The sequence below is a fragment of the Gracilinanus agilis genome, chromosome 2, assembly GCF_016433145.1.
Source record: "Gracilinanus agilis isolate LMUSP501 chromosome 2, AgileGrace, whole genome shotgun sequence".
Classification (NCBI taxonomy): Eukaryota; Metazoa; Chordata; class Mammalia; order Didelphimorphia; family Didelphidae; genus Gracilinanus; species Gracilinanus agilis.
The window spans coordinates 287,978,729-288,050,817 of record NC_058131.1 but is presented as its reverse complement, the minus strand read 5'-3'; the positions used below and the strand labels follow the sequence as shown (position 1 = coordinate 288,050,817).

At 39.8% G+C, this 72,089-nt stretch overlaps 1 protein-coding gene across 1 annotated transcript; it reads right to left on the bottom strand.

Annotated features, from left to right (window-relative positions):
- Positions 1-24,061: 24,061 nt before the first annotated feature.
- On the bottom strand, positions 24,062-46,300 carry STK35 (serine/threonine kinase 35). The gene is made up of 3 exons (XM_044659704.1): positions 45,980-46,300; positions 44,716-45,349; positions 24,062-24,775 (listed from the first exon to the last, which is right to left on the bottom strand). The coding sequence occupies exons 1-3, from the start codon at positions 46,298-46,300 to the stop codon at positions 24,063-24,065; spliced, it is 1,668 nt and encodes a 555-aa protein (XP_044515639.1). The 3' UTR covers position 24,062.
- Between the last annotated feature and the right edge of the window lie 25,789 nt (positions 46,301-72,089).

The following is a 72,089-nucleotide window of genomic DNA, read 5'->3' as shown; positions in this document are numbered from 1 at the left end:
TACCCTGGGATCTGTCTTGGGTCATACAGTTAGCATGTGGCAGAGACTGGATGTGAACTCAGGTTTTTCTGACTAGAGGACTGGCTCAGTAACTGAAGCATAACTTTGGCTACACTAAAGAATTTGGTGGTGATAATCTCTGACTTTGGACAGCTAGGTGACACAGTAAATAGGATGGACTCCAAGTCTGAAGTCAGAAAAACTTATCCTCCTGAGTTCAAATCTAGCCTTAAGACACTTCTAGCTGTGTGACCCTGAGTAAATCACTTAACCTGGTTGGCCTCAGTTTCCTTATCCATAAAATGCTCTGGAGAAGGAAATGGCAAACCACTCAAGTATCTTTGTCAAGAAAAACCCAGATGGGGGTCACAAAGAGTTGGAGTTACTTAAACTGGATTTTATGAATCAAAGCTTATTCTACTTCAGAAAACTCATACATCTAAAATGTCATGAGGTAGTGAATGATAAATACCTTGATGTCTAGGTGAAGGTCTATAGTTTTGATATTTAACAGCCTGATGACTTCAAGTAATTTTAAGAATCCTAACTGACAACCACACATATGGCACTTTAAAATTTGCATAGCCTCATCACCAATCACCAGTGAGGTGGATACTATAAATACTATTGGCCCCATTTTAAAGGTAAGGAACTTCTAGGTTAGAAAGGTTAAGGGTCACATAGATATTAAGTGTTGGGAGAAATGCATTGTTGGTGGAGTTGTGAACTGACCCAACCATTCTGGAGGGCAATTTGGATCTATGCCCTAAGGGGTATAAAACTGTGTATATCCTTTGATCCTGAAATACCGCTATTGGGTCTATATACCAAGAGGTCATAAAAAAAGGAAAAGGACTTATTTGAACAAAAATATTTAGAGTATCTCTTTTTGTAGGGGGCAAAGAATTAGAAATCAAAGAGATGTTGATCAATTGGGGAATGGCTGAATAAATTATGACATATTGTTGGTGATGGAATAGTTGTTGTGTGATATGAAATGATAAGTAGGACGATTTCTGAAAAAGCTGGAAAGATATGCATGAGCTGATGAAGAGTGAAATAAGCAGAACCAGAACATTGTACACAGTAACGGCAATATTATACAATGATCAACTGTGTAAGACTAAGCTATTCTTAGCCATATAGTAATTTGGGACAATTCTGAAGGATTTATGACAAAGAATGCTCCAGAGAAAGAACTGCTGGAACCAGATATGCAGATCAAAGCACACTATCTTCCACATAAATTTATTTATGGTTTTGATTTAATACAAGTTTTTTCTTACAACAATGACCAATATGGAAGTATGTGATACATAACACTTATATAATCCAGATCAAATTGCTTACCATCTCCAAGAGGAGGGAAGTGAGATGGGGAGACAATTTGGATCTTATGATTTTAGAAAACATATGTTGAAAATTGTTACTACATGTAATTGGGAAAATAAGATATCCTTGAATAAAATTTTTTTAAAAATTAAAAATGTTGAGAGAGGAATAAAAAAGTCATAGCATTAGTAGTAAAGACATGACCAAAACCTAGTTATGGAAGTTTTAGAGCTGAAAGAGGAGTTAGTTAGGGATCATTGAATCTAAGGAAGGAGTGAAATAGCTATCTTTAGTTGACGTTAGGAACCGGAAGCAGAACTTTTTTTAGATTTTTAGACTAGTGGTCAACCTGTTGTGCTACTTCTCGATCATGCTCAACAAGTCATTCCCATTCCCACCTCCCATCCAACCTGAGTTTTCTGGAATATAAAATGGGGAAGGTCACATATATTATCAGGAAAGTACAAGATAAATGTAAGCTACTCCTAATACTATTTATTCCCCACCACTTCCTGAAATACCAAGAGCAGAAAGGTGAAATTCACTAATCTCTAACCTCACTAAAAACCCTATATTCTTGTCCAATTAACAGAATCCCCATTGCCCTTGGGGCCACTTCTGTCTGAAGAGGGACTGCTGGCCTCTGTATTTGGGCTAGACCAACAGATACTACAAACCTAATATATTGAGTTCTGTTTAGTAGGGCCTAGAAAAGTCTCTTTGCCATTGTTCAAATGCTCTTCACAGGAACATTTCAAAGATGGTTTTAAGGTCCTCCCAAATAGGATGGGCATATTATTTAAGCAGCTTCTTGAAATAAGTTATCAGAGGAGCTTATGAAGGGGTATGGTTTGTAGGGTGCCCAATGGCAGCCTTACTTGCTTTTGAATGTGCACAGATGCTTTGGAAGCAGGGATGTAGGGGGCCACTTCTCTGGGCTGACTCTGGTCTTATGGTACCTATGGTACCTGCCAGTCACTTAAAAGAAGTTAAGATAATGCCATCCACCTGATTTAACTCCAACTCTTCTTTGGTGGACAAAACTTCTGGTCTTTTTTCCCCTCTAGCTTAGCTGTTAGCTTCAGGTTATGATGCATGGGGGGGCTGACTGGGCATACAAGGTTCACTTAGAAACTTGATCAGAGTCAGATCTTGAACTGCTGTACTATTGTTACCTTTGCTCCTCTGATTCTTAATATAATTGCATGAAGCAGTCAGGTGTATTTTATAGATTAGGGAAGCAAGACCCTGAGAAGTTCAGTAATTTGATCCAAACCACAAAACTTGCCAAGCAATGGGACTGAGGCTTGAATTCAGGTCATCTGAACCCCAAATCCAACACTCTTCCTACCACACATCCTTCCCTAGATATTTAGAATATCAGGAATGGCAGGGTCCGAGAGTACCCCCCCCCCCATCTCAACCAGTTTTAGAGATAAGGAAATTTAGGCCTAGAGAGTGGAAGGAACTTGCCAAAGGGCCACCTCAGAGACCAAGTTAGAGTCCTAAGGCTGATGATAATATGGGATCAGATATATTCAGAAGGCACAAATATGAGGTCCACACCCCCTTCTCCACTCCCAAGTTCATCTTTGCCTTCTCTTCCCATGAGACTCTTGACCATGAACATGTAAATTTCCCTTAAAAGGGTCTGCCCAATGTGTTGTGGGGCTTTCTCTAGATCAGTGGTTCCCAAACTTTTGGCCTACTGCTCCCCTTTCCAGAATATTACTAAGCACCCCTTGTCACATACTGTCACTGCCCCCTTACAGTTATTCATTGCCCCCAAATGCACCTGTGGCCATCACCGCCCCCCTGGATTGCTACAGTACCCACCAGGGGGTGGTGGCACCCACTTTGGGAATCACTGCTCTAGATCTTCTCTAGGATGCAGATAGGGACCCACTTTACCCCCCAGAAATAGCATTAACTCACATTTCTATGGTCTTGCAACAGTTTCCGGAATGCTTTTCTCACACTACCCCTTTCTGAGGCAGGAAAAAAAATTATTTGTTTTACAGATAAGAAAATTGAGTCTCAGAGGGGTTTAAAAATGGCTTGCTCCTGCATTATCTACTAAGTAGTAGGACCAGAGCACAGGTATTCTGATGCCAAATCCAGTGTTCTTTACATTGTTATTTACATTATGTAACTTCTTGGGGAAGGAGTCTGGCAAAGTCTGAAAAGTCATTTGGCACTTGACACATTAGCTAGTCTAAACCAATGGTTCTCAAACTACTTTTGCTCATGGGACACAGTACAGATCTTTTCCATTAGGAACGGTGTGGCACATTGAATGTAAGTTGGAGTTGGAGGACAGATTCACATGCAGGATTCCTGCCACACCTGGTAAAACTCATGGCATACCCTTTGAGAAGCACTAGTTTAGGTAACACCTAAAGGTGAGTATTTTCATCTAACTGGCCTTGAGGAAGCAGAAAAAATACTGAATATGGAGATCTGGGTTCAAACCTCAGGTTTGCTATGTATTACTTGTATGATCTTGAGGGCAAAGTAATTTCAACTTGGAGTGCTGGGCCCCACCTCCACCACACACTCCCAAACCAAGTGCCATGCCCTTCCCCCCACCAAGTACCAGGGGTGCCCTGCCACCCCCTTACCCCACACGGGGGGAGGGGGAGGAAGAGGATGCACTCCCATTGGGCTCCTAGAAGGAAGGGCAGGTGAAGTGAGGAATATCCTCAGCAAGTATAGATAGGGGAGGGGAGTGGCCTGAGCACTCTGCTCCCCTCCAGCTCTGTTGCCTGTGAACTGCCCACTATATCCCCTGTGTTGTCCCCACTGGCTGCTGGGCAGAGGGGTGGGACATGTGAAAAAAATGTCATCAGGCACAATGGTGAGGGGGAGGGGAGCAGCTCCACCCTGAGGCCCTCTGCCTTTCTAGTAAAAAAACTGGGGGTGGGATGGGTTATGGAGTGGTGTGTTGTCTCCACAAAGCATTCTGCCTGCCATAGGTTTGCCATCACTGCTCTAGGCCCATTTCTTCATCTATAAAAGGTTAAAACCAGATGACTTCTGAGATCCCTTTCAGCTCCAAAACTACGATCTTATGCTGTTACTGGCAATGCAAGAAAACCTCATCATGTACTTCCTAGCATACTTCAAAATTAAAATTTTGAGGGCATCCAACCGCTAGTGCCCCCCAATTATCTTGTATCTATAATCAGAAAGTATTTATTAGGTACCCGGGAAGGCACTAGGGTAAGTGCTAGGGACACAAGTACAAAGAATGAAAAAATCCCTACTCATAAAACTTACATTCTAATAAAGGAGACAAATATGTATAAAAATATATACAACATAAATAGAATTTGAATACAAAAATGTGAAGTGCAAAATAGTTTGGGAAAGGCCCTAGCAGTTGGACGGATAAGAAAAGGTTTCATGTACAAGAGCATTCTGGAACTATATCATAAAGGATGCATGTATGGAGATGTTGGGGGTAGGTAGAGAGAGAAGAAGATTGAGAAGATGGAGGAGATGGTGGAATGAGGTATCATTTGAGGGGAGCCTATTACACATCATGCTGCCTTGAACTTCAAAGGTTCAGTTCTAAGTGGTTTGATTTCTGAATTTTTCCCTAAGATGGACCTAATAGCAAGTGAGAGGGTAAAAAGATCAGGATAGTGTCTTAATTTCAATGTGGGATCCTTGGCTAGTTAATGTATCCCTGTGGCCTCTTTCATGCCTCCACCTGGCTACTACAATGCTGAACACTACTCTCTGATGACTAGAATAATAGCTGCCATGGTGATATCTGTCTGGTTCAGTCAGTGCAGGCAGTACATGCTATACTCTAAAAGGAAAAGCATATTTGTTAAAATAGGCAGTCAGAGAATACTTAGCAAAAATAGGACAAATGATAACCACAGAAAGCAATGATCATCATTTGCTTATCATGCTAATTCCTTTCTGAGAACTGTAGTACTCTGACCCCCAAAGGAACATGGACATCATCATACTTCCATTATAGAGCTAGTGGGTCAACCTATGGATTCGCATGATGGGATCAGATTACTTCCTCTATTACTACTCTATTAATTCAGGCTCAGGTATGTCATCTTGGATTGGGGAGAACAGTTGAACACAACACAGTTAAGGAAAAAAAATCATAACCACAAAGATCTTGGTTCATACCTGGGAGACCAAAAGCCAGTGACTCCAATCTGGGGTCACAAAGAATGTACACAATGTGGCAAAGTGGAACGGCAAGAGTGCTGCTATGGAAGTCAGATGTCCAGGGGACTTAAGACTAAATCTCTATTACTCACTGGCCATGTACTATCATGCCCCTTGGGCAAGCTTCTTGCCCCTCATTGGATATCTCAGTTTTCTTATTAGTAAATGATGAGGGTTGAATGAGATAATCTCAAAGGTCCTTCCCACACTAAGATTCTGTAATGCATTCCTAACCTCTTTAGACTACTTTCATGGTATGGCCAATAGTAAAAGGACTTTCACATTGTGTTTGAAGTTTAAAGCTCCAAACATACAGAATCTGTCTATGATTTTACCAGTTCTCTGGTACTCTGGGACTCCCAGAGATAAGGAGGAAATAAAGAGTTGATTGTTTAGATGAACTAATTAAATTTAGTAAACAGGTCTTGAGCAGAAAGGATAAAATGAAGGGAACCAGAGCTCCCACCTCTTAGGAGTTCTGGGCTTGGTTTGAATCTCAGTTCAGTGAGGTTAGGTAAGAGAGTCAACTAACTTTTTTGAGCCTCAGCTTTTTCACCTGTAAAAATCAAGATTCAGACTAGATAACATTTAAGGTCCTTTTCAGTTCTACATCTAAGTCTATGATGAAGACAATGAACATGCACTTGATCTTTGTGCCTCAGGTTCCTTACCTGCAAACCAGAGTTATAAGGAAAGCATTCTATAAATCTGAAAGCATAACAGACACATGACCCAGTGGTGGTTCATTATTATTAACTACTGGAGAAGAGGCCATGGCAATAATTAGTCTTAACTAATTCCCTTTCTCAACTTAGGAAGTGTGCCCATGAAATGAGATCTGCAGACAGTTTCAATTGGCTCCCTTGAGAGAAGGCAAGGTTCAGCTGCAGCTGCTGTAATTAGCAAAGAACTGGCTCAGGGGAAAAGGCTGTGATCTTATTGAAGGTGCCTCAGAGATGGAGACCTTTGGGGCCTAATGCCACTAGACAGACATCCCAATATTGTTCCTAGCCAAGGGGCTAAAGGTGACCAGGATATCTGGTGACTGGGCAGCTCATGGTCTTTGGGGAGAAAAAAAACCCCAACAAACTTGTGTCCATAGAGAGTGAAGAGAGACCAGGACACAGCAGGGCAGTGAGCATCTACAGGTGCTTTCTGGACTAGAAACAGCCAGCCAAGTCCCTTTCAACTTGTTGGCTTTAATTGCTAAAGGGCTTTGGGATCTCTGTGCAAAGCGGCTGCAGAATAAGTTAGTGAGGTTCCATGGGAGAATTATTAGACTTGGGCTGATATGGCCAAACAAATGAGAATTAAGAAAATGTCTTCCCACTATCCCCTGAAGATTAAGAACAACAGTTCACATTTACAGAGCAATTTATAGTTTGGAAAGCACTCTCCTCACAAGTCTCCAAACAAGGGAAATGGCTTGCTCATGGTTATTATTATTATTCAATGGAGACAGGACCCAAACTGAGGTCATCAACATACCACAGTGCCCCTCAACAATAGCATACATTTACATAATCTTAGACATGGAGCTCATTTGATCTTCATATTACTTCATATTACTTCTGTGAAGTAATACACAATACACTCACATGCCAATTCCTGGCAACTTAGGAGTGAGAGGCTTCAAGGGAGAATAACCTTCCAGTGTCAGCTCAAATACAGCCACAAAAATGCCAAGAAAGAGACGGGGAAAACGAAGTACCCACGCAATGAAAATATGGATTAAGCTATGCAGAGGTAGAAAAGTCAGATGAAAAATACATTAAGTGCTGTCAACAGAAACACCAGATAGGAAACTAGAACTTTCCAAAACCCTAGAAAATGGATAATGAGCAAACTAATGGAAATGGAGTAAACGAAACTGATTGGCACCTACCTTTCTAGTGATCTGGTCAATAACTATATTCATGTCTACAGTGCTTGGTAAAACTGTCAAGTGCTTTTCATGTTAACTGTGAGCCAGATTGTATATTACTAACCACTGTGATCCTCACACCTGCAGTTTCCTCATCTGTGAAATGGGGATAAATGACTTGCCCTTAGTCACATAGCTAATTAAGACCAAATTTCAAATGCAAGGTTCACTACTATTTTCACTACTCCATACTGTTTTTTTTTTTTTTGGTTGGTTTTTTTTTTAAACCCTTAACTTCTGTATATTGGCTCCTAGGTGGAAGAGTGGTAAGGGTGGGCAATGGGGGTCAAGTGACTTGCCCAGGGTCACACAGCTGGGAAGTGTCTGAGGCCGGATTTGAACCTAGGACCTCCTGTCTCTAGGCCTGGCTCTCAATCCACTGAGCTACCCAGCTGCCCCAACTCCATGCTGTTTTAATGGATCAGGTCTGAATTCCCTAGCCTGGCATATCAAAACCCTTCATAATGTGGCCCCTACTTATCAACAAAAACCAATTCCTAATGGCCTCTCCTTCCTTCAAATCCACCTCCTCCAGGAGGTCCCCACTGTCCTAAAGACCACAGTCTGCAAGAATCATTCCTTTCTCTCATCTCCTATGATCTTGCCTTTACAAAAAGCATATTACTTTGTACTGTCTTTTCTCAACCGAAGATGTCAGGGATCATGTCTTAATTTTGTATTCCCAGAAGTTGGCAGGAATCTTTGACATCATTTAGTTTCCTCCTTATGTGACATTAATTCCCCTCTACATCAAGCCTTACAGGTGAGTACCCATTTCCTGCTTGAATACCCACCCCCCTTTCAGGATAACAAACTCCCTAGCCATAGAAAAGCCCAATCAATTTTGCAGAAGACATCTAATCACTAGGAAGTTTCCTCACTGTTATTGAGCCAAAAAAAATAATGATAGCAGATCACATTTATATAGCTCTTCAGAGTTTGCCAAAGTTTATACATATTCCCTCATTTTTTAAAAATTGATTAAGAAAAGTTTTCCATGGTCACATAATTCGTGTTCTTTTCCTCCTCTCCTCCCACTTCTCTCCCATAGCCAACATGTAATTCCATTGGGTTTTACATATGCACTGATCAAGACCTATTTCCATATTATTGATAATTGCACTGGGGTGATCATTTAGAGTCTACATCCCCATCGACCCATGTGATCAAGCAGTTGTTTTTCTTCTGTGTCATTTGTTCTTTATAATAACTTTCTTGAATGCTATTATCATCCCCATTTTACAGATGAGGCAAATCACTTGCCCAGGACATCACAGGCTAATAAGCATTTGAGGTAGGATCTGAATTCAGGTTTTCCTGATATCAAGTCAGGAAAACCTCTCTCTTCCCACTGTCTAGCTAAAAATCTGTCTCCATGGTATTTTCACCCATAGCTTTTAGTTTTTACATAGTAGGTGTTCTGTTAATTTTGTTGATGTTAGATACTGGCCTGTACCAGGGGATGTTTCCTGTTCTGCACCTTGGTTTCTTCAAAATGGGACTGTCAAGAGAAACTGATAGAACTGACTGACTTTAAACTAGAAAGATCATGGTTAGGGCTGGAAAGGCCCCTAAAGGTCATTTAATCTAAACCTCTCACTTTACAGACAAGAAAATTGAGATTTAAAAGAAATGATTTGTCCAAGATCACAGAAATACTAGCAAGTGCTGAGATTGGAGCTCAGGTTCTCAAACAATCCCTAGAAAAAACAGTAGAAAGGGCCAACTGGGTAACTTAGTAGATAGAGCACCAGGCCTGGAGTCAGAAGGATCTGGGTTCAAATCTGGACTCAGACAGGTCCTAGCTATGTGACCATGGCCCAAGTCACTTAATCCTAATTGCCTACCCCTTTACCACTCTTCTGCCTTAGATTCTAAGACAGAAGGAAGGGTTTAGAAAAAGAAAAGATAGTGAAATGGGTTGCCAATAAAGCAGTTCCTTCAACTACTAACTTACATTTAATTAGAACACTCTCAGTGTGACCCTTACAAGACCCTGGAGAACACTGTATCATTGATTAAGACCTAATTCCATATTATTGATAGTTGGACTAGATTTATTGTTTAGTGTCTACATCCCCAATAATATCCCCAACAGCCCATGTTGTTTTTCCTTTGTGTTTCTCCTCCCACAGTTCTTCCTCTGAATGTGGCTAATTTTCTTTCTCATAAGTCCCTCAGCCTTGCTCTGGATCCTTACATTGCTGCTAGTAGAGAAGTCTGTTATGTTTGATTGTACCACAGTGTATCAGTCTCTGTACAATGTTCTCCTGGATCTGCTCCTTTCACTTGGCATCAATTCCAGTTCACAGTTCACATGAAATTCCTCCAGTTCACTATTCTTAGAGAACATTAAGTACTGTTATACCTTTTTTACAGATAAGGAAACTGAGATTCCAACAATCAAAATAATCTGCTCTAAGTCTAGATTTCAAATTCTAGGTCTTAAATCCAGAATGTAGAATACTCTTTCTATAATACCATACAACTGCTTCATTAATATGTATTGCAAATTCTAGGTGAAGGGAAGAAAACTTTCCTTTAAGATTGGGGAAGAATTCATGGCAATAAAAAGGATTGAAGATGATCACAGAAGGTATAATGGACAATTATGAATCTTGTATATATAAAACCAATGTGGTTAAAATCAAAGAAGAAATAGATAACTTGGCTGGGGGCAGGGAAGAACCTGCGTAGCAGTTTCATTGATAAAAGGCTAATTTCCAAGATATATTGGGAACAAATTATAATTTTTAAGAATAAGTTATTCCTCAGTGGATAAATGGTCAAAGGAAAAAGCAGTTTTCTGAGGGAGAGATCCAAACTATTAATAGCAGTGTTTAAAAAAATGATCTAAATAATAAAATTAGTATAGAGAAATGCAAATTAACTGATAAGACTGACAAAACCGATAAAAAAGGGAAAACAGGTTCATTCATGGACTGGTGATAGAGCTGTGACCTGATCCAGTCACTCTGGAAAGCAATTTGGAACCATGCCCGGACCAAATTACTAGCCCCTTTGATACTATAATACTGCTACTAAGTTTGTAACCCAAAAAGATGAAAGAGGAAAAGAGTCCATACGAACAAAAAGTATTTATATCTTAGCTTTTGTGTGTCTAGAGGGGTGGGTGGCAAAGAAATGATGAAGGGAATGGTTTCAAGAAACCTGGGAAGATCTATAAGAACTGATGAATGAATGAAGTGAGAAGAACCAGAAAAGTTCATACAACAAAACTGTAAAGACAAAACAACTTTGAAAGACTGATAAATGTAATGATTAATCCTGATTCCAAAAGACTCATGCTCATCTCCTGACAGAGAGGTGAGGGTCACAGGGTGTATTTTTATTTTTTATTTTAAACCCTTAACTTCTGTGCATTGACTTATAGGTGGAAGAGTGGTAAGGGTAGGCAATGGGGGTCAAGTGACTTGCCCAGGCACACAGCTGGGAAGTGTCTGAGGCCGGATCCGAACCCAGGACCTCCTGTCTCTAGGCCTGGCTCTCAATCCACTGAGCTATCCAGCTGCCCCCCACAGGGTGTATTTTGAGATAAAACCAATTTGGCCATGGCAAGAATTGTTTTGCTTGACTATATATGCAGATTTGTTACAAGGTCCTGCTTTTCTTACTTTTTATCCTTTTTTTGTGGGGGGGCGTGGTTAGGGGGAAGAGAGAATAGATTTTGTTTCTCGGGGGAAATTTTTTAAAAAAACAAATATTAACTAGGGGACAGGAAAGCTGTGTTCTAGTATTTTAACCTCTGATGCAGATTCCTATCTCTGGGATTCATTTTCCTCTTTTGTAAAATGAAAAGAAAGCTGACCAGACAGATTATCTCTCAAAATGGCTCTGACATCCTATATTCTAACATTTTATATTCCCAGGTCTGATCAACTCTGATACTCTTAAACTATGACCAGTTAAGAACATAAAGACAAACAAAAGAGAGGATTTGCTAGCATCCCTCTTATGTACAAGGCCTACCATCTTCTATCCTATTTTTCTGGTTGGCATGAATTATAAATAGTATCCCACAATTTGCAATAAAAGTGGCTCTTAAGGAGATTTTTTTTTAAAACAGCAGGCAATCATGGCTCTACTTATTATATAAGGGTATAAAAGATGAATGATAGAAGTATCATTCTGACAGAAGCAGAGCCTGTTTCCTAAGCTCTGTCCATGTGACAGGACACCACATTGCTCATTTTCAGTTCCCTCCTACTCTTATATAAGAAGGATAACATGCTCTTGAAAGATAAAATTATAAGAGCAGAGTTTACATGAAATGCCAACATGATCAATCATCATTTGATGGCAAACTGTTTACAAAGGATACAGACAGCAAACACTGAAGAACAAATCCTATCTAGGAAATACAGGATATAAAACTCAGACTTGAATCTATCTGAAGGGCTGAGGGGGGAAGGGTCGTCACAAGAGAGTTTGGAGATACACAATGTTGGTCTGATTAACATGGGAGAAAACAGAAATATGGAGGACCAACGATCACATCCCATAAGACCTATAACAGTGGAAAAGATAATGAAGAACTGGGAGTCAGGAAATTTGGGTTCAATCCTTGAATCTACCATTTCTTAGCTTGGGATGTCACCTCCCTTCCTTCTCTGCAGAGCAGACTCCTCATCTGAAAAATGAAATTAAGTCTTATACCTCACAAGGATGTTAGGATCAGATGCATATAAGCTGCTTCAGAAACATTAAAGTTCTATATAAATGCCAAAGAGGATAAATTATCCCTTTTGAAGGCACTAACTGGATGACCTTCGTTTTAGTTCTGATATTCCTTCTATTCCTAATCCCTGATGTTTTGAGATCCCTTCTAGCTCTAATAGTCTATAATTTTAGGATTTTAAACTCTAGAAAACAATTCCCTTCCATAATTAAAAGTTACTTAAGAAGGTCCAGCAATGATGGCTAAAGGAGAGGAAATCCCCATAACACTTGGCAAAGTCAGGGCTGGCCACAGCCCTCTTCCCAGGCCCCTTTACCACAAGCTTCCTTTCTCTTTCAAAGTAAGAACAATTAGTTCCTACTTCAGCTATATAATGGGGAACTAAGAGTTAATGGTTGAAAGCCTTTCACTATTATTCCAGTGCCTTTCACCAGAGAATCTTAAAGTATTATTACTACACAGAAAATAGTCTCCCCAGGGCCAGGGGCATCTGTAGAGAAAAGTCAGATTGTTTTTTTCCCCTCTTTCCTTATCCTCTTTAGATGTGCTAGAGGCAAGAGAGGAGACCTCAGTGCCTCTAAGGGCCATATGCCACCTCATCATGGGCAAACACACCTGTTTTGCAGACTTTGGTGATGGCTAATATACCAAGGGAGAAAATAATGAGGAGAAAGGGCCACTATTAAACATGACTAGCCTAATCGGGCCTGAGAGTCAGAAGCTCTGGGCTCTAACTCCATTGTGGGCAAGGGCATTTAGAAAAGTTTCCTAAGAAGAGGGGAGCTATAACCTGGCCTTGAAGAATGAATGCTAAGTAGAGTTTCGTTGGGGAGGAAGCAAAAGGCAACAGTGAACAGACCAGCCTGACCTGCGAAAAGGTTTCATGTAGCAGAGCAGTGTTCCATAAACCTTGACTAAGAGGGAATCACAGGGCTGAACGAGGTTGGACAGCTGTGAGCAGAGCTGGTCAATTGGTTGGGTGCAGTAGAAAGAGCTGCAGGATGGAAATCAGGAGTTCTGTCACTAACTTTGGGTAAACTCAGCTAAACCACTTCCCCTTCTCCAGGCATTAGTGTCTCCACTGACAAAGAGAGGGAGCTACCCCAAGAGCTCCTGCTGAACTGGGAGAGAAAAGTTTTTGACAAGTTTTTGACAAGACTCCCTAACTCAGTTTTTCTAGCCCTGGTCAAGTTACTCAAACTCAATGGCCTAAGCACCAAGGCTAGAGTTAGGTCACAATCATAGGATCCTGGCTGCCAAATTAGAAGAGACTTTTAATATCTAGTACAATTTTCAACCTCATTTTACAGATGAGGAAACTGTAACTCATAACATATACCTCCAATTTTCAGGAGAGTTGGTATATTTGAGATGTGCTAGTAGCTATATCTAAATTTCAGTTCATTTTGCTTATTTTCAAAGTAAATTTTATTTTTAAATTTCAGTTTAGATAGTAGGCCTAGTCCAGGAAGCTGGGGAAAAAAAGCCAGCTAGTTGCTACTTTGGGGTGTGGTTTATTCATAGTCCTCTACACTCAGGATTGTTGCCTCACATTAACCTTGGCTCACCAGAACCAGTTATCCCAACTGGTTACTAACAACAAAGAATTCTTTGCTTGTGACCACTGGTTCTTTCTCTGCCTGGTGTAAGATTGGGTTTTTCTGGTAAGATGTTGATACAATCTGCCAAAATCTGAAAGAACTACACACCCATATGCAGTCTTGGATTTATGCCTCCTAGGACATGTCTTGGACATGTTAAGAAAATCTAGATACAATGTAGGGAACAGTTAGAGACTAGTTTGATTCACCATTTTCCAAATGGATGAAAGATACAAGGTGAGGCAAAGTCAACCCACCCGCGTGACTTCCCATTTATCCAGAAAAACATGTTCAAAGCCTCCAAAACAACTCTCACAAAGTCCTTGCCCCCCACTCAAATAGGATTCAGATGTCATTTACACAATTAGCTTCATCTCACAGAATTTCCCACCACAATACTTTGCTTGCTTTGACAAAATTAGGTGACTGGCCATCTTTCATAAACACAATCCATTTTCTGGCTCCATAATTCTGTTTTATCAATATCCTACATTTAGACTAAATCTTTCTCTCAGTTGAAATTCAATTCATGGCAAGGTTCAAGTTAAATTTTATCTCTTCCAGGAAGATACTCTTGATTCTCTTCTTCTCTCCCTTCCCCCACACCTCATCAAGAAATATTCTCTCAAACCTAATAACCTTTTTTGTTATGATGTTGCTATCTTCTGTTTTATGGCTATTGCATATTTACATATTTTGTATCCCTACACTATGAGCTTCTTAAGGTTAGGGACTGTGTTGAGGTGCTTTAAGCACTGGACAAGAGGTCAGAAAGGCTTAAGGTTAAGTCTCAGCTTAATAACTTACTGTATGTGGCCTTGTTTGAGACAATTAACATTTGACCCTTGATCTCCTTATCTATGAAATGAAGCCAATACTTGTACAGTACTGTCAATAATGGACTAGACTGGAATAAGGAAAGCTTTTTGTAAAATGTTATAGAAAAGTGTCAAGTTTCTAAGAGAACATTTAATTAAATGTGATGGATGGCTTAGAATCACAATACACCAGTTTTTGAAGAATTGAAGTTCTGGCTTATCCACCGGGCAATTAGAAAAGTGCACCCTGGGTACTAACAGACTATAGCATATTACCAACAAAGAAATGAGCAGAAGTGGATTTAAAGGTCGTCACTGGAGAGATGTAGGATTGTATAAGGAGGGGATCATGTATCAAGTGGATGGTAGTAGCTCCATAGATATCCATGAAATATCAGAAGATTGAGAGGAATTGGACATCTCAGGTCTCTTTTAGCTCTAGATGGTGAGGAAAACCTACTGTCTAAAGGTAGGTCCCTACTGCACTGGATGGTTACCCTGGAGGATAGATTGTGATCTAGTTCCACTGAAAAGAAGAGATTAGAAATCCATGGAAGCATTCCCTTGAGTAGCATGTAGTAGGGTGTAATGAATGAAAATGAATTTTCCACAAGGCTATTAAATGAACTTCAACCAACTCATATTGCACAATATCATAAGAGATCTTATAAAAAGACTCCTATCTTGTTCAGTGGCTTGTAGCTCTTGGGTGGCCCCTTCTCAGCTCTTGTCAGTCTCTGGATAACACTTTCTCTTCCAAAGAAACAAAATAGAAAATCTGACCTTTGTATAATGCTAGTTGAGTTATAGCTTTCCCCTGGCACCTCTAACTGAAATGGAAATTCCTTTAAAGTCGGGAAATTCATCACGGTAGTTTATGGTATTGATTTATTTTAAACGTCGTAGGCAGTTTTAAGACTTGCCTTGACTGAATGCTAGAAATGATGAAAGACCTGCTTCCTTTGATTATGTAATGCTCCCAAATAAACCACCAGGGGGCTGAAAAAGAATCTGTGAGTAAGTAGAGAAAGATGCTTGAAATATAGACACTCAAACTCTTTGTCATTGGGACTAGAATGCATCATCATTAGGAACTTTCACTGACCAAAGAATACTCAACATGCATACAGCAAGTGGGGGAGTCTGGCAAAATGAACATTAAAACACCTGATACTAGAAATACTCATATGCTCTAGTCTTTTGTATTCTGTCATTCTGGGAGAAACTTTCTCCACAAATCCTTTCTCTAGGCCTCTGCAGAATGAAAGGGTTTGGCTAGATGTTCCCTTTCCAGAGCTGACATTCTAAGATTCTATGATCTGCTCATAATCTAGGATGGTAATCAAATCCAACATGCATTTTCAGGAACACTCTCCAAACCCCATAACAGCTATATGATTAAGGGTTGGACTCACAAATGGAACCTAGATGATTTAATTTAAAGGGGCTCTAGTATTAGGCCAAATATCCCCAAATATAAACTCTACTAATTTGATAGCCTTTCGTTAGTTTCATACTTTAAATCTTTTGGCAAAATAAGACAAAAAAGGTAAGTGAGGGCAGCAAAGAATTATCAGGAAGAAAGAAAGAATAGCTGATTAGGGAAGATAGGAGGACTTCCAAAGCCCTTTTTGCCCACTTGCCATTACCCTCTAGGTTTACTTGGGGAAAAAAAAAAAGACCTAGATCATGTGAAGCAAAAGATATACTTTATAGAAAAATGATTATCAGAGTTGGAAGGAACCTTATGTGTTAATTATCTGATTCTGGAGATCAGTCTTAAGAGTAGTAAAGGACCTTGGAAGTAATCAAACTCCTTAATTTTACAGAGGAAGAAAGGAAAAGTGATTTGCCCCAGATTCCACAATTAGAAGCTGGACAGAACTTGAACTTGATGTCCAGACTCAGTCTGAGTTCTTTCCACTCTAACACGCAGTGTGCTCAGGAGAAAATATGAAGAGGCAGCTGGAGTTTTAAGTAAATAGCTACAGGCTAGGACTGTCCCCTCCTGCTTTTGATTGTCCTGCATTTACTATTCCATAGAGCAGCACAGTGTGGATTTTCCCCAGAGGGCACTGCTCCTGTTACATAACTCAGCAGCATCACATTAGCACAGCACGAGTGATCACAGATGGCAACGGCAGAGGCCAAACATAGGCCACTCGGGAGCTCCCTCATGCCAGGCAAGGCCTTTGAAAATAACATTCTTACCCTAGAAAAGAAAAGGGCTCCAAGATCCTGGCATGTGCAATGCACCTAATGGTTGAAGAGAGAATTTATTGCTGTCTTATTTTCCAGGAGAAAAAAGGTCCATGTTCATTAAGAGCTACACGACCTTGAGTAGGACATAAACTGAGGAATCTGTTTCTTCATCTGTAATACAAAGATGACAATATTTATACTATCTGCCTCACAGGGATACTAGGAATAAAGTACTTTGTAAATTGTGGTGTTATGAATGTGTTAATTCATTTTTTACCTTCCCTCCCCATTTTCCTTGAAGTTCACAGGTATATTTTATTATTACAGTAATTCATTAATACAAAGAATTTTGGAGCTGGAAGGAACTTCAAAGACCATATATTCCAATCTAGTCAACCTCAGGCTGTTGGGGTATACATCTCTATCTTTTTGGCTATTTCATGGTTCATCAGTACTTTTAAAATAGAAGAAAAAGAAAGGAACTTTATTGGTACTGTCTATACATCATCATCATTTCCAAATATCTCCCTCCCTTACCTACCGGGCAAGGCATCTCATATAGGAATTTTTCTAAAAGATGAGATATAAAAAATTGTTAATATGTCAATTGAATCGACAGTTTTTTTTTTAATTAAACCCTTATTTTCCATCTTAGAGTCAATACTGTATATTGGCTCCAAGGCAGAAGAGTGGTAAGGATAGGCAATGGGGGTCAAGTGACTTGCTCAGGGTCACACAGCTGGGAAGTGTCTGAGGCCAGACTTGAACCTAGGACGTCCCATCTCTAGGCCTGGCTCTCAATCCACTGAGCTACCCAGCTGCCCCTGAATCCGACAGTTTTTACAACATTCCACACCGATAACCCCTCAAATCTGTAAGAGAGTGAGGGAAGTATATAACTTGTACCTTCAGGAGATCACAGGCAAAAGTAATCAGAGAATCAAAAACCCAAGAGTTCAGAAGGGACATAATCTAGTACAAACTATCACTGCAGAATAAGCTCCTTTACTGTAAACCCAAGTAACCACCAGAGCCTTTGACTACTTCCAGTCATGGAGCTCCCTTACTCCACAAGGCAGCTCATTTCACTGAATCATAGAACTAGAGTTAGAAGGGACCTTGAAAGGCCACCTACTACAACCCCTTCATCTTATAGCTGAAATCTAGCAAGATCCAATGGCTTGCTCAAGCTGATACAAATAGCAAGTAGCAGGGCCAGGACTTGGAAAATAGCCCTTAGACTCCAAATCTTAGCAATCTGTCTACTACTACTGCCTCCAATCTTCACAGAGGTGGAGGACTTTGAGTATGGAATGTTGTATATCTTGTCAGACACAAATGATCAGACAGTTGGTTTTGGTAAAGTGTTTTTCCCCTTTTAATCTTTGTTGGAAAGAAAGGCTCAATGGGGTCAATATATTTAGAAGCAAAGATGATATAAAAACAAAAGATTTTTAAAAACATTAAAAAAATGAAGAGGTTTCAAACCTACTGATCTGTGGGAGCTACAGTCACCATTTAACTGAATCTACTGTAACTATTACAACAGACACAAAATATCATTTAAAAGGGGCTTAAAAGACAGAGTCCATTTCGCTATGTGTAAATGGAGTTTTGTGCCCCAGGACTATGTTCCCCAGAATTCCCCCCCCCCTTCTCTCACTCCCAAGTTGTGCCCTCACATTTTGTTTATAAGTTGGCTGTAACCCTGCCTTTTCGCTCTCTTCTCTTGTGACCGTGGCTGGTTAGCTCCCTCTTTATTCTAGCTTTTTATTTTCCTTTACTTCAAGTTATTAATAAATCTTATAAAATAAAATACCTGGAGATACTGCATATTAATTTTTAAGCTTACATTTACTTGTCAGTTACATTACTAAGATGTCTGAAATTTATAGATATATTAGCAATCTCAATGTACTTCTCTTCACAAAAATTATACTTTTTATAACGTGGTCTTATTTGCAATTCAATTTAATGTCTACTATGTGTAGACCTTTGGTGTGGCACTCATTGGGGATACAAAAATGAAATTAGATCCAGTTCTTTTTCTTTAGGAAATCTGTAATCCAAGAGGAGGTATACAAAGACGAAGTTCAGGAAAAGTGTTAAGTGAAATATGAGGAATTAGAGATGACTTTGAACTAAAGGTGAGGAGCTTCAACAGATAGAGATAAGAGCTAGGAGGCCATTTTAGGCATGTGGGTATGGTAAACAGTTCAGAACACCAAGTCAGAAGGTCTACCTTCCACTAGAGTCATGCTCCTTATCTGCCCTGTACTTTCACAAAAGCCCAAGGTTGGTCCTATGTTCAGTTAAAAACCCATCAGGACTACAGAAAAGATATGAACAAAGTAGAAGACCTACTAAATGTGGCTTAGCCGCATCACTTTCATAAAAGGTCTGCATATTTCTTATGCTTTTGGTTAATGAGCTTGTTGACTGGTAAGATCATAAAAGCATAGATTAACAGTAGAAGAGATCTGAGGGCACAATGTGTAAGAGACAGAAACCATCTTAGAACCCAATTTCAGACTTGGAAGTAACTTTACAAATTATCTAGTTATCTAGACAGATGGCAACAGTGGAAGGATCATTGAGCCTGGGGTGAAAAGATCAGAGTTCTACTTCCAGTATTATCACTTGCTACTTGCTTGCTGTGACCTCGGACAGATCTCTTATTCTTTCCCAGTTTTCAGTTCATTGCATTTAAAATGGAGATAATAATACTTGGACCAGATGTGCTGGATCTGTTGTGAGGATGAGAATTACAGAATTTCATATCTGGATAAAACATAACCAAAGAGTCCAACGCCCTTTATTTTACATATAAGAAAACTAACACCAAGAGAGGAAAAATCCTAAAAAGGGAACTGGATTTGGAGTCAGGACAAAATTAATTTATAATCCAACTTGAATTCCTGCTTTAAAGTTTGCCATGTAAGCCATGGGCAAGTAACTAAGCCTGGACATCTATAAATTTGGGATGATATTTGCATTCCTTATTTACCTGTGAAATGAGAATAATATTTGAACTACTTAATTTAGAGTTACATAAAGCAAGTATACAAATGGGGGTCCCTTTTTAAAAGGCAGAAGTGGGGTTTGGTGCAGGAAAAAGAGCATTAGATTTGAGGTGAGAAAGGCCTGAGTTAACTCTCCAGGTTCATGACTGAGCAAGCCACATCCCCTCTCTACACCTTTAACCTTCATCTGTGAAACAGGAACAATTCTTTCATACCATGCTTTCCAAGACTGACTCTTGAGCAGAGCAGTTAAGTCCTTGAAGTACTAAAAAAGTCTGCATTTTACTACAACGACAACTATTAAAGACAATTAATTGCAGTCCCGAGTTGTGAAGATCAAATGGGGAATATGTAAAAGAGCTCTGTAAAAGCCAAAGAAAAACTTTACATAACTGTGAACAGCTGTTGCTACTAGCCATTGAACAAGTTAGTAGCAGGGCCTGGCCCTCAAGGACCCTCACTGCCACTCTAGGACTTTCCCCACTGTTCTCTGCTCCCTTTTGTGGTAGCCTCACTCTTTTAAATGGCAACCATTCAAGTCTAACCTCATTTCCCTTCTGTACTGGCTGGAGATGCAGAGACCTTTTCTTCTTGTCTCGAGAATGCTTGCCAAGGTCCAGCTCCTCCTAAGCCTAACTATCTATAGTCCCTATGATCCAAGTATTTCAAGCTGGGTCTGCTCTACTGCTGTCTCCCTAACACAGAACTTGGCTTTGAATGCTTAGGACTCTGGGCTCAGCTCAGTCAGACACGTCACACATCAGGGCCTTGGCTCAAGAAGGCCCTAGTTACACTGTTTTGTTTATAGACATCTGCCTCAGCTGTAAATACAGACACCCCCACCCCAAACACCCTCCTCTCTCAGTCCTGTTGGGCCAGTGACACCTAGAACATCAGCCTGGTTGGTTTCACATTTGGACTCGACATAGCAGGGCAAATGCAGTAGATGAGGCCAACAAATAAGAGAGAACAAGGCCTCTGCTGCCTAGCATTGAGTAATGCACAAAAATAGATGTTTTGGAACAGGGCATATGAGACTAGAGCTTTTGTCTGAAAGGTAAAGTGATTTAGTAATACTAAATTCAGAAAGCAAGGCCTGCTCTTGTTTAAATGGGATTGGGGTGGTGGGAGGCAGGAGAAGAAAAGCAAGGTGTTCCTACTTGAGTTAAGCTATAATATTGGATTGACCGTTTATTTAAAAAACTAACCCCCCCCCCCAACAACCCATTATACTTTCTATTTCTTTTCCTAACAAACAAGCTTATGTATCCTTGACAAACCACAATCCTAAATCTATCCCAGCTGGATGCACTGTGGACCCCATTTATCATGTTGGTGAAGTATAGGACTAGGTCCTATGTTCATTTCCATATACATTTAGAATAGACTCTTCCTATATCCATAAGAGCTCTGGAATCAATCCCCTCCTAATTTCACTGCCAGTACAAGAGTTCAGGCTTTCCACTAACAGGTCTTCCTACTTCAAATTTCCCCCACTTTAGCCCTTCCTCCATACACAACCAAATCTATCTCCTTCATGCATAGATCTGGTCACACTGCTACTTAATGTTTCCTGATTGCCTATGGGCTAGGAATTTAAATTCCTTAGCCTGACCCACTACAATCTGACACAGACCTACCACCTCCCTCCTTTCCTTTTCCATCCTTTCCCCTGCCCCTCTTTTAAGATTTAGCCAAACTCAGCTACTTTGACATCCCCATCCATCCCCTTGCTATCTCAACTTTACGCTACCTCCTTTGCCTGGAATACTCTCCATATTACCCCTCATCATCTCTTAGATCAGTGATGGGCAAACTTTTTCAAGAGGGGGCCAAAGGAAAGGAAATGCTCATCTGCCAGTCTGTTTCTAAGGCAACCCTTTCGAAGTTTCATTGTATTGTATCCTACTCATTGTATCTGTCAGATTAGGAATAATGTCCCATGGCTGGATAGAACATTTCAGGGGGCAGCATCTGGCCTGCGGGCCATAGTTTGCCCATCACTGTCTTAGACAATAGCTATCTTTTAAGGCCCAGATGCAAGGTCATTTCATTTCCTTTAGGAAACCTCCCCTGATTCCGTCTGGGAATCCTAGTCCAGAATGGAAACTAATAGTCACTCTTCTTTCCACATTCTCTTTCTTTACTAAACTCAGTAAGTCAGTGTTACACTTGAGTAGCACAGGATCCAAACTGGAATCCTAATTGCCACTTCCTACTATATCACCACAGCCAAGACACAACCTCTCTGGGCCTCAGTTTCCTCATCTGTAAAGAAGGTTGGATCTCAGTTTCCTTAATCTGTAAGACAGGGATAACACACACTACTTCATAATTACATGGAGTTTCATGTGGACAAAGGATTGTGGGATTTAGAGCTAGCAAGAATGTTAGCAATCACGTAGTCAAATACCTTCATTTTCCAGGTGAGGAAAATATCATGCCTAAGGCCAAAGAGCTTCTAAATTCAATGCTCTTTTCCCTGTGTAGTGGGGGCTGGGTTTTAGGCCCATGTTTTAGGTTAGGTACTCCAATCCATGATAGCCTCAAAAGAAATAGTAATCCTCCTCTAAAGGACAGTTCAAATGGGCTCTCATGGGTAGAAAATATTAAGAGAGAAACAAAATGAGAGATGGTCAATAAGGGAATCCACTTGGCTTTTTTGTTTCCAGCACCAAACTCCCAAACTCAACCCCAGAAAGGTAGTTTGGATAAGCTGGGGAAATAGTTCCTCAATGATTCAGTATGTAAAATAAATGCTGAGAACACAAGAAAGAGACTATTGTACTCTGGTATGGCTTGGCTGATAAATGGCTCCATGCAGAGTGCTGGGGCAGGGAAAGGAGGGAAGAGAAAGGGAAAGAAAGCTAGAAAAAGCTTTAAGTCATTCTCTTTAAGTCTTTAAGTCATTCATCCCTACTTACTACTATCCTAACCCAGAGCTGAGCTGGCTTCATTTGAAAACTGTAGATGTTACTTAGTTACCCCCCTGAAGCAAGACATGTGGCTAGAGGCTGCTACTAAGGCTCCACTAATTAAAATACTCTCAGTGTCTGCACTAACCGTGGAACAGTATTCTTCAGACAAGAGACACATCAAGGATTTTTGTTGGTGTTGTATCAGAATGTATTTTAAGCAAGAAGAATGGGAAAGAAAGAAATCAGAGGTGTCTGATCAATAACCTGACTTAGAAGCAGCTCTGGTTTATCATAATTTATTAGCTGCCATTAGAGAGTATATCTCTGGCCTAGACTATATACTCTACCATCTCATGAGTTAGTGTCTGCCTACTGCTCCTTCCTTACTCCTATAGGAAATGGGGTTTGTTTCTATTCCAAAGACCAGAGCTGGCTTTATGATCTGCCCAGATACTAGCATGAATGACAACTAAACGCTTCAATTTGTTTTTTTAAAATAACCCTTACCTTCTATCTTAGTATCAATTCCAAGACAGAAGAACAGCAAGGTTAGGCAAATGGGGATTAAGTGACTTGCCTGGGAAGTGTCTTAAAAGTCATATTTGAACCTAAGGCCTCCTGGCCCGGCACTCTATCCATTGTGCTACCTAGTTGCTCCCAATCTGTTTTAAAATTTATGCCATGCCCCCTCTCCTAGGTCAGCACAATTAATACCCACAAAAACCATTAGTAGCTCAATTGGTCATAGTAGGACATAGTAGAAAAAGCACTAATTTGGAAGGGGAGGACTAGGGTTGAAATCCTCACTCCCCTGCTTGCTATCTCTGTCACACCTTGGGAAAGTAATTTCTCCTCTCTGGGCAAGATTTCAGTTATTTGCAAGTTAAAAGATTAGCATGCAGGATTTCTTAAGGTCCTTTTCGATTCTATAAAAAGCTGACTAATAATAGCTATGTTAATATAGTTCCTCCTTTCAATATACATAGTACTTTTATATACATCATCTCATCTGATCTTTCCAAAAGCCTTGTGAGGTAGCAAGTATAACTATCACCATTCCCATTTTGTAGATAAGAAAATGGGGGCACAAAGAAATTATTTGCCAAGGGTCATATGGCTATTTAAGTATAGGTGCCAGGATTTACATCTAGGTGTTCTGATTGAAAATCCAGGGCTCCTTCCATTATAATACAGCTATGAGTATGCATAAGTATGAGGCAAGTAGACCCAAAGTTTCTTGGTATACTCCCTGGTTCTCCACAGACTTCTGGGGGAAAAAATTAACCCAGATCCAACCAAATACTCACCCAGTTACAAAAACGCCCGGGATGCTTTGCCCTGAATTTTAAGCAGCACATGTGACTTGGTCCATTCTTGTTTCAAGCTCAAAGGCATCAGGTCGGTCTTGTGGGTTAGCAGCTAACATATCTTTCAAGAGCTGCTTGATCCCCTCAGACATGGAAGTCCTGCGTTTCTGGGGGATGTGCAACTCCATCTTTGGGTTCTCTAGCAGCGCTTCCCCTACGGGTACAATCTCTGTCCCCTGTTTGATGTAAGTCCCCAGCAGTTCCTTCTTGGTCTCGGAGTCAATGAACGTGATCCGCTCTATCATAGCCCAAATAATAATGCCTAGGGCAAAGATGTCCGCCTTGGCTGTGTAGTGCCCCTCCCAGACCTCAGGGGCCATGTAGAAGTCAGAGCCACAGGCTGAGGACAACCAGTATTTATTCACATTCACATTTTTGTTGTCCTGACCGCCCTCTTTCCCTCGAGGTGCTAGCCCAGCACAGACTTTGCTGAGTCCAAAGTCAGCAACCTTAAGGACAGGGACCCCAGATCTCTCAGTGATTAGGATGTTGTCAGGCTTGAGGTCCCTGTGTACGATGTGGTTTTTGTGTAGGAAGGCGATGGCACTGGTAAGCTGCAGCATGAAGCTTCGGTTGGTGGCTGGGTCTGGCCGCCGGGACAGCACATACTGATTCAGATCTCCCCCTTCACAGAACTCCATGACAAACCAGAGATAGCAGGGCTCCTCTGCATAACCCAGAATCCTTTCACCTGTGTGAAGAGGACAGGAAACAGCTTCAATTGCATGGGCTGGGCTAATTTACAACAAAGGCAAAAAGCAATGAAAATTTTGTGGCAGGAAGTGACAAGATACCCAAAGTCACCAAAGGATTTGGACAGATCCTTGGAATGGACCTCTGAGATCAACTGGTCCAATCCTCTTTATTTTACAGAAAGAAAAATTAATACCAAAAGAAGTAAATGACTTGCATAGAGTTAAACACGTAGTTAAAGAGCAGAGATGGATTTGAATTCAGGTGTCCTGACTATAAATCCAGTGGTCTTTCTTCTATTCAATGCTATATCTGTCTTTCTATAATCTCCATTATTTATACTGTCACCCAAATAATAACTCATTTATATATACTATCTTAGAGTTTATAACCTCATAACCCTGTGATGCAGGGAATGCAAATATCATTATCCCAATTTTAGAGATAAAGCAAGAAATCCAAAGAGATTAAAGGAATTGCCTAGGAACACAAAGCTAATAATCCCAACCTAGGTCTCTTGACTCCATGCCCAGTGTTTTTTCCACTGTATTATATAAGCTTGATGCCTGATCTTCACTAGAAAATGTTGAATTGCCCTCTCATTTCCCACTCAAAGTTTAAATTCCATTTAAGATTCTTTTTACTTGTGTTCTATTCTAGCCAAACTAGATTATTTTTCACCCCTTGCTCTTGTCCTATTCTCTCCCATCACTGTTCCTTTGCTTATTCTGTCACCTATTAGAACAGCCCCCATCTTTACCTATATCTATAAAGATGTCTCTCCATTTCCCCTTCAAGGCCCAACTCAGGGGCCATCTCTTCCATGAAGCCTTCTTTGAGCTGTTCCTTACTCTACATCCTTACTTGTAGGTAATCCATTTTGCTTAATCATTGTCTACCATTATATCTATTATATATTAGTGTATGTCCTTATCCCTAACCCTTCACCCTTCTACCTCCAAAAAACAAATTAGCCTAAATTCTTTAGGGCAGGGACTGTCATTTTTTCATCTTTCTATCTTTGGGGCCAAAATTATGTGCTTAATAAATGTTTGTTGCATTGAATACACACACACAAGCTGCTTTATCAAAAACTGTTAGTGAATGTGGACCTTTCTTGACGATGTGAACCTGAACGTATTGCTATAAAAGTCAGAATTTATTAAAGTACTGTGTTTTCCTCATTCAAAGGATAAAGTCTGATAAGATCTGGAATTAGCCAGAAGCATGTTACTCACTAAGAATTAAGACATCTCATTTCTCTGGATTTTAGTTTTCTTACATATAAATTGGAACTATCATCCCCCATCCCCCAACACATTTTTATGATTGAATGAGCACTATTCCATTAGCTCCATACTTTTCTTTGTGCAGTTTGGAAAAAGTACACCTAATCTACTGAAATCCTTTTTCGTACCCTAATTCAGTATAGTGGAAAGAATAGTGGGCTGGGAACCCCCAAGATCTAGAGCACAGCTACGGCTCTTCTGTGAACTAGAAGCTGTGACCTTGAGCAAATTGCTTCTCATTGATGAGTTTCAGTTTCCTATCTGTAAAATGAAAGGGAAAGGGAGAAGAAAGGAGAAAGATTTAAGCTAAGTGATCTCTAAAGTTCTTTTGTAGCTCCAAAATTTTATGATGACTATGGCTTAAGTATTTCCTGGGTACCTGTTTTATGATTCCAACTAACCATGCTCCACGCCCCCACCCCTAGTGATGTCAAACTCAAATAGAAACAGGGTTTACTAAACCCTATTTAAAGATCCCTGTGAGTTCCATATTGTCTTAAGTTTTTAAATGCATATGTTATAGGAGTTCAAATCTAATCTCAGACACTTCCTAGTTGTGTGACTCAGAAGATAAGTCACTTAACTCTGATTGCTGAAGCTCTTTCTGTTCTTCTGTCTTAGATAAGAGTTTAAAAAAATATCCTCCCCACCTTTTTCAAGGAATCATCCTTGATCCACAAGGTAGTTAATTACCCTTCCAGTGAAATCTTTATTTGCCTCTCTAAAGCACTTCTCACATGATACTGTGTCTCCTAAGGGACCCTAAAACCCATGAGAAGAGAGATCCTCTCATATAAAATGTATTCCTCTCAAAATATCTACTCGTCATATGCCCCAGGGGGGGAAAAAAATTAAAACTGTACCTTATGTCTTAGAATCCATACTAAGGATCAGTTCTAAGGCAAAAGTGTGGTAAGGGCTAAGCAACTGGAGTTAAGTGACTTGCCTAGGGTCACCCAGGTAGGATGTATCTGAGGTTAGATTTGAACCCAGAACCACCCATCTCCCAGGTCTGGTTCTTTCTCCATTGAATCAACTACCTACCTGCCCACTGAGGTATTTACTAATCTCATGTGACAGATGAGACTAAGAGATGTTAAATAATTTACTATGGTTGAATAGTAACAATTTGAGGGGTGAATCAAACTCAAGGCTTTTCTCACTTCCAGCTCAATAAACTTGAAGATTTGAGAAGAGCCTCACACACATGATCACATAGTTCTTTACTCATAATAGGCTGTAAGGTAAGAAGAAAAGAAATGATATTCTGATCATGGAAGACTCAGGTAAAACTCCATGTGAACATGGCCAGAGCCCTGGGCTTTGTCCTGGCTATGCTGCTTCTCTCTTCTCCTAGGACTGTTTCTTCAGATGATATCTGCCCACCTCATTACCTTCCAAGACCTGTTATAAGAATCAGATGAAACAATATTTGTGAAAACACAAATCTGAAACCAATGAAGCCTTATGAAGGATTATTGTTATTAGGCTGAGAAGCTAGGCACTCATCCACTTCCTCCTCCTCCATCTTTCTCCAAAGGCTTTTGCTTTTGGATCTGATCAAAAAGCTAGAAAATTGTTTGGCAAATGGTGATGTCAGAGAATGGTAACAAGACAGATAGATACTGCAACAGCCTCCTCACTGGTCTCCTTGTCTCCCTCCCCTCTCCAATCTCATTCACAAAGATACCAAAGTGATTTCTCCAAAGCACAAGTCTGATCAGGTCAGCCAAATACATTTGGTTGCTTTTAAGCTTTCCAGGGTCAATACAAACTATTTTGTATTTAAAATTCTTCTTTTACAATAACCTACTTTTTCAATCTTAATAATATCTCATTTATGTATCTGTCAGTTCCTGCCAAATCGGCCTTCTTGTTGTTCCTCACACATGACACTCCCATCTCCTTGACTCTGTGCCTGGCACCCTCCTCCTCCTCCCTACCTCTGCCTCTTGGAGTCATAATCAGCTTGAGAGCCCCCTTTAACATAAGGTCTTGGCTGATTTCATTTCCCCAATCCCAATTATCCTATATTCATGTCCTCTATGTGCCACATCCACCCAACAGAATTTAAGTACATGGACTACCATTTTGGGGGGTATTTGTATCACTGGAATCTAGGACTGGGTGCTAGAGTCCTTAATAAATGCTTGTTGATCACCAAGTGGTAGGCAAATTCCTTTGACTATTTTTTGAGCTACTATGTGTCCAAAGGAGTCTTTTACCCTAAAAGCTCTATAGGACATATATGGGAGGAGAATGGTTGGGTAAGCAAAGAAGGAACAAACCCTGTACTTTCCAAACCTAATCTAATGGTGCTTTCCTTGCCATTCACTGTTTAACTTGATGAAATTAAAACAAACAAACAAATTTTGGATTAGTTTCTGGAGAATATGGCCCTAATTTGATCTGGTTATTAGCTTGTGACACTGAACAAATCAAGTCTCTGGACTAACTAATTTTAATAAAAAAAGGATGAATTTAATTAATGGCCTCTAAAGTTCATTCCACATGCAGTGGGGAATGTAATACAGGTTTTAGCATCACAATCAACACCAACCTCCTGCTAGCCTGTTACAAGCTCAAGGCCCCTTTGACTTCACCCCACCCCCCTCATAACAGGGCTCACTTGTGATCACTACTAGTGGAGGATGAGACTTGGCTGGCTAGTTTAAAAGTTCATCAGTAGTGTCCAGAGCACCAATATGGTGAGCCCTTGAGAGTGGGGAATCATCAGGTTGTCTAAGGAGGGGGTAAACCAACCCAGGTGAGAAAAGGAACAGGTCATAGTTCCCATGTCAACTGGCCCAAGAATTGTTATTGCACTTCCAGCCTAGCTGAGAAGAGGAACTCTACTTCAAAATAAGTAAATGAAAGAATAAAATAAGGTCTGTTCTGGTCTTAATATTGTTTTATATATATAGATTAAAGTCCCCCCCTTAGACTGCAGAGTTAAGAGTATACAGCATTCTTCTAAGGAACCTTGAGTGTTCTAGGTTCTGATGTCCCTTTCAGTTATGTCAGTTATCTTAAGTCTCTTTTTTGTTCAATTGATGTATGATTCTGTGACTAAATTATGTATAGTCTGGCATCCCAAGAACATACTACTTAAAACAGGAGCATGACTGGAAAGATTACAGTATATTTAGGTTTTTTAATTCTGCTCAAGAGGTTTACCCTCAGGTTTCTGACTGTGGCCTTACACATGACCTTCCTCAAAGCACAGATTTCCCCGCAATAGATCATTTCCCCTGTAATTATATAATTTGTTTACATTGCTTTGAATCTTAGTGTAATACAGGTAGAACCAGTTTAGGGAAGATGGATGTATTTTTTTTTTTTAAAATCTGTTAGTTCTCTTTATCATAATCCACTTTCTAGGTCATTAACTATGAATACTGAAGGGGGAAAAAGTCAAAACAAACAGGGATTTCTGAAACCAATCAAATTTTCAAATAATTTCCTGGGGAAAAAAAAAATTCAAATTGTAGGTGGAGCCAAAAAGGAAAAGATTAAAAAGCCATCCAATTCTTTTCTCATAGGCCAAGTCTGCAAACATTAGTGACATTTTGGGAAATGCTGGTTATTTTATATACAAAGTTGGTAACCATGGCTACAGGGTGGAAAAGCCAGCCTACAAAACAAAATACACCTCTTAATCGTGAAGGGTAGGAAGAGAAGAATTAAAGAGTGGGAGAAAAGCATGAATTGCTACAAGGAGGAATGGGTCATTGTTAGAGATGAAGCAATCTTCTAAGAGTCCTCTATCTCCAAACACTCAGGTGGGAAGTCAGATCTACTGTTCAAGGTAGAAGTAGGAAAAAGGGTATGGGGTGAAAAGCAGCAGGCTGGAGGGGAGAGGAAAAGGGGGTGGGGTTGTTTTGGGAGATGAATACAGGGAACAGGAAGAGACGCTCCCAGTCTGAGACGCCCATAGTAAGTTAAAGACAAGGCATGACAGAATGGAAAATAGAGAGCAGTGCCTTGTTCCAGATACAAAAATGTTTACACAAGTCCTGAACAGTGAGGTGCAGGGAGTTTGTCATTTCATCAGGGCAGCTCTTCTAGGGCTGATATTTAGGGATGCCTCAGTCCTAAGCTACCTGCAGGGGGGCTTTTTCTTTTGTATTTTGTTATGAGTGATAAAAGGAGCACCAGAACAGAACTCCTAAGAGCCTCTCTGGTACACATGCACTGCAACACTACCCTTCCACTGCCTGGTATTTAAAGCCCTCCAAAGGGGTATGGGTTGGGTTTTTGGTCTTGACAGTTCTGCTCTCACTACTCCATATACCTACAATGGCTTCTATGCCTTTATCTGTTGATGCCCTGCCCAATCTTCAAGCATCACTTCTCCCATCTACCCAAGCTGGAAATGATCTTTCCCTTCTTGATATATTCTCAGGAAAAGGTCGTAAGAGATCACCTATCAGGGGTTTGTGTTCCTTTAAAAATATTTTAATAACTATATTTAAACATAATGAGATTCTCCTTTGTAATTCTAAGATTTTGCTTACTGACTAGAATGTAATCTTCTTAAAGATGGAAGTTCCTTATTTTTGTTTGTCCCCAAAACAAAACTTTTGCACAGAGTTACAAAATGTTTGCTTACTGAGAAAAGGATTTGGACTAGAATGATCTCTAATGATCATCAAATTTCTATGATTTGCCCAAATGGTCTCTAACCTTTCTGGAATAAGCTGTCACTCATCTGCCAAGAATATGTTAGTCTTCCTTTACCTGACTAATGAACCAGAATTCTCTTTAGGTCTCTCCCAGTTCTTTAATTTCATAACCATGTTCACAATGGAGATATATAAAATAAAATAGTAGAAGATGTGAACTGTAGTCATGGTATAAATTACTCTCATCTCACAGGCCTTTGTTGATCAAAAACATTTGTGTGAAACTATATGAATCACTTCTCTAGGCTTCAGCTTCTCCTGCTCTCAAATGAGGATAATCATAATTGCTTAGAGACTATCTCACAGGGCTATGACAAAGACCAAACTAACAAAGTCCTTGGAAAAAGCATAAAGGACCATACAAATGTTTGAAATCATCAACATTAACTAAAAAATAATAATGAGTCCACTGACTTTTTCCAAGATCCCAGGGTGGTAGATTGCTGTATATAACATATCAGTGTGGGAAGCAAAGAACAGAATTAAAAAAACAAAAAAACCCAACAATACCCCTGGCCCTCATTAGATTCATTAAAATTTATAACAGGATGTTGTTAATATATCATATAGCAGGAAAAACCTTGAACTCAGGGATGTGGGTTAATGGTCCTGGGCTCTGCCACTAATTGTCAAGGTGAAAATGTGATAGGGCCAAGAGTCAGAGGACCTGGGTTTGAATCCAAAGTCCTACCTTTAGGAGTATGGGCAGAGATCACTTAAGCTCTCTGAGAATCAGTCTATCGTGTAAAATGAGAGGGTTGGACTAGATGTTCTCCTTCCAGATCTAAATATATAATCCTGAGTGACAGAATCAGAGACTTGGAAGGACCTCAGAGGTCATCTAGTTCAACACCTACCCAGAATATGAACTCTGTCAATTATATACATCCTGGACAAGTTATTGCCATAATTCATGCTTAAATACCTTTATAAATTTAAATTAGTTCATCTCCCTGAGCATCAATTTCCTCCTCTGTAAAAACAGAGATGGTCCTTTCAAATCTAGAACTAGAGTTCTCTATGATTCATTTAAAAAAACCCTACTTATTTAAAAAAAAAAAATCTTGTCCCCTCTGCATTCAAATGCTTCCTCTCTAGAGAAGCATGGCCAGCTTCAAGATATCATGTGTTTCCAGTCCCTGAGGGTATTTCAGCAGAGGTGGTAGGAATACTTGTGTCAAGGATGTTATCAACAGGATTCCTACTTTGAGTCAGATTTGGCTTAAATGTCCTGCTACCCTCAAGTTACCTTCTAAATATGAGACTAACAATGATTTCATGTTATGTCCCTTGATTACAACTTAATACTTTTCCCTAAATTCTCAATGATATGGACCCAATTCTGTACTTAAAGTGCCTTTCCCTACCTTACCTACATATAAGGATTAAATTACTTGGAATGAAGTAGGGCTCTCTAAAGTATTCACACATGTTCATAAGCTGTGGTCTGGCATATTCAGAAGTTAGAGATTGATGGGTTCAGTAGAAACAGAACAGAGGGGGCAGCTAGACTCAGTGGATTGAGACAGGCCTATAGACAGGTGTCCTGTGTTCAAATCTGGCCGCTGACACTTCCTACCCGTGAGAGATCCTGGACAAGTCACGTAACTCCCATTGCCTAGCTTTTACCGCTCCAGAAACCTAGGAACTGATACTTATTATTGATTCTAAGACAGAAGACAAGGGTTAAAAAAAAAAAAAAAAAAAAAAAAAAAAAAGCAATGAAACATGCCAGAGGACCTAAGAAGAGGGGTTTGGAGTCTCAGTACTCCTATTAGTAAGCTACTGGATAAGATTCCAAACCTTCACTGCTCTCTTCAATCCCCCCCCCCAATTCTTCCTACTTCCCTTTGTTTTCCAGGTTCCCAGGTTCTTAGCTTTAGTTGTTATCCTTAGCTCATCAGTCCTATCCTCACCACACACAGCCTCAGGCAGAAAAAACTGCTCTGGCTTCTGTTTCCCTCCTTCAGGTTTTCTATGCATCCTTTATACAGCTGTCAGAGTGATTTTCCTTAAATGCAGATCTGGTCACATCATTCCCTTACTCAAAGTACAGTGGCTTCTCTGGCCTCCAGGACAAAATTCTGACTCTTCTGTTTGACTTTAAAGCCCTCTTCACAACCTAACCCCAAACTATCTGTCTCAGACTGTGATCCAGTCAAACTGGTCTTCTTGCTAACCTTACCTTACCTTTTCCAGGCTTTTGCACTGGCTATTCTTCAGGTCAATAGAAGTCTATTCTCACCTGTTTCAAAGCATCTCTTCCCACAAATACTTAAAATCTAATGCCATTGGGGCAGCTGGGTAGCTCAGTGGAGTGAGAGTCAGGCCTAGAGACAGGAAGTCCTAGGTTCAAACCCGGCCTCAGCCACTTCCCAGCTGTGTGACCCTGGGCAAGTCACTTGACCCCCATTGCCCACCTTTACCAATCTTCCACCTATGAGACAATACACTGAAGTACAAGGGTTTAAAAAAAAAAAATCTAATGCCATTCCCCACAGTGGATAAGTGGTCAAAAGAAGCAATTTTAAAAAAGAAGAAATGTAAGCTATGAACATTTGTTCGTATATATGAACATAGATGAAGGGACGATCCAAATCATTAATTTTTAAAATGCACATTAAATTTTTGAGGTTCATCTAACACACCCAGTTTGGCAAAGATGGCAAAAGACAAAAATGATGAATGTAGGAAAGGTTGTGATAAGATAGGAAATAGTATAACATTGTTGGTAGAGCTGTGAATTTATCTAACTTTTCTGAAAGCAATTTGGAATCATACTAGGAAAGTTGCCAGACTGTACATAAACTTTAATCAAGTGATACCACACTATATCAGGCATATATCCAAAAAAGGTTAAAGATTTATAGTAGCATAGCAGCAGGGGCAGCCAGGAGAGAGTCCCAGTTGGGAGGACTTGGGTTCAAATTTAGTCTCAGATTCCTGTGTGATCCTGGGCAATTTGCTTAACCCTGATTGCCTAGCTCTTGCTACTTTTCTGTATGAATTGATACTCAAGAAGGTTAAGAGTTAAAAAAAAAAGATTATAGCAATATTTTTTATATTAGTAAAAAACTGGAAAGTGGGTGGCCCATGTTGAATGGGTAATGACTGAACAAATTATGATCTATAAATGTAATGGGACATTATTGCACCACAGGAAACAAAGAATTCAAAAAACTTAGGAAGCTGGATATGAAGTGATTCACAGCAAAGTAAGCAAAGCTAGCACAATTTACATGATATAAATGAAAGCAGCACTGAGAGTACTTTAATGCTTTGATTAATGCAGAAACAAACTGATTTCTGAGGACTTGACTGTGAGAAACATACTTCCTGCCTATCAGCAAAATAAGTGAAGAACAGGGCATGTTTCTTTAGATATGGCAAACATACTCCTGTTTTAATTGTACTTATTTGCTATAAGGGATGGCTGGTCATTAGAAGTGACAGTGATATAGCACATCAATAAAATTTTTTAATTTTAAAAGTCCCACTCTAAGCCTAAGGAGCATCATGAATCCTATTACAGCTAGACTACCTCGAGAAGGTAGACTTTCTCAAAATAGTAACAATCCTAGACATCCAGGTTATTCTAGACAAATAGCTATATAGCTTTCTTTAACACATCCAGGGACAAGACTTCCTAGGAAATCCATCCTGCTGTTGCTAAGTCCTGATTGTTAGAAGTTCTTTATATTAAATTGAAATTTGCCTCCCTATAACTTACAGCCATTGTCATAATTCTACCCTTTGTAACCAAGTAGAACAAGTACATTCTTTTCTTTTCCACATGTCCTTGAAATACATGACATATTATGATGTGGCTGTCAGCCTTCATCCTAGTGTACATTAGCTCCTAAAATTTTGGCAACCAGAAGTTGACTAAGAATTTTAAATGTAGTTCCAGGACAGAGGCTATCTAGACACTAGATTTCTATTAATGATTCTCCTAGCAGAATGATTCTAAGGCAGTAATGCTTAAACTATGATCTTTCTAGCTTCTGTTCTTCCATCTTTCAGTCTTATTTCTCTGATCTTATTGTTTGTTATTTTTGCTTCTACTAATCTTATTTGAGAGATGAAGATTAGGAACACTTAAGAATTTGTTTCCAGGGGGCAGCTGGGTATCTCAATGGATTGAGAGCCAGGCCTAGAGATGGGGGGTCCTAGGTTCAAATCTGACCTCAGACACTTCCCAGCTGTGTGACCCTGGGCAAGTCACTTGATCCCCATTGCCTACCCTTGCCACTCTTCTGCCTTGGAGCCAATACACAGTATTGACTCCAAGGTGGAAGATAAGGGGGTTAAAAAAAAAAAAAAGGTTTCCATACTCTTAAGATTCCTATTTTGCAAATTTTAGTGAGGGGCTATATGTTATTTTATAAGCAAGATAGCTCATTGGCATGAAGGCCTAAGTCCTACCTCTAAACTGACTACTTATTGGTAGTCGGCTTGGCAAGAAAAAAAATCCTGTAAGCTACTTGGTTCTCAGACTCACTGAGGGAACACTCAGTGAAAAGTCCAGCTTACCTGAAGTCTAAGATTGCAAAAGTGAAACATGAAAGCTTTCAGAATCTGTTCAGACTACAGTCTGAACTTCAATCTGTGGCTGGAAGCTACAATCACACTTCAGATCTGTTGAATACCCTAGGGGCCATGTGATGTAACTGGATAGGAACTGGACTTGAAATAGGATTTGGGTTTGAGTGCAAGCTCTGACCCTTACTAGTTGTGCAAATTTGGATAAATAATTTCCCCCTCTTTAGGCTTCAGTTTATTCATCTCTAAATGAGGAGCTTGGATTAAATGATTTTTAAGCTCCTTCAAGATCCTCTTTGGATGACATTCAACATTAATGACATATTTAGAGTATTGGATTTGGAATCAAAGGACTTGGTTTCAAATATGCTTAGCTCCTAAGCAAGTTACTACTGTATGTCTCTGGGCCTCATTTTTCACATTTTTAAAACAAGGGTATTAAATTAGATGATCTGAGTGAGGCCCTTCCTTCTGACATTACAGGAATATATGACCAACCAAGGGTTAGTTCAGATGATTTCTGAAGTCCCTTTAAACTCTTAGTAGCAGTGATTACAGTTCCATGATTCTAAGTTTCCTTGCACATATTAGGCAGGAAAGGTCATCATATAAGTACAACATTTGGTAATCTTAGTCAGTGTTTGGTGGACAGAACTAATCTGAGAAGACAAAATAACTTTATCTCACCCCACCCTGGCAAATCTCCCTTGGTAACTAGCACCAGGCTCTGCATTTTGGCAATCCAAAGGCCAGGCTGTCCCATAATCTTCAAATGGTGGCAACACCTCTTATGTGTATCAATGGCAGGTTGCCCAGGAACTGAGTGTTCAACACTTTTTCACATAAGACAACTCACAACACTTTTCAAGGTCAATTCTTCAATTTAACACCAGCAGATCATAATGTACTTAAGAGGGATTTTTTTCTTGTCAAACCTACTATCAAAACATTACATCCGTGAGGTATAGAAGAGCTTTTTCACTCAGTAAAAAGGAAGAATTTTCTAATAATTAGAACTGTCCAGCAATAGTATGAGGTACTTTGGGAATTAAACTGTGTACCAGACAGTTACAAGTCCCATGATGTAAATGTGGGAAAAACATAGGTTAAAGGTTAACAGTATGTCAGGTAAGGTGTGGAATTCCTTATATATCTAATTCAATTCCCTCCCCTTATTTTGTGGAGAAGAAACTACTGAAGGCAGGGGATAAAGTATTCTTGCATTCGCAAGGTCATGGAGCTATTAAGTGACAGATCTGGGAGTTGACCCAAAGTTCTCTATTAGGGGTCCCATGTCAGTGTCCTTTCTGCTACATTTCTTTCTCTCTTTGTACTTTGAGCTAAATAACTGACCTTAAGGTTTTCAAGAGTTAGGAAGTCCATAGTGTCTCTTAGATATGTTCTCTCAAAACTCTTCAGTTTATGTTGGAGTTGTATTTCATATCAGTGTATTTATGGTTTCATTTTAGGGTTTTGGTTATGTAGAAGTGTGCTCTTATGACAATGACCAAAGTGTTTTGTATGACAATAAAAATAGACATAAAAAAAACATCCCTTTGGCCTGTATTAATGTCCCATGTTTCTTAACAGGAAGTATATTTCAGGTATGAGAACTAGGGAGTTGTATAAAGCAGAGTTCTTATACAAGAAGAGAGTTAGCAATTATTTGTAAACCACTGCAAAATGAACCCCGTAGTACAGAGATGCTGACTGAGAAGGTAAACCAAAAAATACACATTATGGGACATGACAAATAGGTTAAGAGAGAACAGATAGAACAGAAATCTAAAAAACAATAGCAGCAAGAGCCCTTATCCTTGGTAAAGAACCTGGAATTCTGGTGCCAGCTCTAACTACTACTGATGGGCTAGCTACGTGGCCGTGGGCTGCCCCTGGGCTCATAAAATGGGGATATTTAGTAGAATCACATTATTTTAGAGCTGGAAAGGACCTTTGAAGTCATCTACTTCAACCTTTATTTTATAATTGGGCAAATTGAGGCCCAGAGAGAAGTGACTTGTGCAAAAGTCATATACCAAGTTGGTAACAGGGCTGAAATTAGAACCCAGGGCAATATATTCTACCAAACTTTTACCACTAATTTCACAAGGTTCTTGTGGGAATCATACATGAGATGATGTAGGTAACAACGCTTGATAAACAGAGTGCCATAAAAAGATTAGTCATTATCATTATTCTTAAGGTTTGAGTCAGGCACTGAAAGAGGCTCTTAAAAGATTAGAAACCTTCAATAAGAATAGTAAAGAGCACACCTACCAAAACTGTCTTCTATACTCAAATAATTTCCTTCCTAAGGTAGCACCTCAATTAATCAAACCTCTCAATTAAGTCAAGCTTTCTTCTATCTCCTGGGGTTGTACTAGGTTCTCCAGAAAGTCCCTAAGCACACAGAGGGAGGCAGACACTCAGCTCAAGTGTCTTTCAGGAACAAGGGAGATTATATGCCCTCAGTGTGTGAGTGAATGAGGAAGGATACCACCCTGACGGAGGATTCCCTGTGCTAGGATAGTGTTCCCAATAGCTAGAGGGCAGGGATGGAAAAGCTAGCCCCAAATGACAACCACGAAATCCAGTCTTAATTACAACAAAATTAATTCTAGAAACTCCTTTAGACCACCCTGTCATCATGGTAGTCACCAACAGATGATGCTGGTTGAGATTAGTTTGCATTTTGTCAAATATTTGCCTTTAACATTTTAAACAGTACAAATATCAAGGTTCCCAATTTAAAGAAGAGGGAAAAGATTTGGAAAAAGTTGTTCTAACAGGATCTCTGAATGTCTAGTGATAGGGCCCTGACCAAATCCAAGAACTTCAGATTTTAAACTGAATACTCTTTCCATCATGTTTGGATTCCTTCTCAAAAATCCTTGACTTTCTTCTCCTTTGGTTAGAGTAGGCTGCCCACAACTAAAGGTTAAAATACCTTATGCCTACATACATTTTAAGATTCATAATACACTTTGCTTTACTAAAACCCTATAATCTAGGTGGTTTCAAGTATTATCCCTAATTTAGATTTGTTCTAGTGACATGCTCAAGATCACGGAGCTACCTTCCTGGGGATGATAAATAACCAAGTCTGGCTCAATATTCTGTGCCTTTGGTCAAGCCTTGGGCCTCTTCTCCTTCTAGCTAACCTCATCTCCTCCCAAGGTTTTAACTAATCATATCTCTACACAGATAAATTCTTAGTCCAGACCACTACACTCCCCCTGCTATCAAATAATTTTCCTTAAGGCCAAATGTGACTATATGACTTTTCTTTTCAACCAATTTCAGTGGCTTCCAAAATATACAAAGTTCTCTGTTTAGCTTTTAAAGCCCTACACAGCCTGCTCCCAATCTATTTTTCTAGTCTTACTGGACATTATTCCCCTTCTCATTCTCTAGAATCCAGACACACTGGGTTTTTCCTCAGTTCCTCACACATGAGGCTCCATTTCCCTCTCTGGGTCTTTGCACTGGCTGTCCCCATGGTAAGAGTGCCTTCTCTCCCTACCTGCACCTCAGACACTATCTTCTGTATGAAGATTTTCTTCATTCTAATTTTTAGTACCCTCTCTCATATATTTAGCTACTTTGTAGGGGTGAGAGGTATATCCATATGTTTATTAACTTTATATTTATGCTATTTGCATTTTTATGTTCTTGAACCCATTAGAATGTTATGTTCAAGTAGGTTCATTTCATTCCTTATATTTACATCTCTAGTTTAATAAGTACCTGTTGATTGAATTATGTTATCTATTTGCTTCTCTCTGGGACTTCCTTTTTCACCTTTCCCATAAGGCAGAGATAGGCACAATGATCTCTAAAGTCATATCCCATTGCAAACTATCTTACAATCATTGGAAAGAAATCCTATTAGTCATTTAGTTCTAACTTCTACTCCATGCAGAAATCTCTGCAACTCTATGTGACAGGGCTGATAGCTATATTTTATCTTGGCATTCAACATGTCTGGGAAAGTTTCTATTAGAACCCTACCCTTCAATCTAAGAAAGACCAGGATGACTTCCCCTATCTTTCCTTTCTATAGACCTAGTCCAGGGTCTTGAAAAAGGCCTATAGTTAGGAGTTGTAGTTTCAAACCCTGTTTTCAAAGCTAAAGGATGCAAATGGGATCTGGCTCAGGTTTAAGCACCAACCAAAGACCTATCTTACTATGGTTTCTTTCCTACAGTACAACAATACAGTGTAGAGAAAAATGGATTAAACATCAAAAAGTCTGGGGTTCTGTCTTTGATCTGCATAGTCCTGGGAAAGTTACTTCCCTTCTTGACATTAAGATGTCTAGTTAACATCCCTTTCAGATATAAAAGCTAAAAATTGATAAAGGGATAGTATGGGCCCTCAGAAGTTATCTAGTTTAACATTGTTATTTTACAGATAAGGAAATGAAGGCCAAGAGGGGCTTCAGAGCTAGAATTTGAATTCTAATCCTTTACTCAGCTCAGTGTTATTTCCACTCTACCACCTTTGCCGGTCCCAGGCTGAAGCCAACTTGTGAAAGGTTTTAAAAACCATAAGAATTTGTGTTTTATTCTAGAGGTAATAAGAAGCTGCTGAAGTTTTTTCAGCAGGAATATAGCATGCTTTGGAGAGCCTTTTAGCAATTGGAGGACAGTTTGAAGAGGAAAGGACTGGATGTGAGAAGAGTTAGGTGAGTATTGCAAAATAGTCCTGTTGAGAAGTGATGAGGCCCCAACTAGGGTAATGAGTTATAAGAGTAGAGAGGAGAATGGGTGTGAGAAATGTTGTGAAGGCAGAATCAACAAGCCTTGGAAATTTACTGGATATGTGGTATGAATGAAAGTGAGGAACTAAGAATGAGTCTGAGGTTGTGATCCTGGGTGACTAGAAGGATGGCAGAACCCTTATTAGAAATAAGGATGTTCTGAAGAAGGGTGGATTAGTCAGGAAAGAAAATGAATTCTGTTTGACACATTTGAGATGTCTATGGAACATCCAGGACAGAAACTATTCTATTTAAGACCTTTTGGCCTATGGTCACTGTAGGAGATGAAGATGGGATACAGTAGCAGAGGATTAAAATTTTTAAATTAGACCCAGTCTGAAAAGGGAAGGAAGATAATCTCCCTTTTTGGCATCTTATAGTGACCATACTAAACAAATAAAGCAAGCTGATAGGACCTACTGAGGATCTCCATAATGAAGAATGATTTTAATCAGAGAAATTATAGTGCTATTTAGCTCAAATGGGAAATAGATTCCAATCATTTTTAAACCCTTACCTTCCATCTTGAAATCAATACTATATATAAGTTCCAAGGCGTAAGAGTGGTAAGGGCTAGGCAATTGGGGTTAAGTGATTTGCCCAGGATCAAACAACTAGGAAGTGTCTGAGAGGCCCGATTTGAATCTAGGATCTTCCAGTCTCTAGGTCTGACTCTCAATCCACTGAGCTACCCACCTGTTCCCTAGACTACATGTAATCTTCCCATTTTCAAGGTCCATTAAAATCCTTCCTCTACCAAAAAAGCCTTCTTTCACATCAGGTCCCACAAATATCTTCCCCTCTGACCTTGTATTATTATCAATTATTGTCTATATCAACTTATTTGGCAATTTGTCAGATACTATAACTCATAATCTACTTTTGTTTTAAACTATGATTATGTTTAATCATCTTAACACTTTTGTGGCTTGCTTACTCAAGTAGCTTTTGAAAAGAGAAACTCAACACTTTTTAAATATTCTTCATAGTAGCCTAGTGTAGGAAGCACACAAATTCTTTTGAGTCTATCAGTTAGGGCAACTTTGACACTCAAGAAGTGCCTATTTGCATATTATCAATAAAGTGTGGAGATCATAAAGGTATCTTAGCATATAAGAGTATGATATCTAGATAGAGTCTAAAAAATTGGGTTCATTGTTGGACACTGTTTCTATCTTTGTGATACTCAGTTGGTCAAGTCCCATTATCTCTCAGGTTTCACAGTAAAGCTTAACTAGCTATAAAAATTTACTGCTGAGACTTTATTGGTCATCAAGACACCAACTTCTGTTTTATTTTCTCAAATGTATTTTTTAAATTCTGAAATTAAACACTAAGTCATATGGACATTTCCATATATATGGAACAGAAAAGAGAATTGTAAGTGAAACTGCGGATCTCTATCATATAGTTTGCTTTTCTTTAAAATTACAATAAATTTATCTTTGTAACTTTCAGAGCAGTCCTGCTTATCTATAATTCTTTCTGGCTCTCTTCTATAACTCACATTTTTATAGCAAATTGAGGCAAAAGATTTTACTTGAGGTGTCCCACCGAGTTCAGGACATATTCAGGTCTAGAACTAATTTCCTGATGACTATTTTAATGCTCTTTGCACCACTCCAGATTACCTAAATTCCTTTCTGATCCTAACATTTAACCCATCTACAGATAACCATGTTACAAACCCAAGCCTTCTGAGCAACAGCCTTAATAAAGAGCAAGGAGCCCACATTGGATAAGCATGCACCTAAATATGCATAGCCTTAAGCCAAAAGAAAAGTTCTATTTTGGGAGAACTCAAGGTTATAGGAAGACCAGGCTCTGGCTGGAAACTCTGGATGTGTATAGACTCAAATGGGCACAGGTTACAAAGACAATCTCTCCATACCCACTCAACAACATGGTATATTCATCCTTCTCTAGCTGAGCATTTGGGCTAAATTTGAGCATTCATATACCACTGAATATAGGATAATCAGATCTAAAAGCAATTTTACCATAATGTTGGAAAAGCTTCCTAAAGAGTTCTTGTTACTCAAGATATTTAGGAATCTGGATGACTCCTATTAAAGAAAGGATTCCATTTGGGTTGGATTAGCTAAATGGAATTCTAGGACCTAAGAAGTTTAACAGCAACAAGTTAAAACTTTTCTCTTCTCTAACATACAACTCAATGTGCATCAGTAGTTATGTTCTTTTAGCATAGACAAGTATGGCACAATGGGAAAATCCCTAAATCCCAATATAAACTCAAGAACATGATTCTGAGTACCAGCACAACCTCTTAATTTGCTGTGAATGTGAGCCCTCTCTAGAAATATAAGTCTCATTTTGTGCTTTCAACAAGTTTTTCCATTATTTAGCAAAAGTCCTATTTCTGAGGCTTGAGGATACATTTGTGGTTAAGGAGTTGGAGAGAAAACAGGCTTGGAGAAGTCAGCTATATGATTTAGAAGTGGAAGGGATCTTAAAAGGTCTAATCCTATATTAGGAAACTGAAGGCCAGAGGGAAAGGAGATAGGAGGTACAAGGAGATAGGAGCTACAAACCCAACTTTAAAGACTGGCAATGAACCTGAAGACAAGGGAATGTACTGAACAAAAACAATTATTTAAGTTGTCTTTCCTTTCTGCAACACAATCCTAAGGTGCAAAAGTAGCAGAGGGAAAAATAGGTGGACTTTTAGGATGAAACCAAGAAGTAAAGAAACCAGTAGTCAAGTCTGTTCAAGAGAGAAGGGCATATCTGTGTTGAGTGGACAAGAAGCTAGCTGGTCTATAATTGAAATACGTGATAGGGATCTTCTTGGGAAGAGCGCCATATACATGTTTAAGTTTTCATCCTATGGGGCTTTGAAATGTGTTTCCCTAATGACAGTTCTCTGATAGCTCACATCTAAAGGTAAAGTAAATATTTTTATTCCCCTATTATAGAGAGGAAACTGAGGGCTAAACAAACCTTTTGCGCCTAATTCAAATTCAATGCTCTAATCATAACAACAAGCTGGAGAGATACAAAAACTAGGCCTTTAGGTAATATATCTACTTTCCTATGAGAACATGTGAAGTTACAGAAATGGCCTAAATAAACAAGAGGCCTCTTTAAATTCTAGTCTGTCTTCTGGGACCCCCTTAATTTAAGCTTGTATTGAACCTTCTCCTTTCTCTGAGAGGTAAGAGGGAGAGTTTAGAATCAAGGATGTGGGTAAACTGAAACAGTGATCCTTCTAGTTGATTGACAACCTCCACTCTCCATTCTTCTTCATCCTATATAGTATATCTAACTCTTTAGGAATTCTGCCTCCACATCTTATATCTCTCCCCTCCACTCAATTCTCCCAACTGCAACTCTAGTTCACCATTGGCCTGGGACACTGCAAAAGCCCAGATCTCTCTCCCTCCTCCATCTACAACACAGTGCCAGAGTTTTTATATTTCTAAAGCAAACAGGTCAGCTAATGACCATGGCACTCTTCTGTTTGAACTGTCTCTAGCATTAAGTACAAACATCTTTTCATTTGTTATTTAAAGTCCTTCACAATCTTAACACTTACCTTTCCAGGCTTATTTTTTCTTCTGCTTTCCTTCATGCACTCTTAGGATCCAACTTAATTAGCCAACTTTCTGTATACAATTATTTTATCTCCCATCACTGTACTTTTTGGCAAGACTTCCCACCCTCCAATACATTCAATTTACTCTCTCCCTCCCTCTACTCCTTGGAATCCTTAGCTTCCGAGCTTAGCTCAAGTCCTATCCCTTCACACAAGGTCTTTTCCTGATGCCATCCCAGCTAATGACTGCTCTTCACTATATTTGAAATTACTTTCAAAAAACTTTATTGTGTATATACCTTTCCACTGACAGAACATAAACTCCTTAGAGGCAGGGGCTTTTCTTCTTCCCCCCTTCCTGCCCCCCCAGCACCTAGCACACAGGGCCTGGCATAGTATATACCCTTTAACAACCTGCTTGTTGCTAAAAAGTCCACTAAAAGTCGGAAAACTTAGGTTCCAGTCTGAACTTCTTCATCTCAACTATCTACAAAGCCACAGGACTAAGCAAATGCACTTCACAGAACTTCAATTTTCCAGGAAGACTGGGGTAACAATACTATTATTACTTACTTCACGAGAATATAAATGTAACCTATTATAAGTAGTTATTGATATGTTTATTAAGCACCTTGGGGCATAGGATGGGGAGGACAGAAAGGGAATGGGGAGGAAGGACAGGTGAGGCCACACCAGGGGAAGGTGTAAACTCTTAAAGAGAAACTGAAGGTCAGGATCCTAGGAAGCAGAAGCTGTTAGAAAACGGAAAGGGTGCAGTGTTAGGTTGGTAAGGGTGGCAAGGAGGATTAGAAAGGTCCTGGGACTAGGAGGAAGTGTGTGGAACAGGTGTGAGGACCAGAGGGTAGTTTAAAGAACCCAGGAGCCACAAAACAAAAGGGTAGTTCGAGAGCCCCTCCAGGGCAGTGGGTGAAGGAATGAATGACACGAGGCTAGGCTAAGCTCAGGCTGGGATCTGGGGAAAGCAGGCTGGACAAGCGGCCGGGTGGGCTGGGGGGATGGGGAGGGCGACAGGCTGGAGCATGGGGTGCGGTTCCTGCAGCGAGAAATGGCCAGGGGAGTTCGGTGGCCCGGGCCGCACCATACCTTTGAGCGAAGTCTCCACTAGGCGCAGGTACAGCTGCGAGCTCTTGTTGCCGTGGCTCATGCGCTGGGCCAACCCGTTGCGCTGCAGGACGCACTCCTCGAACTGCACCACGTTCTGGTGGCGCCGCTTGAGGCTGGTCAGGGCCCAGAACTCGGCCAGCGCCAGCTCCACGTTCTCGGGAGCGTCGCAGCGGATCTTCTTCACGGCTACCCGGGCCCCGCTGCGCCCGGCCACCGCCTCGTACACCACGCCGTAGCTGCCGCGCCCGATCTCCGCCAGCAAGCTGTACCGCGGCCGCGCCGACGCCTCCCGCCGCCTCAGCGCTGCCGCCAGGTAGGCCTTGCCCGCGGCCGCCTCTTCTTCCGCGGCCGCCTCCATGGCCTGGGCCTGGGCCTGAGCCTGGGCCTGGGCCTGGGCCGCTGCCGCCGGCCTCAGCTTTGCGCTGGGCGCCCGGAGCCCTGGGCTTCGCCTTTTCCGCTCACCGCTTTGTGTCCCTCGGCGAACACCGTCCTCCTCGCCCGTTTCCATGGCTGCGGGCTGCGGGGGGAGCAGCAACGGCGCTGCCGGGGTCCCCCTTTCTTCATCCCTCCGTCCGGCCCCGGAACGCGGCGGAGCGGGACTTCGGGCTGGGACCTGCAAGCAGAAGAATCGGTTAGGGGAAGAGGCCGGGTTGGAGGAGTAGGGGGAGGTGGGGGGGGGGCGGGGATCGCAGGCCGCACCGCTTACCCTTACCACTACCACCACCACCACCACCACCACCACCTCCTCCTCCTCCTCCACCTCTTTCAACCGCGGCCCCTTTAAGACTGAAGCAGCGGCAGCCGCTTGAATGGGGGGGAAAGCGGGAAGGTCGAAACCATTGAACCGTTGTGCGGGGGGGGGGGAAGAAAGAGGATAAAAAAAACACCAGCCTTAATAATAATTTCATTTTGATGAACAGGAGAAAACGATTGATGGAATGCCTTAAAAAGAACAGAAGGGGAGTCTTATACAATTTTACCTGGTTTTGCTCTCATTCCACTGGCCCTGTTCCTCCAGATCTACCCCTCACCTTTTGCCGCAATGGATTCTCCCTAGTGTAAACAGTCCATTGAATTAAGCCGGAGTGGAGTCTAGAGGACCAGTCCAACTTGGGACTGGAGGCGGGTGTGTGCGGGATGTGGAGTCCCGTACTCCCGGAGCCCTAGGGCCTAGCTTGCCCTAGACGCAACACCAAGACTGTTTCCGTGCCTACACCAACAACCTCTTGGTTTGAATCCTTACCTGGTTCAAGGCTTGTCGCCCCTGGGCTGCCCTCTTCCTCTTCTTCCCCCTTGAGGGTTGATGGTCCGCTCCGTCCTGGGGATGCCCAGGGGACTGGGCTGCCCTCGCCGCCCAGAGCGGCCGCGGCGGGGCCGTGGCTGCAGGTATGTTGTCCGTGGTGAAGAGCGGGCACCTACAGCTGTTGGCCCCACTGACTCTTCTGCACCTCCTCTCGCTACAGCCCATGTGGCCCCGCCGGCTGAGCCCTTTATATAAGCCCTTTATGTAACTGGCGTGGCCTGCCTCGGGCGCCGGGGGCAGGGTCGGCTCTGGGTGCCCCATCCCCCGGGGTCTTTCGGGCCGGCTCAGCCTCAGTGCCTGCCCAGAGATCCAGCTGCAGCCGCCGGACCAATGCACTTTCGAGTCTAGCTGAAGCGGAGCAAAACCCGCCTCCACGCCAAGGACGCGCGAAATCCCAGCGAGCCCCTGGCCAGCCCCGCCCTCCTTCCCGCAGTCGTTTCCCCTCCCACCCTGCAGCCTCGGGATTGCACCGCATAGCCCCCTATCCACCCCCCACCTCCATCCAATCAGTATCGCTCTTGTGTGTTTCTCAGTCAAACTCGCTCATCCTAACCTTCTTCCACTGACAACCTCCATCCTCATATTTGATGGTGATGGAATCAGGACACCATAGTATATTCCTCGTTTGACAGAAGACCCTTATTTTGCTCTTGGTTCTGCAGTGACCATGGCAAGTCCGTAACTTCTCCCCTGGGTCTCAGTTTCCTCCTCTGAATTAAGGATATTGGACTAGAAAGCTTTTAAGGTTCTTTGCAGCTCCGATGCTGCAAATCTTAATTTTAGAGTTGTAAGGCACTTTTGGGACCATTTAGTCCAACTACTTCGTTTTGCAGATAAGGTGGGTAAGTGATTTGCTCAGAGTAACACAACTAGTAAGAATCTGAGGCAGAATTTGAATTCAGATCTTGAGTCCAGGGCCAGTGCTCTATGTAGTCAATATAGTCTCTCATTTTGTGTTTGTTTTTGTTGTTTTCCATCTTTAAAATCCTATGATTCAGTGACTGAATTTTAGCTTTTTTTTTTTTTTAAACCCTTACCTTCTGTCTTGGTTGACTCCAAGGCAGAAGAGTGGTAAGGGTAGGCAATGGGGGTCAAGTGACTTGTCCAGGGTCACACTGCTGGGAAGTGTCTGAGGTCAGATTTGAACCTAGGACTTCTTGTCTCTAGGCCTGGCTCGCAATCCACTGAGCTACCCAGCTGCCCTCTTAGCTTTATTTTCCAAAACTGTAATTGTAAAATGGAGTCAGGAAGCATAGTGTGGGTGTGTAGAGAAGGAGAGACCCTTGAAACAAAGAACAGCTGGGTTCAAGTTTGATCTGCAGCTCAGACTATCAGGAAATTGCAAATCTATCAATCAGTCAATCAACTAGTATTAAAGGAAGGGTGTGTGTGTTGAGTTGTCAATGAATTGTATTTAAGTGAGGCAGAATTGCTCAGAGTTATAGGTCTCACTGTCTCTTCCAGAGTCATCCATGTTTATTGGCAAGACAGAAAGTCAGGACAACTGGTGATGGCCTGGGATGCAGATGAACTTGGCATCTTTGATTCCTGACCCAGCTCTAAGAGCTCCACAGTGTCTGCTTCAACTACCTTCATGGCGATTGGAACAAATTGTTCTCATCTACCCATTTCACTGGAGGAAGTCTTTATATGTTTGGAGTAGACATCCCCCTGATTCACTCTAATTCACCAGTGGGTTTGAGGTCTGTCAGTATACATACAAATAGAAATAGAAACAAATATACACATACACACAAATATAGATGTGTATGTATATATATATATATTTATTGTCTCCCACATTAGAATGTAAGTTGCTTGCAGAGATGGACTGTTTAACTTTTATCCTTGTATTCCAAACACTTGGCACAGTGTATCATTCATTATTGCACATAGTGGATGCTAAACAAATGGTTGTTGACTAATTAATTGGCAAGTGCTGTCTATTCTACCTCAACATCGTTTCTTGAGTTCATGCCCTTCACTCACACAGCCATCCCTTTAGTTATCACCTTAATTCAGACCCTCAACACCACTCATCTGGATTATTACAATAGCCTTCCAAATGATCTGTGTGCCTCTAGTTTCTCCCTTCATTGATACATCTCCAAAACAGTTGTCAATCACTCTCTATTGCCCCTAGGATAAAATACAAATTCTGTAGTTTGGAATTTAGAGCCTTGGATGTAGTCACTTTTGTTGTTGCCTCCCTCTCCAGACATTGCACATTATTCTCCATATACTTGGTGGTTTGGTCAAATTGCTCTACTAGCTGTACTCACACATTCCATCTCCTGTCCTCAATGTTTTTGCACTGGCTGTCTCTCAGCCCTTGAAAGTACTCCCTCCTCAGCTCCCAGGGTAGGATCCTGAGCTCAATTGCCACCTATCCTATTCATCCCCAATTGTTCATGAGCCTCCCTGAAATTATTTTGCTATATATTTTGTTTATGAGCAGCTAGGTAGTACAGTGGATTGAGCACTGGGGTTGGAATCAGAGACTTATCTTCAGGAGTTCAAATCCAGCCTCAGACATCCTAGCTGGTCAAATCACTTAACCCTGTTGGCCCCAGTTTCCTCACCTGTAAAATTAGCTTGAGAAGGAAATGGTAAACCACTCTAATATCTTTGCCAAGAAAACCTCAAAACAGGGTCATGAAAAGTCAGACACAACTAAACAACAAAATTTTGTATTATTTGTTTCACAATTTCTCCTGAAATAAATGTGTCTGTTTCACCTATGTGTCCCCAGCACCTAACTTAGTACATAGTACATAAATGTTTATTGAATGTATGAATTTTATGGGATGTTGATCTAACTCCATAGGGGTAGTATGTTGGAGTTTCATTCATTACCGCATTATCCACAGACAAAAACCCATTCATAGAAAATCTCTCTTCTCTTGGGATATTTCACTGGACATACTCCATGACACTTTTGGCATTATCTGATATTAACAATCATAGGTTTAGAACTAGAAGGGACTTTTAAGATCTAGTCTAAACCCCTCACTTTTTCTGAAATAAATTGAGGGCTGGAGCAATGAAATGGCTTACTCAAGGGCACACAGTTAGTGAATAGCAAGCACCAGGATCAGGTTTTGAACCCAATCCCTAGGCTCCAAATCCATTACTTTTATCATTGTATCATTCTGCTTCTTACAGGATCACTGAATAAAATAATCTTCATTGTATCTTTGAAGGAATTCTGTAAAAATTTAACCTATCCTAACACGTAAGATTTTAAAAATTAAATCTTGTTAGGATGCTTTCATTGACCCCTCACTGCTTACAAAAGCATGACTTTTTCAGCACAAGACTCCCCTATCAAAATGCTTTCTTATAAACATGCAATAAGAGCAGTGGAATCTTGGATTATGTATACCTTTTTTTTTTTTTTTTTAATTTTAAACCCTTAACTTCTGTGTATTGATTTATAGGTGGAAGATTGGTAAGGGTAGGCAATGGGGGTCAAGTGACTTGCCCAGGGTCACACAGCTGGGAAGTGTCTGAGGCCTGATTTGAACCTAGGACCTCCTGTCTCCAGGCCTGGCTCTCAATCCACTGAGCTACCCAGCTGCCCCCTATGTATACCTTTTAATAATTTAAGATGTATAATTTAAGAATTTAAGATTCTATTAAATATTACCCGAAAAGCCTGTTCCATTCATCAAGGATTCCTTCAGTATCTATTTAGGATATTCTTATAATAATTGTATAGATAAAGCATTTGGATCAATGGTTATTGATATATTTTTTTGGATACTATTAAAAGACACAGATGACATAAAAGACATTTTTGTCTGTATCAGTGGAAGAGGTGTTCATACTGGGAATTTACCACATCTGTGAAATACTAAGTCTGGACCTAAAAAACACATTTTTTTCCAAACATTTGGTATCCTCCGTGCTTTCATTGACCACTCACTGCTTGCAAAAGCATAACTGCTCTAGCACAAGACACTCCTGTAAGTGCTTTGTCTAATCCAGATACTTCTATCTTTGTTTTCTATAGGGCCTTTTCCACTTTTCTTGTTATTCCATCAGAAAATTCAACGTGAGATTCCACATGTAATATTCCCAATCTTGTCATTGATAAAGAAGTATTTGCTATATGAATTTTGTTGGATCTTTTCTGTTTTGTTTCTCTTGTTCTCCCAGTTTCCTACTTAAATGCACTAAACATCCCAAGGTAACCTGTCTTAATCATGTCTCTTACCAAATTTCCTGCCAACTTATTTTTTTCTCTACCCTTTCTCTTTTGTAAGAATTGTGGTCAAGAGAACAAATACTGAACTTCATATCAGGAAGGCTTAGGTTTGAATACCCAGACACCACCTAGCTGTGTGACCCTGGGCAAGTCACTTAATCTCCCTGCACCTCAGTTTCCTTAACCATAAGATAAGAATAATTATATAATCTACTTCATAGAGTTGTTACAAAGATCAAATTAGATAATGCAAAGTTCCTTGGAAACCTTAAAACAATACATATAAATGTGAGCTATTATTATTATTATACTACAGCATGGCTCATAATCTTCTATCTTCCTATGTAAAATTTTACAAACTAATTTATATTTTAAGCCAGAGTCTGCTGTATCTTTTTACTCTATCTTTTCATGTTGGCCTCTTAGCTTCTCTGTCTAATGTCAAAATCCAAGTAAAGTCCTGACTTCTACAAGAGGCTTTTCCCAGTCCTCCTTTATCTTTTCTTTGAGATTAACCCCAATTTATCCTAGTGGTATCTGGTTTGCATTTTGTTTCTCACTTTGGTCTGTGTGCAATTTGAGAGTTGGAACTGGGGTTATTTTTTTTGGTGGGGGAGGAGAGGAGCTGTTTTTGGTTTTGACTTTTCTTTTTCAGTGATTATCACAATTTCTGGCACATAGTAGATTCGTAATAAATATGAGTTGACTGACTAGTCTAGACTGGACTGGCTAGCAAGGATCTATTATTTTTGGTTATCTCCTTTTGGCACTTGATTTACATTGATTAGACTGCCCTTGGAAATGGTAATCATCTGTGTTCATGAATATTTTATTTGGTTGGGTTTTTACTTGTTTCTCATCTTATTGGTCAAAAGTTTGTCTATCTAAAATAACATTATTGACATTTCTTACTTTTATATCTGTTACAACAAAAAAGCTTGGAAAACCAATAAAATAACTGAAATTTTTCTAGTTTGGCTGTCTATATTTATTTTATGATGATTCTTATTCTTCTTAAACCCTTAACTTCTATCTTAGTAGCAGTTCTAAAACAGAAGAGCAGCAAGGGCTAGGTAAATCAATGTTGAGTGACTTGTCAAGGATCACATAGCTAGTATAGTTGGAAATCTCTGGAAGATAGTATGAACCCTTGGTTTGGGGTAGGATAAGGCAAAAACTTGACTATCAGAGCCCAAAGATCCTTGGTTTTCAAGGGAGAGAAGTGAGACAGCTTTGGTTTCTCTCCTTTCTCTCCACTTGACCAGTGGTTTCCTTCCTTGCTTCCTTCCTTCCTTCCTTCCTTCCTTGCTTCCTTCTTTGCTTCCTTCCTTCCTTCCTTCCTTCCTTCCTTCCTTGCTTCCTTCCTTCCTTCCTTGCTTCCTTCCTTCCTTGCTTCCTTCCTTGCTTCCTTCCTTCCTTCCTTCCTTCCCTTTCCATCTCAGAATCAATACTGTATTTTTGTTCCAAGGCAGAAGAGTGGTAAGGGATAGGCAATGGGAGTTAAGTGACTTTTCTAGGGTCACATACCTAGGAAGTATCTGAGGTCAAATTAGAACCCAGGACCTTACCATCTCTAGGCCTGGTACTCAATCCACTGAGCCACCCAGCTGCCCCCTCCACTGGTTTCTTTAGCTATGATTTATGATTTTTATAAATCAATCAACAATAATCTATTAAGTGGCTGCTATAGATTAAGCATTGGAAATTTAAGTAGGAATAATGAAATGATTCTTAACCCACAATAAGAAAAGTATATATAAAAAGATAGAGTGTAAATATAACATGAATGAATAAAACACAAAGATCTGCACATATGTTTATCCACATCTACACAGATATCTACATATAAACAAAGTAGTAAAATACAAGGTAGTTTGGGAAGGTGAGCACTTTGAGTTTGAAGATCAGGAAAAATGCCATGCAGAAGATGGTGTATCTTTTAAATATCCTATTTTTTTTTAACCCTTGTACTTCGGTGTATTGTCTCATAGGTGGAAGATTGGTAAGGGTGGGTAATGGGTGTCAAGTGACTTGCCCAGGGTCACACAGCTGGGAAGTGGCTGAGGCCGGGTTTGAACCTAGGACCTCCTGTCTCTAGGCCTGACTCTCAATCCACTGAGCTACCCAGCTGCCCCTAGAAGATGGTGTCTCTTAAAGAAAGAGAGGACTTCTAAGAGGCAGAAATAAGGAAGGAAGACATCCCAGGCACGGGAGATGGCCATTGCAAAGACATGGAGGGAGGAGGTGGAATATCATGTGAAAAGGCCAGTTTGGCTGGATTGCAAAGGGCAGGCAGAGGAAATGATAACCACAGAAGGTAGTGGGGCCAGCTTGTGTAGGACATTGAAAGCTAAACAGAAGAGTTTACATTTTTATTCCAGAAGCAATAGAAAAGTTCTGAAGTTAGTTGAATGGGTCAGTCACATGGTCAGATCTGCACTTAAGGAAAATCCATTTGGCAGCCATGTGTAGGATGAACCTGAGTAGGAAAAGACTTGAGCCAGGAAGGTCAGGTAGTTTCTGTAATAACCTAGGCAACACCACCAATCAAACTACCAAAGGATTACTTTATAGGACTAGTAAAAATAAAAATGAAATTCATCTGGAGGAAAAAAATGTCAAGAATCTAGAGGAAATAATGAAAAAAAAATGGAAAGGAAGGAGGTCTGGCAGTACCAGATATAAAACTATACTATGAAGCAGTAATCATTGAAATGATTTTGTACTGGTTTAAAAAAAAAAGAGGTTGATTGATAGAACAGATTAGGTTTATAGTATAACAAAAGCAAACAAACCTCGTGTCTAGTGTTTAACAAACTCAAAGAACTCAAATACTGGAGTAAGGACTCATTATTTGACAAAACCTGCTGGAAAATGTAATGCTGGAATGTAGTCTGACAGGACTTGGGTTTAGAATGCTTCATACTATATGCCAAGATAAGCTCCAAATAAAGACATGACAGATATAAAGGGTGACAAGGTAAATTAGAACAGAAAGAAATTGCCTTTCAGATCTATGTATGGATAGGGGAATATTCATGAGCAAATGGGGATAGAGAGAATCATAGAAGATAAAATGGACAATTGTGATTACATAAAATTAAGATTTTGCATAAGCAAAATGAATGAAGTAAAAAAAAAAACGAGAAGGCAAACAGGGTACTGGGTGAAATCTTTACAGCAAGTTTTTCTGATGGTTTCGTTTCTAAGATATAAGGAACTGATTCAAATTTATAAGGAGAAGAGCCACTGCCCAACTGATTAAACAGTAAAAAAAAAAAAAAAAAAAAAAAAAAAGGACAGTTCTCAAGGGAAGAAATCTAAGATAACAATCGCCATATTTAAAAAATATTCAAATCATTAGTAATTAGAGAAATACAAATCAAAGCAATTCTGAAGTTGTACCTCACACTCATCAGATTGATGTTGAAAAAAAAGGAAAATGACAAATGTTGGAGGGATTATGGAAAAGAGGTACATTAATTAATTCACTATTGCCCCTAAAAATACTAAATTATGAATACTCTAGTATGTACTGCAATAGCGCTGTGCCTGGCACATATTAGGTTCTAATTATAACAAATATTTGTTCCCTATCTTCCTCTCCCTGCAAAGAAAGAGGAAAATAGTAGCTTTTTTAAAATCCATTTATTTATTTATCTTCATTCATTCATTCATTCATTCATTCATTCATTCATTCATTCATTCATTTTTGTTTGTTTATATTTGTATTTAAAAACTTTTTTTTGTGTGGAAGCAAAGACCTGGAAACCAAGGGGTTTCCATCAGTTGGCAAATGGCTAAATAAATTATGGTATATGTATGTAACAAACTACTGTTGTACTGTAAGAAATGATAAAAATGGATAGTTTTAGAGAAACCTAGGTAGACTTGTATGAACTGATGCTGAACAAAATGAACAAAAAACCAGGAGAGTATTTCAACAAAATGACTAATGATTCCAAAGGACTAAAGACAAAGAATTCTATCTACCCCAGGACAGACAGGTGATTAATTAAGTATGCAGAATGAGACATATTTTTGGACATTGGCAATGTGGTAATTTGTTTTACTTGATTTCACATTGGGTATGAGGTGGTTTGTTGTTGTTTTTTTTTTTAAATGGGAGTGGGGAAAGAGGAAAGAAATGTTTGTTAAAAATGAAATTTAGTTAAAAACAAATAAACTGGGGCAGCTGGGTAGCTCAGTGGAGTGAGAGTCAGGCCTAGAGACAGGAGGTCCTAGGTTCAAACCCGGCCTCAGCCACTTCCCAGCTGTGTGACCCTGGGCAAGTCACTTGACCCCCATTGCCCACCCTTACCAATCTTCCACCTATGAGACAATGCACCGAAGTACAAGGGTTTAAAAAAAAAACCAAAAACCAAAAAACAAACAAACAAATAAACTTAGGTTTATGGTAATAAGGGTCTTAACTAGGATGGTAGCTTTTGTTTATTTTTAAGCCCTTACTTTCCTTCTTAGAATCAATACTGTGTATTGGTTCTAAGGTAGAAAATCAGGGCAAGGCAATGGGGGTTAAGTGACTTGGTCAGTGTCACACAGCTAGGAAGTGTCTGAAGGCAGATTGGAACCCAGGACCTCTTGTCTTTGGACCTGACTCTCAATCCACTGAGCCACCCAGCTTCCCCCTAATATGTTAGTTTTTACAGAAAGCCTTCCTTACCTCCTCTTAATTCTACTGCCTTTCTTCTGTTAATTCTTTCCTATTTATCCTTTATATAGCTTGTTTGTATATATTTGTTTGCATGTTGTGTCTTCTATGATAGATTGTGAGCTCCTTGAGAGCAGGGATTGTCTTTTTGCCTCTTTTTGTACCCCCAGTGTTTAAAAGCACAGTGCCTAGTACATAAAAGTGCTTAATACTTATTGATTGATTGATTACTAATTGATGGATTGTGAGTAGAGAGATAGTATCAGATGAAAAAATATTATGAAGGTACAAATATCACAATTTGTCAACTGGTTCAGTTTGTAGAGTGAGGAGAGTTGAAGAATTGAGGATAACGTCATGGTTATAATATGGGAAACTAGAATGATGGTTGTCCTTTCAGTAGAGTAGGGAAGGTTAGTGGAGGTGAGGGTAAAAGGGTAAAAATAATGAGTTCAGATTTGAATATGTTGAATTAAAGCTATTTCCAGGATACTAAAAAATCTTGAGTATAAGGAGATAAAATAACAGGAAATATATTCATAACAGAAGGGAATATGTGGTCTCTAGGTCATCTAAACAATCCATGCATCTCTAAATTAATATTGCAAGATAAAGATGAATCAATACCTGATAATCAGAAGGCAGAAGACTGTGGATTCCCAAGAGAACATGGGACTTTTAAAAGAGAATATTCCCAAATGGTTTAAGAGAGAAATAAGAATTGTTAAAGTTGAATTTAAGGGCTGCACAGCAAAAATGATTTTGAAAATAGGAAAACTTGATCTACAGTGGCAAACCTCACCAAAGAAATAAAAGAAAGAACAACTGATGGGGAATCCAAACACAAAGAAGAAAAGGATAATCTTGAAGACGAGAAACAAAAAGAAATAATGTTAAAAGAAAACATACTCTCTCTGTAAGCAAAATATAGTCAAAGTTTGGTACTTAACAGTTTGGGAACTTGCTGGATTTGATTTTTGACACATTTTAATGAGAAAAAATCGTTGGTATTTGACATTTGCTTGGCACCAGACAGACTTGCTAGAACTTGTTGGCTTTGTGATCTTTGGAAGCATATGATGGAGGATCGTGTGTTAGCCTTAGCATAGTTCTTTCACAGTGCAGAACCCTGCTTGATCTTGTGTCCATTTTTTTTGTGACTTTTTTTTTTTTGACATTTTTGATATATTTTTTAATCCATAATTGACTCTGTGTGAATTCTGGAAGAATAATTCCAATATCCTCCACTGCCTTCCTTGATAAAGCTTGGGGGGAAAGTCCTTACAGGTCCATGAACTGTGCCCCGAGGAAGTCATGGCCAGAAGCTGAAACTCAAAGGGACTCTGAAGGCTTTGAGAACTTGCTTAAATCCGTTGTGGAGGATATTGTGACTCCGGGATAGTCCATGGTTCTAGAGGTCAATGGTGATGATGTGGACGAGTTAATTCAGGAGCCTAAAGAAGAGCTCAACACTGAGGAGCTGCAGGAACTCCAAAGGGTGCAACAGCAGCTAATTGGGGTGGGGGGGGGCGGGAGGTCAGGGATTTTCTTCAGGTGAGCAGGAGGCAAAGAAGGACGTCCCTACTTCATTCATCAAGGAAATGTGTGCAAAATAGGCGGAAATGCAAACTTTTGTCACAAAAATATCACCCTGATAAAGCTTTAACAAGCAGAATTGTAAATTTGTTAAATGACCAGAGCATCTTCCACTTTAGTTGAATTTTGAAACAAACAAGCACCATTGGATAGGTTTCTTCTGAAGCTTACTAACACCGGGGGAATCTCGGGAATCTCGAGCAGGACTCAGTGGTGATAAGGGACAGAAAAGAAAGAGAAAGAACTCCAGAAGGGCATTTGCCTTCAGATAGTGTGGAAGCAGACTCCTCTTCCAGACAACAATATTTCTCCTCTCCACCATCCTCCAGCACCATAAACTCCTCTCAATACAGGTAAAGTTAAGTGAAAATGATTATATTTAGTCGAATTATTGTTTTTTTATTTGTCTATGTGTTATCAAGGTTTATTTGGTAAAATACGACTTCAGTAATGCACATAATGCCTTCTAAAATCTGGGTTTTCTCATGTCTGGAATGGATCAATTCAATTTACATTATTCCTTATGGGAAAAATTCATTTGGTATTCAACCCTTTGGGTACTTGACCTGACTTCTGGAATGAATTAATGATGAGTACCAAGGTCCCACTGTATATTAACCTACAAAACAGGATGCAAAGAGACAGATTATAGGGCTCTCAGAAGAACACATGTCAAAAAACCCTGAACACTATAACACAAGAAAACTGCCTAGAACTTTTGAACACAGAAAACAATCATTTCTGCAAATGACTAAGAAAAAGAACTTTAAAATATACAGGAAAGGAAATGTGAATAACAAGGTTATTCTGCACTCAACAGAAACTTAAAGAAGGAATGGTATATAATATGATTCAAAGAGCAAAGGGACTCAAGATACAACACAAAGGGACATTAAACTTGAGCCCAGTCATCAATGATAAAAGATAGAAGTTCAGTAAAAAGAGGCGTTTAAAGCATTTCAACAAAGAAAACCAAATCTGAACAGATTATTTATTTTGCAAACATCCCAGACAGCAGAAATATAAGAAATGCAGATAAATAGAGTAACCAAGGAAGGCATAGGTAACAAAATTAAAAGAAGAAAAATTCTAAAAAAAAAAAAGAGGATACTTGCAGAACCAATTAAAAAAACCCACCACCAACAAAATAACAACAGAGAATATTAAGCTTTTTCTAAAAATACATAAGGAGAAGACAGTGAAAATAGAAGTCAAATAGAAAAAATTATGGTGGAGGAACAGTCTGGAAACATCTTGTATTAAACTTCATGGCACCTTGCCTACAGAGTCAATGTTTTTTTGTGGGACTAAACTGTCAAAAGAGAGGGTGCATAAAAGGTGAGGGCAAAGAAGATAAAAGGGGATGTGTGTTATACTCTGATTGTGTCAAAGGTTAACACTGAAAGGAAAATAATTTTCTTAGTCTCTCAAGAAGAGGATGTCTTATAAAAGATGGTTGAGGAGGCAAAGGAAGGATTAAAATAGAGATGAAATGATGAGATTTCATTTCAGTTTTGGGAGGGGGTCCTGCTGAAGGAAGCTCCCATTGTGGGAGAGATGTATATTCTACAATGGGAGACAAGGATCTTAGGGATTTGGAACTGAGAGAAATGACTACTCATCTTGTCTCAGGAGAGGAGGAATCAGAGCTGCTAGGGGCAATTGACACCAAGAAAAATCTATGCGATTCAGAGATATTTCTTGATAAATAGAGGGAAAATGACCCTGGGAGAAGGCAAAGTATAATAATGAACTGCACATCAGTGACATAGGAAAATATCTATCCTGTGGTAATTCTTCTAGCCTTGCCATAACAAAGACATGCACAGAATAAAAATGAAAAACTAGAAATAAAGTAGAAGGGCTTCATCAAGCAAACCCAAAGAAGCAAGAGTTAACAATTATGCTTTCATAGCACAAATAAAAATTCATGACATAAAAAAGAGATAAACAAAGGAATTTCATTATGTTGAAAGGAACCATAGACAACAAATATCAATATTAAACTTATCAGTTCCAAATGCCTTAGGTCCTAAATTCAAAAAGGAAAAATTACCTAAATTACAAGAAGACATAGTAGCAAGAGATTTTAATGTTCATTTCTCAATTTTGGACAGCTCTATATGAAAGAAAGGTCAGCTAGGTGACATAGTGATTAGAGCTCCCTGGAGTTAGAAAGACTCACCTTCATGAGTTCAAATATGGCTTCAAACAATTATTAGCTGTGTGACCCTGGGCAAGTTACTTAACCCTGGTTACCTCAGTTTCCTCATCTGTAAAATGAGCTCGAGAAGGAAATGGCAAACCACTCCAGTAGCTTTGCCAAGAAACCCCCAAATGGGGTCACAAAGAATCTGGCACAATTGAAAACAATTCAGTAACAACCACCACAAAAACTGAAAAATAAAAAGGAAAATATCAAGTTGAACAAATTGCTGGGAAAACTAGAGCCAAAACGTTACATTTTTCTAAATAGAACTGCTAAAGCATATATGTATTTCTCAGTACCACATGGAACTTTACAAAAATATTGGCCATGTATTAGGTCACAGAAGTATAGAAAATAAATGTTAAAAAGCAGAAATAGTAAACAACATCCTTTATAGATCATAACCCAATAAAAATTCTAATCAGTTCAAGGAGCACAAAGAAAAAACACTTAAGTGAAGACTTAATGAAATCCTAAATAATGACTAGATCAGAGAAAAAAAATCATGGAAATGAGGATGACAAAAAAAAGACATTTGGCAGTTAGATTATATACCTGGGAAACTAGATGGTTCAGTAGAAAGAGAAGCCAGGCCTGGAATCAGGATGGACCTGGGTTCAAATCTGGCTTCAGACACTTTCTGGCTGTGACCCTGGGCAAGTCAGCTAATCCCCATTGCCTAGTCTTTATCATTCTTCTTCTGTAGAACAAATATTTTTAGTATTGATTTTAAGATGGAAGGTGTTTTTAAAAAAAACAAAAAGAGAGAGATTATATACCTTTCCTCACTTCTAGCCTCACTTAGTGAACTTTCCCTTGCAATAAAACAGATAAACAAAATCAGTCAAAAAAAAAATACAGTTTCTTATCAACCAAGGTGGTCATCATAATTATAAAAATTTTTAAATACTTTCCTGCTACATTTTGACAACTTGTTTAAATAAGTCAGTTTGGGGATGTCTTGATTGCATACCACATAGTCTCATTTTTATTCTGCTGGTTGGTATGGATTTCAATCTTTGCTTTAACAAATCAGCTAAGTCTGAGGATACAGACAGCTGATTTGGACATAACTCCTCCACTGGTAACTGGTTATTTCCTATCTTTTTGGACATCATCTTTTTGTTATTGTTGTTACTGGATGGTGCTCCTCAGTTCCATATTCCAACACTCTTTTTTTTTTTTTTTTTTAATTTTATTTTAAACCCTTAACTTCTGTGTATTGGCTCCAAGGCAGAAGAGTGGTAAGGGTAGGCAATGGGGTCAAGTGACTTGCCCAGGGTCACACAGCTGGGAAGTGTCTGAGGCCGGATTTGAACTTAGGACCTCCCGTCTCTAGGCCTGGCTCTCAATCCACTGAGCTACCCAGCTGCCCCTCCAACACTCTTTTTGAAGAAAGGCTTCTATGTAGTCTTTAAAACTTGGTCTCTTTCCTGACCCATATTTTCCCCTTTATTTTTTGCCATTCTCCCTTCTACCCATATTTGATTTTTAATTTTCTGAGTATTAAAATAAATGTTGATTTAGTTCAGAACATTTTATTAAGTTCTTTAAAAAATTTCCCTACTTCCTCATCATCTGCAACAGATGTTGGCTCAATAAATTGAAAATATCTTTTGCAATGGTCTTTTTGCAAATATTCATCATGAGTACTGCAATGAAGTATACCAAATTATCCTATGAAATTTTGTTGTTATTATTGTTGTTGCCTTTAGATGCAAAATAAAACCCATTCTACCAACACTGTTATAAGAACCCATGAAAGCTTCCCAGGCCCTCGTGGCTCTAAGCTTGGTTCTCTATTTTCTGAGCCACCTAGCTGCCCACCGTGTTTAAAGTAGATACCTAGGCACTGGAGGTGATACAAAGACTTCACAAGAAGAGGCAGCATCTGAAATGATCCGCGAAGGAAGGGAAAGACAGAGTCATCCAGAGGAATTCCTTGATGACCCAAGACTTGGAGGGATGACTGACACAGCACATATCAGAATTAAATAATAATAATAATAAAAAGCTCTTGGCAGGCTTAAACATGAAGCTAAAATCTGGTAAGATGACATGTAAGAGGGATTTATGTGAAGTCTTACATTTGGGTTAAAAAATAAGTACAAGATGGAGAGTCATGGTTATATGACAGTTTGTCTGGAACAGATTTTTTTTTTTTTTTTGTGGTTTAGCCAATCAATGTGAGTCAAAGGAGTTCATGAGGATTTTTTGAATGAATAGGAGATATTTATTCTAGATAAGAGAACACTGGGGATGGGGATGGGGAGCAGACTATTTTTAAATATTTGAAGGCTTGTCACAGGAAAAAAAAAAGATTAATTATATTTCTTTTTCTTGATCTCAAAGGGAAATTGAAAGACACATTTAGGAAAAACCAACGATTCCACAGATCTTTAAGAAGAGGCTGGATAACAATTTGTAAGGGATATTGTTTTGTTTTTAAACTCTTACCTTCTGTCTTAGAACTGCTACTAAGTTTGGGTTCCAAGGCAGCAAGACATTTGGGTTAAGTGACTTGCCCAGGATCCCATAGGAAGCATCTGAGGCCAGATTTGAACCCAGATCCTCTTGATTCCAAGCCTGGCTTTCTATCCATGGAGCCACCTAGCTGCCCTTGTTAGGGATATTGTTGTGTCAGTTCTTTTTCAGGTGTGATCTTGGGGTTGTGGATGACCACTGAGGTCTCAACAATTTAAATACATATACCATAATTTATTTAGCCATTTGCCAATTGATGGAACTCCCCTTGGCTAATACACAAAAGATTTGTTTGTTTTTGCATGATTGGGTAAAATTGTACATCAATCAGGATGTTTAATTTTTTTCATATCCTCTACAATTTTAACAAACATATTATTAAGTACCTGCAATAAGCCAGATTGAATGCTGAAAACAATACAGGGATGAGTAAAATGAGGTCCCTGACTTCAAGGAACTGGCATTATGGTTGGGGAAATAAGACTGGGAAACCAATGACTGTACTACACAGTAGAATTTCATAAAGGTATAGTAGAGATACAAATCAAATGCCACTTGGAAAGGATTTTAATGGAATGAGATGGGAAAACATTCATTTTAGGTATGTAGGAGACGATTCAGTCTATGGTTTCTTTATCAATCTTCCCTCTGCTCCTTGAGTTTAAGACAAGCTAGACAATGGAAATGTAAGGGAAGGGCAGCTAGGTGACTCAGTAGATAAAGAACCAGGCCTGGAGACTGGAGGTCCTAGGTTCAAATCTTGCCCCAGACACTGCCTCACTGTATTGGACAAGTCACTTTAACCCAGTTGCCTACCCTCATAGCTCTCCTGCCTTAGAAACAATACTTAGTATTGATTCCAAGACAGAAGGTCTGGGTTATTAAAAAAAGAAAGTGAATAGGAAGGCAGGTCTCATTTTATCATACTATTCCTCCCCCACATTTGTGGAGGCAAAACTATTTTACATGCAGAACCAGAACTTTGGAAGATATCTCAAGTTCTTTTAGCAACTAAACTTGTTAATAAAGTTAATAACAGAATTAGTAGCAGTGGAAGGGTATATTCAGCTGCAAAGGACACTGATCTAATTTAATCCCCAGATTTTACAAAGAGGGGATCTGGAGTTAATTATTCATAGAGGATCTCTTTCTAGATTAGAATTTCAGAGCAATTACCTCAGAGTGACCTATTGAAAATCAGTCTGACACAAATTCAAAATTGAAGCTCAGAGAATAGAAGGACATATTAAAAATAACATGCAGAATTATTATCAGAGTCAGGGCAAGAACGCAGGTCTTTCGATTCTCAGCCCAAAATCTACCCAGAGAGCTGGGATTGGTTTAAGAGATGAGACAAAATAAAAACTGCAAGGAATGTGATAGCCAGAGTTCAGAGCTTCCAAGTGAAAGAAAAACGTCTATAAGCAGCAAAAAAGAAAAGGTTCAAGTACCAAGGAGTCATAATTAGAATCACACAAGACTTGGCAGCTGCCATTTTAAAGGAGAGGAGACCCTGGAATGCCATAATCCAGAAGGCAAAAGATAAATGCTTACAACCAAGAATAACTTGTTCAGCAAAACTAAGTAAAAACTAAACTACAGAAAAAAATGGGCTCTTAATTAAAGAGGACTTCCAAGCATTCCAAATAAAAAAACTAAGATTACACTCTACACAAATGTGAACTAAACAGGTGAAGGGTGAGCATGCTCATACACATATATCCACACATACAAAGAACATGGCGTAGAAATACCTTAGTCTCTACAGAGAAATAGGAGGGGAAGAGAAGAGAATGAGGATTTAAGGAGAGGTACAAAATGAGTGAGGGAATAATAATAAGCAAAACAAACTAATTTTAGAGGGTGGACAATGAAGAGGAAGACTTAAAAAAAAAGCATATGATGGGCACAAACCAAGGGGAAGAAAGGAAACAATAAAAACAAATCACTTCAATTATAGATCACTATTGTTAAGCAAGCTCCTTTTTCACCATCTTTTTTTTTTTTTTTGTAATGAGAAGAGTAGATGGGAAAGAAAGGAAAAAAATACAAAAGGATGGAGGGAAATACACAATTAGCAATCATAGCCATAAACTTATCCAGAAAATGGAAAAGTGGCAGAATGGTTTAGAAAGCAGAACCTAACAATATGTTGTTTATAAGAAATGTACTTGAAACACAGGTTTCATACAGAGTTTAAATTAGGAACAAAATCTATTATGCTTAAGGTGAACTAAACAAAAGTAGAGGTAGCAACCATGATTTCAGACATGGAGATGGTAGGAGTCTAAAAAGCACCCTAGATTAATTCACATATATATTCACATTTAATCCTCACAGTAGCCCTGTAAGATAGGCAGAAATTATTATCCTCATGTTACAAATAATGTAATCCACATATACCCCTTCTAGGGTTAAGAGTAATATAGTTAAGCTATTAAAACTTAAGATTCCACTTAGACTTTTGGGAATTCCTGTATAATTAATAGATCATTAAGACTATAACTTTCAGAGCTAGAATTTAGACCTTGGTGATCATCTTGTCCAATCCTGTCATTTTACAGATGAAGGAATGAGAGTTAATACAACTTGTCCAAAATCACATAGCTAGTAAGTGACAAGACTGGGTTTGGGAATCAGATCTGGCAACTCCAAATAAAGCACCATTTCCCCTGCACGCTCTTTCTGTTGCCTCTAAAAGCAGTGTGAAATTCCTCAGATGAAGGCAATTCTTATTTAAAAGAGAGTTACTTAGACCTCAAAGAGAAGAAAGTTATGGACAGAGGGAGGGAGAGAGACAGACAAGAGACATAATTCTAGATGGGTTCACTGGATGGAGAACTGGGTACCTGTGAGGCCCCTCTAGGGAGCCATGTAGCCTCTCCAGGGTCACCATGGTCATTAAGGAACCAGTGCTGGATGGAGAAGATAAAGCCAAGGAACTTCTATACCAGCACCAAGTTTCATGATAATTGAGGGGAAGTTGTTGCATTGACCAGAAGCTATACTGAAAAGCAGAAAGGGAGAGATACACAGTGTGGTAGAACCAACAAGCCTTTTAGCACTGGTTCTGTGAATTATATGGATTATGCATATTTAGGGGAATGGAACTGACTCTCGATTGATCTTGAGTGCTTTTCCCTTGTGAGTTGAAGTAAACCCACCCAGAGAGAGCATCAAAAGCCCTCCACTATATGGTTCTCACCTACCATTTTGCATTCTACTCTTCACTATGCTCCAACCTGCTTGCTAGCTGTTGCTTATATTTCATCTCTTAATCTGTGACTTTGCACAGCTGCACCCCATTCCTCCCCCCACCCCAAAGTCTGGAATGTATTCCCTCCTCATAGGTGACTGGTAGATTAATATCTAATGGAGAGGGAAGAATAATTATCAAGGCTGTTTATGGGCTCAGGTGTGAGGCTTTTGTGTTTTTCATTGCGTTAAACAAGCCTGGCCTAGGTTAAATGTGTTTTTATCCTGAATGCTTGCTTGAGGGCTGTTTTCCATTTTTTTGTAGAAACTTAGACATGAGTCAAATTCTAAAGTTGTTAGTGTAAGCCTTGGTTGAGAGGGAACACAATTCCGAGAAATTTTCAAGAGAAATCTTCAAAACTGAGTCCTTCTAGGTGAGCCCAGATCCTCTAGCCCTCGTGGCATTCTTTTCCAGAATAATACACATTTACACGCCACTTTATTATATGGTACTTTATATATATGACCCCATCTGGCCCCCAGAACAACCCTGGGAGGGAGTACTAGATGTGTTTCCTAAAATTACACAGGCAGCAAGTAGCAGAGCTGGGATTAAGGGCTGTGTCTTCTTTCCTCTCCAGGCTGCCCTGTGACCTTCCTGACCATGCCCCAGCTCTTTATCCTGAAGCCTCCCTCTGGTCCTGGAGTTCACACATTGGCAATCTGATTAGATGGTTCCTCCCAGGCCCTCCAGGTGGACTCTGGACTGTAGTTATCATTCTCCCGTGGCTGCCTTGGTCTGTCTCTCCTACTCTTCCCCAGTTCCTCAACCCCAACTTTTCAGCTTCTGTGCCTGGCATAGGGTAAGAGCTTAATAAATAGTTCTTGTTCATTCTGCCTTTAGACAGTGTTCATCCCATCATATGATAAGGATGCAGTAAGAAGGGAAAAGGAGGATCGGACTCACTAAAGCATGGGGTGGCATGGTGGGACCAGTGGTATGCTGGTAAATATTTAACAACTAACTCTCTGGGGAGGTAAAGTGTGCCTATGGTATACTTAAAAACAAACAAAACACCTTACTTTCTGTCTTAAAATCAGTTTTAAGTCTGAAAAGTGGTAAGGGCTAGGCAATTGGGCTTAAGAGACTTGTCCATAGTCACATAGCTAGGAAGTGTCTGAGGTCAGATTTGAACCCAGGACCTTCCATCTCTAGGTCTGCTGTGCTATCTAGCTGCCCTTTCATGACATATTTTTAAGTTTAACTTGTATTATTATTATTATTATTATTATTATAATACTACCTTCACCTTCTGTCTTTGAGTTGATACTAAGTATTGGTTCCAAGACAGCAGAGTGCAAAGCAGTGATGGACAAACTTTTTAAAGAGGGGGCCAAAGGAAAGGAAATGCTCATCTGTCAGTCTGTTTCTAAGGCAACTCTTTTGAAGTTTCATTGTATTGTATCCTACTCATTGTATTTGGAATTAGATTAGGAATAATGCCCTGAGACTGGGATAGAACATTTCAGGGGGCTGCATCTGGCCCACAGGCCTTAGTTTGCCCATCACTGGGCTAGGCAATTGGGTTCAGTGACTTGCCCAGGGTCACATAGCTTGGAAGTATCTGAGGCCAGATTTGAATCCAGAGGCATCCATCTCTAAGCCTGGCTCTCTATCCACTGAACCACCTGTCTCTTAACTTGCATTGTTAACATCATCACTTTCTAAAGTCTAGGCAATCAACAAAATAATAAACCAATCCCTAATCTGTAGAGTTTGCCCATTTCCAGGAATAAGACTGAAAATCTGAGAACCTGCTATGGAAGAGCAGTTTGAGCTGACTCTAGCACACTTCTGGGTGGGAATGAACATCAGGAGGCTTGGAGGGATGGGAGGAGGAAGAAGGGTTACAGAGATCTTGTGGGGGGATGCAGGGAGTGGGGCAAGGAAATATGAATGAAGTCCAAAAGTTAAATGGATTGCTTCAAGATGGAGTGTGTTCATCAGTGAAGATCTTCAAGAGAGGACATACATGATGATTATTAAGAATGCTGTTGAGGGGGTTCCTGCTAGAATTTTGAACTTTGAGACCCCTAGAATCCCTTCCAATGGTGAGGTTCTTTGATTTAATTATTATTTTCATTGGGCACAGACAATTGTTAATGGCAGATTGGGTACTAGAATCCAGGCCTCTAGCCAACAAGTTCAATGCCCTTTAAAAATTCACATTTCCATATTCAGAATTCCTCCTTTCCTTTGTATCTCTCTCCCTGACAAAGCTATTGTAAGGAAAGTACTTTGTAAACCTTAAAGCATCATAGAAATAAATATGAGTTATTAGGATAAGGGGTGGGCCAATAAATCTGGTGTTCTTATTTCAAAGATCCAATAAAGCCCATGTTAACTTTCTCCTAGGGATGGCCTTTATCAGTATGTATAAAAGACACACTTATGTGGTATGATTACATTGATTCCTGAATGCTCATGAATGTCTGACATTTCACCATTAGGGACTTTCTTTTAACTTAAGATTTAACTCCTGTTAACATGTAGACATCTCTTATTGGGCATTCCCAAATCAGAATTTGTCAGAATTTTATCCTACATGCTTCAATTAGGGGAGGGAGGAAGGAACACAGGAGAGAGAAAAGCTGATGGAATGCTAAATTTTGGAACCTGTGTTCAAATCGCACTACTGACAATTTGTGTGACCATTGGCAAATCAATGAACATCAGTGGATCTCAATTTCCCCATCAGTAAAATGAATATAACAAGGTTGTTAAGAGATTCAGATAATACATTGTTAAGTATTTTGCAAAATTTGATATCTTTGGGGCAGCTAGCTGGCTCAGTGGATAGAGAGTCAGGCATGGAGATGGGAGACTCTAGGTTCAACTGTGTGACCCTGGGCACCACCACTGGATGTTTGTGTATTGGACATGCTGGAGACTTTTCCACTTATCTCAGCATCACAATGATATTGATGGGACACATGGGCTGTCCCTTGACCATCTCCTGCTCTGCCATGTGACCAGTCCTTTGATGGCATCCATTATACTGCTTCTCCTTTTCAATGCCCTGTTTGGAATGAGCAAAAGTTGGGTTCTTCACTTCCACCATGCATGTCTCCATTACCCTTTGGGTTATTCTCATTGCACTATGCTAAAATTTACTTGTAGTTGTGCAATAAGAATTATAGAATCACAAAAAATTCTCTTTCTCTGTCTCTTTCTTTCCTTCCCATCATCCTCTCTTTCCCCAAATCCTCCCATATCAATAAGGAACCATCAGCTCACTCTGACTTCTTTTGAGCTTTGAAGTGCATTAGAAAATGTTGGATTGATTTATTCCAGAATTCTTCCCCAGCAGAGCTGTCAGACTAATTAAAAAATGATGTTCTTAGCTTAAACTTAACGTTAGGAAGGACCTTGATTAAATGGATTACAGATACCCCTAGCCTAGTCAATACTACTGTTAGAGCAGAAGTAAACAAGACTTGGGTTTTCTTAGCTCTCAGTTTCACTATTTGAAGATTCTTCCCTCAATAGGAGATGAGATTGTCCCAGCCCACAAAGCCATGAGTTTCCTCATTATCCCAAGGCCAAGGGCTGGAAGCCCTAGAACAAACTGAGCAAGCTTCACACTCTCTTGATCTCTGATGTACCCGAGAAATTTCATTGTGTGAACACCAGGGTGTTACAAGAACAGGAAATTGGAAAATTTGCAGAATTAGAGGGCTAGGAAAGAGACTTCAGGAGATCAAATAGTCTCCTGCTTCCTGATAGGTGTGATCTGACTCACCACCCTATGCACTCTTTCTTATATTTTCATTTTATATTTATATATTATATTTATACAATTTATGTTGTATCTAATATATATTATATTTTATTCATCTTTTCATGTTTTATATTTTCATTCTTTAGTAGATTCACTGTTTGCATGTTTGATTAAGCTACTATACCTTTATGGACCTGAGTTTCCTCCTCTGAGAAATGAGGTGGGTGGATTCTGGAAAAAAAAAAAAAGTTGCTAAATCATTTATATTTTGTGTCCCTGAGAGCCCATTACTGGTATTATACCCTAAATTAAGAAAAGACTCATATGTTTGGAATAGTCATAGAAACAATTTCTCTCATAAGAAGTAAAAATACAATATGTAATCCATAAGCAACCAGAGGCATATTTAGTGTAGGGACATGTTATTTATTTATTTAAAACCTTTACTTTCTGTCTTAGAATCAATACTAAGAATCTATACTAAGTGTCCAAGAAGGCAGAAGACTGGTAAAGGCTAGGCAATTGGGGCTAAATGACTTGGCCTGGGATCATACAGCTAGGAAGTGTCTGAAACCAAATTTGAATTCAGGACCTCCTGTCTCTATTCCTGGTTCTCTACCCATTGAGCCACCTAACTGCAGAAGGAAGGAAAGAAGGAAGGGAAGAAGAGAGGAAGGAAAGGAGGAAGGAAGGAAGGAAGAAAAGAAGGGAGGAAAGAAGGGAGGAAGGGAGGAAGGAAAGGAGGGAGAAAGGAAGAAAGGAAGGAAATGGGAGGGGAGGGATGGAGAGAAGAAACAAGCATTAAGCACCTTCTTTGTGCCAGGTACCATGCTAAGTGCTTTACAAATATTAACTCATTCAAGCCACATAACAACTCTGGGAGGTAGATGTCATCATTATCTCCATTTAATAATTGAAGAAACTGAGGCAGACAAAAGCCAAGTCAATACTGTGTATTGGCTCCAAGGCAGAAGAGTGGTAAGGGTAGGCAATAGGGGTCAAGTGACTTGCCCAAGGTCACACAGCTGGGAAGTGTCTGAGGCCAGATTTGAACCTAGGACCTCCCATTTTAGAGCCTGGCTCTCAATCCACTGAGCTACCCAGCTGCCCCCCACAGTATTGATTCTAAGGTGGATTGTAAGAGTTAAAAAAACAATCAAACATAGGATGGTAAGTTTGATCCTGGAGGTACTAGGAAGGCACTGGAGTTTACTGAGTAGGGGAATGATATGATCAGACCAGTGCTTTGGGGAGATGCTCCTTCATTGATTCACTCACTCCTCCTTTCCTCTCCACCCCAGCTGTTCCAAACTTCCTCATCTCTTCTCTAGCTTCCCATCACAAATCCTCCCTACGACCAGCTCAGCCAAAGACTTGGTCTCATATTTCACCAAAGAAATTGAAAATATCCATAGAGAATTCTCTCTTCTCCCCTTTTCCTCATCCCACATCACTCAGACATCTTCCTTGAAAATGTCCTCCCCCCAGGTCTCAGATGGAGAGAGCCTTTTTGTCAAGGAAAACCCTCTCCATTTGCCCTTGATCCTCTTCCTTTCCCTGTTCCCCAGCAAATGGCCCCCTTTCTCATCCCCACATACTTTCACTAATTTTTTTTCTGCTTCTTTTTTAAAATTAATTATGAAAAATTTTCCATGGTTACATGATTCATGTTCTTTCACTCCCTTCCTTCCTCCCCCCCCCCCCATAGCCAACATGCAATTCCACTGGGTTTTACATGTGACATTGATCAAGACCTATTTCCATATTATTGATATTTGCATTAGGGTGATCACTTAGAGTCTACATCCCCAATCATGTTCCAATTGACCCATATGATCAAGCAATTGTTTTTCTTCTGTGTTTCTGCTCCCACAGTTCTTTCTCTGGATGTGAATAGCATTCTTTCTCATAAGTCCCTCAGAATTGTCCTGGATCACTGCATTGCTGCTAGCAGAGAAGTCCATTACAATCAATTGTATCAGTCTCTGTATACAATGTTCTCTTGGTTCTGCTCTTTTCACTCTGTGTCAATTCCTGGAGGTTCTTCCAGTTCACATGGATTTCCTCCAGTTCATCATTCCTTTTAGCACAATCATACTTTCACTAATATTCAGTTTCTCTTTTTATCTACTGGTTCCTTCCTAGCTACCTTCAAACACCCTCCTGTTTCTCTCATCCTAAAAAATAATAAGAACCCCCCCCACTTTATTCAATTATTCCTACTAACTATTGTACTGTATCTTTCCTTCCCTCCATAATTAAATTCCTTGAGAAAGCCATATACAATAGGTGCCTTTAGTTCTCTTCTCTTTCTTTTCTAAACCCTCTGCAATCTGACTTCTAGCCTTATCATTCAACAGAAACTTCTCTCTCCAAGTTACTCTCTTAATAGCCAAATCAAATGGCCTCAGCTCAATCCTGATCCTCCTGGACCTCTCTACAGCTTTGGACATAGTTGACCCCCTCCTTGTGCATATTCTCTCCTCTCTAGATTTTTTGTGTTCCTCACTCTTCCAGTGGTCCTCCTCCTACTGGCCTAACTACTCCTCAGTTTCCTTAGTTGTCTCTTTATCCATGTCACACCCTCTAACCCCTGGGTGTATCTCAAGCTCTGTCCTTGGCTCCTTTCTCTTTTTTCACTGAATACCATCTCACTTGATCTCATTTTCTTTCTTTCTTTTTTTTTTTTTAAACCCTTGTACTTCGGTGTATTGTCTCATAGGTGGAAGATTGGTAAGGGTGGGCAATGGGGGTCAAGTGACTTGCCCAGGGTCACATAGCTGGGAAGTGGCTGAGGCCGGGTTTGAACCTAGGACCTCCTGTCTCAAGGCCTGACTCTCACTCCACTGAGCTACCCAGCTGCCCCTCATTTTCTTCCATAAACTTAATTATCCTCAATCTAGGTAATAGCTCTAGACTAAACTACAGTCATGCACCTCTTGCCTCTTAGACATCTGAAACATGACCTATAGGTATCTCAACCTCAGCATGTCCAAAACAGAACTCATTATTTAAAAAATTTTTTTCAATTAAAAAGTATTTTCTTTCCTTCTCACCCTCTCCATCCATTAAAAACACACACACACACACACACACACACACACACACACAAAACGCTTACTTTCGGTCTTAGAATCAATACTGTGTATTGGTTCCAAGGCAGAAGAGGGGTAAGGGTTAGGCAATGGGGGTTAAGTGACTTACCCAGGGTCACATAGCTAGGAAGTGACTGAGGTCAGATTTGAACCCAGGACCTCCTGTCTCTAGGCCTGACTCTCAATCCAATGAGCCACCCAGTTGCCCCCTCTCTATTCGTTTTAACAAAAAAAGAAATATAAAACTTTCATGATGGAAATGGATTATCAATCAAAATAAATTCCTTATATTGGTCATATCTAAATATATGGGGCAACTAAGTGGTTCAGTGGATAGAGTGCTGGGCATGGAATTGGGAAGACCTGAGTTCAAATCCAGCCTCAGATACTTATTAGCTGTGTGACCTTGGTAAAGTCACTTAATCTCTAATGCCTAGTCTTTACCAGTCTTCTGTCTTGGAATTAATACTAAGACAGAAGATAAGAGTTTAAATTTAAAAAATAATTCTAAATAAGGAGCCCAGCAGTAAGATATACCTTAGCTAAGGGAAACAAAAGGTAGAAAAAGGTCTGGGGACTGGGCATGGTGACTTCTGTCTTTGCCATATATGCTCCCTAATATTGGACACACTTTCCCCTGTACCCTGTATGTATTTGTGATTGAGTGTGTTCCTAGTTGGGAGGGGAGATGTTTTTATTATTTCTTACTATAACATTTTAATAAATACCATTTTTTAGAGCTAATGGTCTGATTAGCTAAATGATATCAACTGATATTTAAAATTTTTTAAATGTATTTTTTCCAAG

Coding starts and splice junctions, on each gene's coding strand:
- STK35 (XM_044659704.1), bottom strand. CDS start 46,300: ATGGGGCACCCAGAGCCGACCCTGCCCCCGGCGCCCGAGGCAGGCCAC. Junction 45,350..45,979: donor GGCGACAAGCCTTGAACCAG/GTAAGGATTCAA, acceptor TTCTGCTTGCAG/GTCCCAGCCCGAAGTCCCGC. Junction 24,776..44,715: donor AGTGGAGACTTCGCTCAAAG/GTATGGTGCGGC, acceptor CTCTTCACACAG/GTGAAAGGATTCTGGGTTAT.